Consider the following 71229-nt stretch of genomic DNA (forward strand, 5'->3'; position numbering starts at 1 on the left):
TGGATATAGAAGCCTGAATCCTCTTTATCACCATGCCCTGTTGCAGAAAAAATTCAAAATCAGTAACATATATGAATTGAATTGAATTGAAACTAGGTATGTAGACTGAAAATCTTCCATTACCTTACACATGTTTGGAGGGCAGAGACTGCAGCCATGGGAAGATGAGGTGAAATCATGGTGAGGGAAGATCCTGAGCCTTCCTTCTTCATCTACAAAACTGGGGTTGGTGTTGATCTCCGAAAAACAGTCCATTACGCCAAGATGCTTCAGAATCGTCTCGATAAAGAAGAGATTCGCATCACTTACTATCTTCAAATCACACCTAGAATAATACATAGTTCCATTCATTGTCACCTTCCCAAAGAGAAAGGTTTGGCACCGAGTAACTGAAAAGAAAAAAGATGGAAATATATATACCCTAAAGCATGGGCTGATTTAATGGCAGGAACCACCCTTGGATGTATTGGAATCCTCTTGAGAACCTCAGCGATGTCATCAATGGTCTTCCCCTGTGAATGAAGCTCCTTCATCATTCTATCCTGTACCACATTCACCAAAGAACATTGAGGATAACGCAGTTCACCAACTGAAACAAGAACAGAATTGATAATGAAAAAATCAACACAACTAACCATGAGGGAGTTCCAGGGCATGGTGGGGAGGAGTTGATTGAACAAATCAGTGGCACCCAACTCATCCACCACCCAATTATCACTGTCGACGTCGATGATCGTCTTGTCGAAGTCAAAAACCACCACAATTCCTGCCATTTTCTCTCCTTCCAAACACGTGATTAACTTCTTTCTCTCCACAGATGCTTTGATGCCAATCCCCCCAAGCCACACGGAGTTATTTATAATACAATAGCCGTGCATGAGTTCTTTTTTGATGCCCAAGAATATTACGTCGAGTATTAACATGTGATAAGGTATATGCAAACGGGTCGTTTACAGCTGGACTGTCATTATCGTCTACTTCTCTCAGCAACTTAATTCACAGCTTCCAGCCATCTCACGCGTCAGATTATCAGACATGACCGCGGTCAACAGATCTGACGATTCAGGAAAACCCCCTTACTGTACGGACACTCCGGTCGTTTGGCAAAAGACGCGGGGAATATGGAATATTCCGTTGGAATTAAATTCAGTGATCTACCCACGCGCCTAGGCCTAGTTAGAAAGGGAATATTCCGATTTGGTACTACGATTCTTTACAAGTTGTGGTTGGTAACTTTTTCCCACGCGCTTTGTCGGTGGGCGACCATGGTAACGTTATTCCATCATGGAACAAAATCATCGTAAAAAAGTTGAAGCAAAATCTTAGCGGAATCAAATGCTCCAGAACCTTCTCACTGCAAAATGTAAAGAAGAAGCAGAGCCACTTTTTGCCACATTCCCTCTGTAATAAAATAATGGATAATAATCTCAATTGATGACATGTCACTCCCAACCATGCCACGTTGGCCTCTATTCTGGCATGGGCCCAAGAGTCTCAGTACAATATTTCCAAGAGGGTGGGAATTTATAAAATGATTGATAGACAAGGCCAATTCGCAGTGAGGGCGCGTGAGAGTAGAGCTTCGAATAAATATTTGGCACATTTGTGGGTTGTGTTGGAGGCATATTTTTTTATTAGAAAGCTGCCAACCGAGACCCGTGGGAGAATTCAAACTGTGGAGTTTGGTCTCTGCATTGAGAATATCTACAATTTTATTTATTTATTTATTTATTTTTACAAAAATATTTGTATAAAATTTTTTATGTAGCCTTATGTGATAGTGGGGGTTGGCGCCTGTTGGATTGACTAAACCAACTAGTTTTGCAAGATCACAAAAAAAGAAAGAAAAAAAAAAGATATAATTAAAAAATATAGAAAATATTATTATTATTATTTTGAAGTTTGAAGTTTGAATGACATTTTACATCAATCTTTTATTCCGATTTTAAATTTTTAGAGTAACATATACAAGAGTAATATATTTTTATAATTTTTTATTATACTTAGTTGTCATTGATTTCTTGCACTCTTATATATGATTATTGTTCATAAATGCAAATAATAATATTATGAATAATAAGTAGTCAAAATAAATTGCCCAACCATAAAATAATTCACACCATGAAAATAAATTGATTAAAAATAAAATAAAATAATCCACATCATTGAAAGGAAAAGAAATGAAAAATAAATTTCAAAAAAACTAAATTGCAAAAACGAACTAGAAAATTTCGAACATCCAAAAAAATTTATATTATTTTAGTGTAAAATTTTGACTTATCATGGTTGAAAGAATCTAGGGATAAGCTAAATTGCAAAAAGAGGTAGCATTAGTTTTATAACAAAAATGAAATGGAAATAGATACTATAAAATTTAAAAATGAAAATAAAAAATAATTGAATGACCCAATTGTTGAGGTATGCTCTTCAGTTCGAAGATGGTTCACTCAAATGATGGTGATGTTAAATGTTATAGGCTTCGTCTAACAGCATCGAACACTAATTGATTTTTAGATGAGATAATCAAAGTTTGATTCAAATATTGATATAAGTTATGAGTTTGGATTATTGGAGAGTCATACACCAGAAGAGAGATTGTTGAGGTGTAATAATAGTGCTCCACAATCCTAGAACCAATTGTTTTCAAATGAGATGATTAAAAGCCCATCCAAGATTTTTATGGGGCATTAGCAATTTGTTGCATTTCCTTTGTGAGTAGTGATACAATGAAATGTTACAAAAGTGAAACGAGTCCAAGTAGTTAGAAGGATGTGTATTGCACATGGACCATGTGTAAATGGTGCTTAGCATGACACCCGACAAATGTATAAGCCCTTTTAAGTTCGTATGAAACTCCACCATCTCAAATACCATTTAATTTTCAAATGAAATTATCAAAACCCGATTTAGAGCTTTATAGATATCAACAACAAAACCATTTATTTTAGTTACATTTTGCTTGAAAAAATCAAATAGTTACAGAGTTGTATTTTACTCAGATATAGGTTATGTTTAAGGAAAAGAAAATAAAAAGGAAAAGTATAAAGAAAAAAAAAAGATATTTAAAATTAATAAATTATTTTTATATTCTACTTCGAACTCATTTTTATTATTTAACTATTCTATATAAAAATTAAAATATATAAAGTTTTTTTGTTAATTTTAATTATATTTTACTTTCTTTTATATTTTTTATAATAAAACCAAACACAAAAAAATTAGTTTCAGATAAGTAAATATAGTCATAATAATGTCTAATGATGCCAAACAATTGTACGACCCATCAAATTCACATGAAACTCTATCATTCTACCTACTAATAGATTTTTAGATGCAATAGTCAAAATCTGATTCAAAAGTAACAATTGATTTTCAGATGTGATAGTAAAAATCTTGATCAAGACTTTTTTGGTATTATCAACAAAAGTCTTGGTATTATCAATAAAAGTCTTTATTTTCGTTGCATTTCATTAAAAAGAGGCCAAGTAGTTAAAGCGATGCTTGTTACACATGAACATGTTGCCTACAAGCGATTCAAATTCACATGAATTTTCCAACATTGTCACTTTCCACATTTGAATATGGTTAGTGGTTACAAGTCTCTTTTTGGAAACACACATACAACTTTGAGTTTCTCCTTAAAAGTCTTCACAAAAATCCTCTTTAAAGATTGTTTGTTTGTGTATTTCTTTTCAAATGAGACTCATCCATTCCCATGCGTTACCAATTTTGTTAATAATGACTTTTTTTCAAAGTCTTATGATTAAATTTGACTTTCTCTAAGAAAAAATAATATATATGGAAAATGCCTCCAATGAGTTGCAGCCGTTGGATCCAAGAGTTTGCATCTCTTGACAACATTTTCGGGGTCTATTTATTAAGATATAAATAAATTTCGGGGTCTATTTGACAACATTTTCAAAGATAGTTTTTCAGAATAATTATGAAAAATGATTCGTTGGAAAACTCCAATATTAAAATGCTATGTTTGGTTTTCAGAAAATACTAAAAAAATTTTAAAAAATAATTTTTTCAGGTTTGATTTTACTATAGAAAATATAAAAGAAAATTAAATATAATTAAAATTAATTTAAAATTTATATATTTATAAATTATTTAATCTTACTATAGAGAGAAGTAGATAAAATGAGTTTGGAGAAATCTATAAAAATAATTCATTAAATTTAAAACGATTTTTTATTTTCTTTCATTTTTTTCTTTTCTTTTACTTTTCCTCTCTATTTTCTTTCTTTTGTATTTCCCCTTAAATTTTCTAGGAACCAAACAAAACATAAAAGTTTCTAAAATATTCCCCATTTTTAATTATTACTCAAAAAAAAAATCTATAAAAAAACAACCGAAAATGCATCAATATTATTCTAAAAAACAACCTAAAAACCTATTTTATATCGAAAGTTTATCAAACATATTTTTCAAAGAATAAAAAATTGTTTTCAATAATAGTTACCAAACAGGTCGTTAATGTCTACCTTTTGGGGTCAAAACAGGATCACAAGTGCACTATCAACCAATATAGACTGCATTATCATACCACATACAATCTTACCCATTGGGCCGGATGAGAAATTACCCAAAGTTATATCCGTGTCAGGGGGCCCACACCTACTTGTGATGAGACACCACTCTACGCAAGGCCCAAATAGGTTGTTTCAAGGCAGGCCCAACCTAGCCCAACTTCAAGGAAGGACAATTTAGTTGGTTCAACTCACTTGTGTCAATGGAAGCTTCACGTGAACTTGTTATTTAAAGAATAAAATAATAAAATAATTCACATAAGACATACGAGGTTTTAATGTGATTTGACTGATCATATCTATATCAATGGATGAGAACAAATCATTTTACCATACAATAGAGAGTATCTACTCTATCTACATCCCAAATCGTAAATATCTACACTTTGAGCCATGTGTCGTATTGCTCAATGTCTCGTATTCTTTCTAACATCTCCATCCACTATATATAGTTTTCACAAGTTCATTTTCATTTAATTATCTATTCCTCTCGTAGCTTAAAATATTTATAGATTATTCTATAAGAAAGTCTAATATTATAATGATGTATAAACGTAGAAAATATTCATGTAATATTTTTCATATAAAAGGATTTATGCTAGTTTGGAATTTTAGACACTTTTTGACAAATACAAACCCTAAGTCAAAAACTTGGAACTAGGACTGATAAAATTTAATACGATTCATCAATACAACTTGACTCCGACATATTTTTATTAAATTCACTTTTGTATTAAATACAAATTTGAAGTCATGTTTGCATTAAATCCATATTGACTTGCATGATTCATTTAACGAACAAAATGTGTTTTTTTTTCTCTATTTGTGTTTAACCCTATGTTGTGTTTGTATTGAATTTGAATCAGCTTTGATAACCCCTTTAATAAGTAAATTGTTTTTGTTCAACTTTGTATAATATATGATCTAAGTTGACTTGTTTAAGAACCAATTTGATTAATTGATTATAGCATATAAGGTTGGAAGATCATATTAACTTAAATAATATCTAATTAAACCAAATTATTAAATGAGTTATAAGACGTGTTACCTTTTTGGATTCATATTTTAAGTTTATTATTCATATCGTGTTTTAGTTGATCTATATAACCGATTCACTAAATTTTGACATCACATAAACACATAGTAAAGAAATTTTTGGCTGGTAATTATTCCAACAAAGACTATCAATTCTGCAACAAAACCGCTCATGCCCGGTAATGCAAGGGAAGCCATCAATAAGATACTGAACAGGGATAGATGTAGGTGAACAATACCCCCCCCCCCACACACACAAATTTTTGGCTGGTAATTATTTCAACAAAGACTATCAATTCTGCAACAAAACCGCTCATGCAAGGGAAGCCATTGATAAGATACGAATAGATGTAGGTGAACAATACCCCCCCCAATCTCAGATCCCTGGGGAACCAATCTCAGATCCCTGGGGAAGAGGATCAAGTTGGCCCTTGCGAACAGCTTGATGCACTATCTACCTTCAACCCCCCACTTACTTTGAACCCATGTTTTGGGTTGGATTTTGAAAATGGGTCACTTCCAACATTTGGGTACATTGAGAAATGAATATATTAATATTCAATACAAAGTGAAATTTAATCCATCCATCAAGATTTTACTTTTGGGAAAGTATTAACTATTGAGGAAATAAAAAAAGATTTAGGGACATTGAGAATGAATATATTAATATTCAATACAAAGTGAAATTTAGTCCATCCATAAAGATTTTGCACTCATTGTTTTGGGAAAGTATTAAGTCAAAGAAAAAATATGATAATTTTATTGTACAAAATATATAAATATAATTAAAATTAGATAATATTTATATTTTAAAAATTATCTAATATTTTGAAGAATATGAGGGAAATGAATAATGGCAATCATGTAAAATAATTTATTAATTTAAATTTTTTTACTTTATTTTTCCTTTTATTTATTTCTTTTAAAGATGATAATGACACAGGTCTAAGATGGGTTGCCTTCATCTCAATCTCATTTCATTTATTTAAAATAATTATCATTTATCTCTCATCAAAAAAATTAAATATGTTTAACTTTTTATTTTTTTTTAAATTTAATTACATTAAAATAAATATATCTTATAAATAATTAAAATATTATAATTTTTTATAACTTATTTTATGAAAAAAAATATATATTATTATATATATAATAATAGTAGAAAAATAAAATTTAAATTAAATTATTTTTAAAAAATAATTTTATATATAATTGAGGCAAGACAAAGATAAACTCGAACTTGCCCTGAACGGGCCGAACCTGTCCTGAATTAAAAAAAAAAAAAATCAAACCCATTCCCAATCAATTTATTTAAATTTCAAACATATCTCATAATACTAACGAAAAAACTTATTGAGACAAGGTACCTAAAAAAGTGTGTTCCATTGCAATCCACATTTTGTTCTTTGTTTTTACCTGACTTGTTTACTCAAATTTTCCAAGTAGAGAAAGAATATCTTCACATCTTTACTTGGGAAAAAAAAATGTCAAACCTTCATCCAAAAAATTGACCCAAACACATGTTAATCACGATAGGACAACCAAGATTTAGCATTTAGTATTTAAATCATAAGATAAAGAGGTAAGGTCCACCGGGGTCGGTGGCCATGCAACACATGTTACACTCTCTTGCTGCACAAAAATCTCCTGTACGACACCCCTACGGTAACTAGAACTCCTCCCTTCCACAGCCGTCCGATTACTTTGACTTTCTTACACAGATTTCGGCCTCAGGGTTTCCATTTCAAGCGTCGCCATCCAAAACTGAAAAGGCAAGGACACCAGTGTAATTTCGGATATTCCCTCCTCACTTTCCCCTCTCCAATACCATGCCCTCCACGTACCAATTTTCTAAAATTACTATTTTGCCCCTCCAATTTTTTGTACTCCCCTCTCCTAAATTTTTAATCGAAATTTAGTTAGCACATCAATACCAAACTATTGAATTTATCATACTGTATTGTTTTTTTCTTCAATCACGACGACCCGTAATTTTACCATAATCTATTATATCAATTTGAAATTATATCAAAATTTTGATTAAATATGCTTAACTATACGATAAAAATATGGATGGTTCAATACGGGAAGTGAAAAGTAAAATATAAAATACCAAGATTAAGTACACATGATATTTTATGATTAATACATTTTTATATGACTATAATTAAATAGGTATAAACATGCAAAATAAGGTTAAAATAATTATTTTTTAATATTTTAAAAATAATTACCTTTTTAAAATTTTAAAAGTTAATACAAGAAGGGCATTAAACTTGGAAAAATTTACATTTCATGCCATTTAAGTTCAGATTTAAAAAATAAACCTAATTTTATAATTAATTATTTAAAATTATTACATGTATTTAAATATAAAATTACAACCCATTTTGGATTAACCAATCACATCAGAAAGGTGGACAAATTTTGGAATTGGCCAATGAAAACAGAGAGGTGAGCTGATGGTTTCAACGGCGGGTGAATGAATCACCGCCAATAAAATAATTTAAGAAAATAAGAGCATATTATTGAAAGAGAAAACTGGGCAGAGGAGTGTTTGGGTTCTCGGAAGGTATTTTACCATTTGAAATTACGATTTTGTCCTTCATCTTCTCTGAAAATCGGGAGAGAGAGAAAGAGAGAGAAAATCGAATGGTGTTGAATCAGAAAACCGCAAGCATTTCCATGGATTTTTGGACGACTTTTGAGCTGTTATTCTGCACGATTCCCTCATGAAGTAGGCGACTTGATTTCGTAAGATTTGGTGAAATCTCGGTCGTTGGATTCGCCTCGAGAGAAATGAACGGCGATGACACCGCAGCTCCCTCCGCGCCTCCTCCGCCGCAACTGGAGTGGAAATTCTCTCAGGTATTCGGCGAGCGGGCGGCCGGCGAGGAAGTGCAGGAAGGTATTGTTGGCTTTTTGCGGCGTTGGATCCGCCAATTGTTGCGTGAATTTAGGGTTTGGTTTTGCGTAGTTTTGATCTGTTTCTGGATCGATTAGGTTTTGGTTCTTTTGCGTGTTTTCATTGTGATTTGATGGGAAATTGCTTGGTTTTGGCCGTGGAATTGATGGCTCTAGGAAATTTCGGTTGAGTAATAATCTATTCAATAATTTGAGAAATTAACAGTGATATTCCGAGTTGGTAAAGTTAGTGTTGGTTTGATTCTGCGCTGCACTTGTTTTAGTATCGGAACCGGTCTTTTTGTGAAGTCATCGGTTGTTAGGATGTATTTTGGATCTTGATATTTGTAAACTTGTTCAGTTAAAACTGGGATTTGGTTATTTGATAGCGTGCCCGAACTAGGTTTGTTGAATATGCTTTTGAATAACCTTCATTGGCACATGTTATTTTTCATATTTGCAAGGATTAGCTTTGTAAAGATTTGATGTTTTCATTCAAGGCTGTATCATTTGCTTTGATAAATACTCACTTTTTGATTTCTCCAGTAGTTACACATGTATGATATGTTGAATTGTGGTGAATGTAGTTTTGACTGAGAGGGAAAGTTAATCACATTTGTTGTCAAGGTGTTGCCATTGCTCCATATAATGAAAGCATTGTTAGAGCCCAGCTCATAACTCAAGCATCGTTGTCTCCTTGATTGCCACTTGTCTTCTTGTTCACATCTATTGGATAATGTACAATGTAGAAGAGTGTCAATGTAGTGAAAAAAGGGAGGGGGAATAGATGGCAGGTTCTATGATTTGAAAGGCAGTTTGCATTCTTAACAAAGATAGTTTGTTGATTATAAAATATAAATAAATTAAGTAGGCTTAGTGGGGCCATATATCATTGGATATTTTGGGGATACTAGAAAATACAGTCACAGTAGAATGATCTAGGATCTTACACAACTTCTGTGTGCAAATACATGACTTCAATGCCCTAAATTATTTTCTTTCAGATTTTATTTGGGTTTTTGTTAACTAGGGTAAAAGTTTCAGTCCAACTCAGGAGCCATGGGATCAATAAAAGCCTGACCCAAGACATTTTATTTGTGCATTGAGTTGATGGGTTAAATTCTTAATCTGTGTGCAAATTCAGTTGGATTTGGGTTGAGAACTCCACCTCAGTGGGTAATTAGGCATCACTTCTAGATAGGGTTAAAATTAAATGAAAGAAACTATATTCCAATTATTGGAGTTTGAAATTGATAAACCAAGTGTAACTAAATTAAAGGGATTTCAGTATCTTTTATTTTATGATATCAGTCTTCAATTTGTAGTTTGGATGTTCGTATGTGATGAAATTCTTCTGTTAGAAAATTATAGCATAATACATAATACATAATGTATAATACGATGCTCAATACCCTTTTAGCATTCTTAATTATATGAAGCAAAAAGTACCTATATAATTGTCTTCGATAACAGTGTCATGAAACATGAACTACTCAATTGCTTGTTCCATCCAGGTCACATGTCATTATATGGTAATTGTGTTGTATGACTATCTTTGATTTGAATTCCTTTGTCGTTTGCTGCTTTTTTTTTTTAAATGACAGCAAAGCTGAAACTAATTGTCATATTTCAGGAAAATTTGCTAGGACTAATTATTTTCTTTGCATAAAATGTCTGCAAATTGCACTTTGTTGGGAAGTGTGGTTTTTTTAGTGTATGTATTGTTGGATGAAATCTGCGAGATTCCTATTTTCTTTGCTTCTAATGTGGTGTTTCATTTTGCAGTTGATATTATTTCTGCAATTGAGTTTGATAAATCTGGTGACCACCTTGCTACTGGTGATCGTGGGGGCCGGGTGGTTCTATTTGAGAGGACTGATACAAAGGATGTGCGTTCTTTTTTAACACTACTGGTCTTTAGTTTCTGTATCCAAACTTGATAGGTTGCCTTACTGTTCTTGTTTCTTTCAATATTATGATATCTTTATACACTGTAATGTGTAGCATGGAGGATCAAGAAGGGATCTTGAGAGGATGGACTACCCAATTAGGCATCCCGAATTTCGTTATAAAACTGAGTTTCAGAGCCATGAACCTGAGGTATTTCTTTCATCAGTTACTCCTGCCTGAAGTTTGTTTGCACCACCCTTTGCTCACTAGGCTCTGAAATGTTTTAATTGATGCCACATTGCTTATTCTCTGTGCTCAGTTTGACTATCTGAAGAGCTTGGAAATAGAGGAGAAAATCAATAAGATCAGATGGTGCCAGACAGCAAATGGTGCCCTGTTTCTTCTATCTACGAATGATAAAACCATTAAGTTTTGGAAGGTAGGAAGGGAAAATTGTCTTATGAAACTTTAAACTTCCTGATTTTTAATTTGTTGACAGATTATGCTCAACATCACCAACTCCAGTTTGGTTTCTTTAACTACTGATATAATATATATCCTGCACATGCTGATTACATAGCTGTCTTTTCGAGAATGAAACAGGTCCAAGAAAAGAAGGTCAAGAAGATTTCTGACATGAATTTGGATCCTTCAAAAGCAGTAGGAAATGGCAGTGTTGCTAGTTCAAGTAACTCAACAAGTCCTAAACCCTATCTTGCAAATGGTGGATCCCCAGATAGATCTTACAGCTATCTGAGCAATGATTTTTCCTTCCCTCCAGGGGGCATTCCATCTCTACGGTTGCCTACGGTAGTTGTACTCAACCTGATCTGTTGATCTCTATTTATGGTTTTAGCATAAACTTTATCATTATGAATGACAAACCTAGGTAGAAAAGAAGGTGCAAGGCTCACCTGATGCCTTTCACTGATAATCAATCATATCCAACTTTTGGGCTTAAGTGGCTCCTTGAGCTAGGTGCAATGCACACAGAATTAAACCCATCATGTTTGTGTTATAAGCAAACATGGTCCTGTGCAAATGAGTTAATTGTCCAAAATTTTCCCTTTCCCTTCTTTGTGAATATAGTTCTTTTGTTTTCTTTTTTGAAAATATGCTCATTAACAAATTCAAGGACGCACCATGTTTTGTACCTTGTGCATGGATGATGTGTGACCTTAATACTAGTGCTTCCAGTACATTGAACCTTGACCAAGATATGGAGCATTTTTTTTATCTTTTTGTGGGATAAATGGCATGTTCCAAGGTATACTTAGTTATTACGTCATTGGATGTTTAATAAGTTTAGTGTTCATGATAACTGCCTGTGATCTAACACTTCCAGTATACAATATGTAGGTATCAAGCCCTGAGACCAGCCTGGTGGCTAGATGTCGTAGAGTTTATGCTCATGCTCACGACTATCATATCAATTCTATTTCAAATAATAGGTGGTTCCACAACCCATACTTTAATTCTCGCATATAATGTAGCTGTTCTGTTTACATATCTGTTCACCTTGTTCATGTATTGGGTTTATCTTATGACCTTGAAGAAGAATTAGTACTTTGTTGGCATATCTATTCTTCTCTTATGTCTCTTTTTCTCTTTGCAATGGAAATTCCATCTGCTACCTGCTAACTATTTATTTATAAAAGTGTCATATTGATAAATTACTTAATGATTTAATAAGTTAGCATTATTTGACATCCTGCTGCTAGCATTGTATTTTAAACTTTTGAATCATCACCTAACTTAATGATCTAAGAAGATTGATGGTGAATCCATCTGATTGATTTTTCATGAGGTGAATTGTGATCAACTCTTGCACATGAGCTGGATTTTATGCTTTACTTTGAATTGGCTTCTGGGTTAAGAATTGGCTTCTGGTTTTTTCCAATGAGGAGTATGGGGATGTAAATGGTTTGTTGTTATGAGCTGCTGCCTGGCAAGCTGCCATCCATGTACTTGCATTTAGCATTGGATGTGTCATTTAAGGCTAAATCAGTGTGGGATTTAGGCATTTGGGAGAAGACTTGCCTCTTGGTAAAGGCAGTATCTGTCTGGATGAAGACTCACACTTGTTGAAAACACTCTTTCTAGTTGTCCAGTCTATTGTCTTCTTTTATATTATTTACAGGTCTAAAACAAGCTTGAGAAGTTGCAACATGGTGGTGCATTTGATTCATTGTTCTACTGTCTACTCTGCTAGAAATTGTGATTTGTTAAGGCATAGTTATTAGCAGGCAGGAAGTCTTTATTGAGGCTTTGCTTGATAAGTGGTTGTGAAGATCTGCTGTGAACAAAAACAATTTGAGAATAAGGTTGTGGGAAAGTTCCTTGAGGGGGCTGTTGGTTGGTGTTCTAAAGAGGTCTTTCAAGATGGTCTTTGAAAATTCATTATAAGAGGCTGGAGTGACTTTTACATTTCAACTAATATCTTTGGTGGAAAATGGGTGTAAAATGAAATTTTATTCTGCGGTTGGTGAGTTGGCTTTAAAGTATTCTCTTGAACTTGCATAATATTGCTGTCAACAGGGAAGCTGTGGTAGCTGATTTCTAGTGTGTGGTGGGTGGTTTGCTGGACTGGAACCCTAGATTTGTTTTGAGGTTTCATGATTGGAAGCTTGATATAGTGGACTTGCTCTTGTCTAATATTCAGGGCTCAGTTGTTTGTGAGGATGGGAAAGCTCATTAAGCTTGGAATATTTCAAAGAAAGCTTGCTTTTTGGTGGGTCACTTCTATAAGTTCCTTCTGTGGGAACCTTTGGATTCCTTCCCTCTAAGGGTGTTTGGAATCTAGGCTTCTATTATGATTGTTGTAGTTGTTTCTGATGTTGTTCTTGTTGGTTTTCCCCCCTTCTCTTATTCATGTGTAAGGGTGGATGGTTTGAGAAAGAATTCTTATGACCATCTTTGTGAAAAGGGTAGGATTTTTGCGAATTAGTGCTGCTTGTGTAAGCAAAAGGAGTCATGCAATATGCTTCTTTAAGCTAGAGGAGTTCCGCATGTAATTTCAAGGTCTTTCCTTCTTTTTTATTTGGAGTTTCCTAGGCATTGTCTCATCCACTGGAGGCACTTGAACTGTTTGGCATGAAAACTTTGTTGTCAAGAGTAGAATAAGGGTGTGGAGATTGGACCCTTTGTGCTTATTTTGGAGTTTATGGAAGGACTGAAATAGTAGTGTTCTTGAAGCAGTGGAGCACTGGAGTTGAAGTCGAAATATGTAGTTCTTAAATTGTTGTTTCTGTGGTTGTGGGTTTGCAAGTCTTGATAGTGTATCCTCTCTAGATTTTATTAATAGGTTGTGGTGGCTTATTGCTAGGCATCCTTCAAAACAGCCAGTTGATAATATGGTTGTTTTATGCTTTGACCACCCCACCAATCCAGCCCCAGCTTTCCCCACCACCACCTACAAAACAACCCACCCCCAAGAGAGTAATTGATGTCAGTGACTTTGATGAATCAGTATTTATTTTTAATGTATCTTAAGCAGATCATCGAAGTTTAATTTATGGAGAAAATCAATCAATTTTGGGCCATAGATGCTAAATAGGTTTAATCTATCAAAATAAAATAAAATAAAATAGATGCTAAATAGGTTTAGGCAGCTGGGTGGCAACATTGACAATTTGTTTGTTCAATTGTTTTCAGTCCTTTAAGGACATCATAATCTCCCTAGTCCCTATGCATGTAATGTGGTCATCCGAATTTTGCTAGCATTTCATTTCGTTTTCTCATATATATGCATGTTAGAAGTTAGAGTTTAGGAGCTCCTAAACATGCTTCTTCTTCGAAATGTGTGCATTGTCTCTCACATATTTCTTTATTTTGAAGGGTACCCTTTTGTCACAAAACCAATGAGGGGCTTTTTGGGATCTATTGTAGTGTGTTATAGAGACCTGCAATTGGTGATTTATATTCATTATTCATGGAACTTTTAAGTTAATGGTATGTTTTGGAAATGAACCCTACTAAAAAGAAAGACTATTATGGAAACAATGCTAATGGTAACTTGTTTATTTCTCTTATTTGGGTACGATTTAGTGAAATTTTGCTGATTGTTTCTCTCTCTCTCCAGTGATGGTGAAACATTTATATCAGCTGATGATCTGCGAATAAACCTTTGGAACTTGGAAATTAGCAACCAAAGCTTCAATATTGTTGATGTGAAGCCTGCAAATATGGAGGATCTAACTGGTAAAATTATTACTAATTATCTTCTGATATTCAGTTATACTCTGTGTGTATTTTGTGTGTCTTTTCCAAGGCACTTTTAATATATTTGCTAAATTGACCTATCAAAAAAAAAAAAAAGATATTCAATTATGTGCTAAGATTTTTGCTTTTGAGTTTATTTCTTCATATCATATGAGTGTTTGTAGTTGTAGAGGGTATGTTCTACATGTGTGATTGATGTGTTGGCCACACTGGGAGTGGTGTGGAGCTGGATTTTGGTGGCAGTTGAGAGCATTATTAAATATTCTCCCTGGATCCTTCTATGCTGCAAAGATTTGACAAATTCTTGTCTTTATAATCTGAGTAACTGTCAAATAAAACAGGTTCGTTTGTCTTTATTGATTGCGTACCTGGCTAAAACAAGTAGTGGAAGGAAAAAATGGACTGGTTCATAAAAATTTGGAAAAGAAAAATCCTACCTTGTATTAGATTTCTCATGAAGGTATTAGGTACTTGTTTTTAGGCTGCTCCACCTTGTGGATTTCTTAAGCATCTTTTTGATGAACTGCATATAATATTTCCTGTCTATCATTCATTTGTTCTGGGTGCTATTCTACTGTTTAATGATGCTGCATTCTTGAGCATTGGACTTATATTCCAATTCTTCTTGCAGAGGTGATAACATCAGCGGAGTTTCACCCTACCCATTGTAACATGTTAGCATATAGTAGTTCAAAAGGCTCAATCCGCCTTAATGATTTGCGACAGTCAGCACTGTGTGATTCTCATTCTAAATTGTGAGTGGCTTGCTTGTTTTAGTCATTTTTATTTTTTTTCATTTGTCTTAAAATAATATAATAGGTGAAGGAGAGAAATCAAATGGCAATAGAATAACTCGAAGGTTGATTGCATTGATCAGGGAAAAAGAAAAAAAAAATCATTTTGAAGGTAAACGTTTTTATTTAGTGCTCTTTCCTGGATCAGTCAGTGATAGTACTTGCATGCAGGTTTGAGGAACAAGAGGCACCTGGTTCAAGATCATTTTTCACAGAGATAATTGCCTCAATTTCAGACATTAAATTTTCCAAGGATGGAAGATTTATACTCAGTCGAGATTACATGACCCTTAAGGTTTGGGTTATCCCATTTTTCTATTCATTTCAGCTTCACATTTGACTTGAAACTTTTGCAATTCTATCACTGCTATATATGGGTGCTTTAGTCTAGAGTGCTGGAGGTGGTTGTAGCTCTTTAAGCATGGTTTGAAAATTTTTGCTGGTGTATTGGATCTAATGGATCTTTTATATTCTATTTAAGATGCTGAAATGGTACCATGACAATGACTAAGATAAAGAGTGTGCAGAAATTATGAAGTTTGAAGACAAGATTGCCCTGACATATGTTTTTTTTAATAATAGTAAAATATTATTATGGGTATAACAAAATAAACAAAGTGAGCAGGCCAAAAATTTGTAGAAGGCCCATGCATAGATGTCACAAGAAGTATATAATATATTATCCTGTTCTGTAAAGAAATTTTAGAATGGGACCCAATGGCTTTACTTGAAGAGCCAAGGAACAAAATGAACAGCATTACCTGTTTGGAGGGTATGGAGAAATACACGCACTGCATTAAAAAATTTTTTAACTAGGTGAAAATTTTAACCTACAGGATAGTGGCTAGTTTTTATTATTCTTCATTCCTACATCATTTCATAATTTAATTCCTGATTTACTATGTTGTTATAGTTGAAAAATGAAATTGAAAAAGTTGTCACTAAGAAGTGACCTAGTTAATTTGAGCATCCTCAAATGGGATATTTGTAAAAAAGAAAAAAAAAATGCTACTTTTTTGGTTCTGTTTCATAACACGTTCCATGTTAATGCTCTAACATGGAGCTCTGATGTCATTCCAATTAGAATCGTTAATGAATGTCCCATTGGAATTTGAAAAAATGAGGGAAAGGAAAGGAAAATGCTGAAAATAGCCTAAGAAAGAAATCCATCCATGTTTAAGTAATTTTCAGGTTTTTCCCTTCTCTCATCTTTATTTAATCAAAATGAAGCCAAAATGGGAACAGGCTAGGGTTGCTGGGGTTAATATTTATCTTGTACTTGGTTTTAATTTTGATGCGGCATATCCTTTGGTTCCTCTAGTGTTGTTATTCAAAGAAACACTTTAAAGTTAGGATAATCATGCAATTGTAGATAGTATGTATTCAGGTACTAGTTATGATAAATTATGTACTCCTACATGATTATAAGTCATTTTTATACAATGCAAATTTTAGAATTGGACAATTGAAATCGATATGAAATGGCATAAACTGTTACATATTTAAAATCTAGAAGTTATCTGATAAAAGAAGTGTAGATTTCATTTTGCAGCAAATTCAATTTCTTTCTTTCTTTGGCAAGATGTGTAATGCCATTTTGACACATCCAGAAAAGACAGTACGCATAAGCTTTTAGCACCAAGAGAAGATAAAAAAAATGTTATTTGGAAGTCCTCAAGTGTTAACTAGGATTTAATTGAGGTCAGTGACCATTTTTCAATCACAACATTATACAGATTTTTCTTAGTGAACACTGACTACTTCTGTGGGATTTCTGCTGAGGAATCATTCATGTGACTGTGATTATGTTTGAAGGCAAACCTTTGGAGCATTTTTTATCCTCCTGTTTTAATGATTCTTTTCTAATTGAAAACATTGTGCTTAATTCCTATCTTCTCACTTATGCAAGTATGAATTCTATTTAAATACAATGATGTTTGAGGTCTTTGCATCACAAGGAATTGATATGTACTATTTGTCTTTCTGGCTTAAGTTAGGGCCTTGAACTAATCACTGGAATTTGTTTTACTTGCTTTTCAGTTATGGGACATTAATATGGACTCAGGCCCAGTTTCAACCTTCCAGGTTCATGAATATTTAAGACCTAAGGTGAGCTTGCTTTCCTCAGAAAAGTCTTACACAGAACAACTTCTACATTACTCTCTGCATGCTAATTTTACCCTCTGTTTCTTTCCTTCTCTCCAGTTGTGTGATTTATATGAAAATGATTCAATCTTTGATAAATTTGAATGTTGTCTGAGTGGTGATGGAATGCGTGTAGCTACAGGTTCTTACAGGTCCGTTTTTTAAATTTTCTTTATCCACCATTGTTTCTTGAACCCTCTACCATGAGTACTAACATAAAATTGATGTGATCCCAGCAATCTTTTCCGAGTTTTTGGTTGTTCCCCAGGGAGCACTGAGGCAACAACCTTGGAAGCCAGTAAAAATCCCATGAGGTATCCTTTCCAAAATGATTTGACAAGAATGGGATGTGATGATCTTATGTATTAGTATTACTAATTACAGAAATGTTTGACTTGCCCTGTAGGAGACAAGTTCAAACCCCTTCGAGGCCTTCCAGATCCCTGAGCAGTATAACACGCGTTGTGAGGAGGGGTGAGTCTTTTCTTGTTCTCTTGCTTTCTCTCTATTCAAACCACAAATTTTTAAAATCGTCTTTTAAGCAATATTTTCCCCCATTTCTCATATCCTTTTTCTATTCTGGGGAATCCGTGACAGGAGCCGATAGCCCAGGAGTTGATGCAAATGGAAATTCTTTTGATTTCACTACAAAGTTGCTACATCTAGCATGGCACCCAAGTGAAAACTCAATCGCCTGCGCTGCTGCAAATAGCCTGTACATGTATTATGCATAAAGATGGTCGAGGAAGAAGAAATTGTATTTGCTTGGTTAACTTTTTTTGGGTCGCTGCCAGAGAAGGCTACCTTCCCTTTCCTGCCAATCAGCCAGTCGGAGGCTGCATCATCGAATCTTCAAATTCCCAACTGCCTCTTAAAAATCTGTATCACGGTGCTTTTAAGATCAAGGTCCAGAAGTGACTGTCCCAGAATCCATGAGGTAGCATCCTGTTCTTCCTCCCGGCTTGGCTGCTTGCTTTTGCCTTTTTTCCTTCCCTCCCCTTTCTTTCCTCCCAACCCCAACGCCTCCACCGTTTTCTTCTTTCTAAATTCTCTTCAAAGAAAAAGATGCAGCTCTGTTGTTATTGTGTTGAGTTGATGATGAAGCCGAGAAAAAAAAAAAAAGAAAGTGATTGTAGCTCTCCTGCAACCGAAAACTGAAGGATGTGCAATATTGCCAGTAGGGTTAAGATAATTGTAGTCTTTTTTATTTTTTTCTCTTCTTTGGTGGGAAGGAGCTGTTGTTGAACTTTGCCTTGCAATTAATCTTAATTAATTTTTTCATATTGTTAAAACATCATTTGAGGATTGTTTTAATAATGTTTTTGACTTTAATTTACCCCCCCTTGTGCTTTTATTATTATTATTATGTTTTGTTTCCTTTGTATGCTATTTTCTTATCCCTAATTATTATTTTATTTTTTTTCATTTTTGTATAATTAGAGTGTGTTTGTGAGTGATTCTGGAAAATGTTTTTAACATTTTTAACACTTAAATGATAAAAATTTTCAAGTATTAAAAATATTAAAAACGTTTTTTAAAATCACTATCAAACGAACTCTTAATCTATTGCAGACTAATTCGTGTTACACATACTTATATTCAATTTCATATGATTTATATATATATATATATATATATATGGTGACTTTTTTGAAATATTTTTTTTAATTACTCTAAAAACATTTAATTTATTTTTAGGAAATACATTTTTAAACATAGTTTGTTTCATTATATAATGGTTTTATTTCTTTCTACAATTTTTTAAATCAATGGCCTTATTAATGTTACTAGCAATGAAAATATTGTATGATGTATTTAAGGATAATGGGCAATAGTGTAATTATAATTATGAAAGTGAACATTGGATATTAAATTAAAAGATAAAAAAAAAAAACTCCACTTTAATTCATGTAATTGTCCACTAAAATTATCTTAAATTCCATATTTATTTATTTCAAAATTTTTATACCATCAAATATTTTTTATTTGAAATGAAAGTGACTTTTGAAAGCTATTTTGAAAAATTGAGCTTATTATTATTTTTTCTATGTTTAAAAATAAAAAATAAAAAATAAATCTAAATTTGCACTAAATATATCATTTAAAGGGAAAATTTTATGATAAATAAAAATATTAAATTAAATTGGAAAATTATTTACTTTCTAAATAGTCTCTATGAAATGAGAAATTATGACTTTAAAATGATATAATTTCATTATAAACAAAATAATTATTTTAATTAATGATATAATTTTATTATATATAAATAATTTTTTATATAATTCAATTTTTTAAATATTTTATTTCTTTCTTTTTTTTCAAAATTCAAGATTTGAATTAATAATGAAAATGTTTAAAATAAAGAAATAAAAAGAATAAATTAATTTAATATAATTAAATTTAATTATATAAATTTTGATGTCCAATGAAGAAAATAAAAAAGGTGAAACGACTAGATTACCCTACAAAGCTTGAAATACAAGTCAAGATCTTCGTTCTTGATGGTTGCAGATCACTGAAGCTCTCTGTAAGGTCTGTGTCTTCGTTTTCTCTTTTGCATTTTCGTGTTCATTTTCTTCTTGATGATATTTTATTAAATTTTATTTCTATATTCCGTTTGGTTGCCGAGAAATTTTCTTTATTTTCCAACGATTTCCCAGCTGCCAAACGTGGCATTGTTAGGTTTTGGTTCTTCTGTCACCGATCTGTGATTATTTTTCTTACGTGTCGTTTTGGTTGGCGTTTGACACGCTCCGTTTGGTGGCTGGGAAAATGGAAGGAAACGGAACTGAAATTTGTTATTGTTTCTGATTTTGGTGATCTCACTGTTGTGGACTGATTGAGAATGGCTTGGAGTTATGTTATCGTGTGATATAGGGATCTGAATCGGGGTAGGACTTGTAACCGTAGAGTTCTCCTAACTGAATAGGTTTTTGCATAGAATGATGTACATAAAATACAATAGGGCAATTCAGTTCATATGTTAGAATTCAATGAGGCAATTCAATTTCAATGTGACGCCCAAGCATGTCCTTAGTAGTTGAAAATGATTAAATCTCTTGATGTGTGGATTTCCTAGTATATTTTTCTGGTTATGTTTGATTATCTGCTGAGAAATTATTTCACTTCTAAGAAGAAAACTTCGTTGCAATGACTCATCTAAAACCTTTACATAAAAGCCATATTGGGCTGAGTAAGTGAAGGAAAACAAAAGGCGGCAGAATTTTCTGTCCTTTGGTTCCCGAGGACTTCAAGCAAGCTAGTTGATATCTTCTTTTATTTTTATTTTTTTCATTTTTTTTTTTTTTTTTTAATTCCTTCTTATTCTTTTGGCTGTGTCTTTAGTTGGGTGCTAAAAACGATAATTAAAATAGAATAGTTCAATTTCATTTTTCTTAACCTACATTTCTGAACTACTAATCAGTGTTTCTGTGAACAATCTGAATTATAGGGGTGTAAATTAAAGTCTCTTCGGTTGGTTTTTGAGTAAAAAATAAATTAAATCAATATAGTCAGTTTTATATGTGATAGAAACAGAACCGACCAGATTTGGAGTGAAAAACCAAATCAAACCAAGCCTTTGAAGATTGATTTGGTTCGGTTTTTGTGGATCGGTTTCTATCCAACTTAATGGCCCTTTTTAGTCCTTAGCCCAATTGTAGATTTGTGTTTGTTTTGAGTCTAAAACTCATTAATTTGATTTTATATTAGGCCTTAAGTCTGATTTGTTTTTAAAATTGATTGAAACCAACTTGGATTGGATGTTAAAAATATATTGAATGAATTTAGAATTAATTTAACTATAATATAAAAACAAGGAATTAATTTAATAGAATCTAATATGAAAAAATTTATCAAATATCAAACAATTATATATAGGTTTTAAAACATCGGTTTGGTCCCGTTTTTATTGGTTAGGAAACAAGAAAATCGAAAACCAAACTGACAAGGTCAGTTTTCAAACTTCTCAAACTGAACCGACCTTTTTTATTATTGAAAGTTGAACCAATATGATCGGTTTTGGTTGGTTTGGATCGATTTGTCGGTTTTTTCAGTTTGCTTACATCCCTATTGGATTAGATATCGACTTGCTAAACATTTTTGAAATGGTTGAAGACCTTCCCATCAGAATAATGTTAATGATTGTGAATTCATTCTTTGTGTCTTATATGGGGCCAATGGTCCATGTCATGGAACTATTTGCATTTCTCTGAATTGTGTCAGTGAAGAATATTGCCTTTGACAGCTGAGCCGATTTTGCTAAACAAGTGTTTTGAAAATTAAATGTTTTGATTATTGCACTGCCAGGTTTAGTTTAAGCAGTCATGGCATCAAAGTTAGTTCAGTTGCAAACAAAGGCTTGTAAAGCTTCACAGTTGGTGGCCAAGCATGCAAACTCCTACTACAAGGAGCTGTTGGAGGAGAATAAGCAGTACATCCAGGACCCACCCACCATTCAAAAATGTGACCTATTGGCAAAGCAGTTATTTGCTACTCGTCTGGCCAGGTTCTTCTCTTGTGGAATCCTTATTCATTTGCAATTTACCTTTACTAATTTGGCTGGGTGCTACTAATTTGAATAAGCGTGCTACTGCATTGTTATTGAATGAATCGTAAAACCTCATCAACAAAAAATACAGGCCATACTCAGGTATATAGGAAATATACAAAGCTAGCCACACTTAAGGAGAAGGAAAAATAAAAATTGAAATATAAATTAAAGAAAGCAAAAAAAAAAGAAAAAAGAAAAAAAAAAGAGAGTTTGAATGCAAACCATCTATGAAAATCATAAAAAGAAATGCCCAGAGCCCATATAGCTAGATTTTCCTGACTATATGATTCTTTCTAATAGCTTATGATTTAGAGTCTGCTGCATTTTTATCTGAATCTTGAAATATAAGATTATGATTTTGAATATGATTTGCTGGGTGAGTGTAGGAATATTTAGTGGGCCTGACTTTGTTCATGTCCTGGTGCATTTTGGTCTCTAAGAGAAATTAAATGATTCCATTTTGTTTACATAGCATTTGAAGGCAAATTATCCATAATCTAGAATTGGGTCATTGAAGAGAGTCATACTATTGAAGCTTGGGAGGAAGTGTCAGGAGAAACCTAAAAACATGGGAAGAGAGTATTAGAAAATCACTTTGGTTTCTTTTCATTGGGAAAAGATCTATTTCATTCATAGGTGCTTGATGGGAAGAGTTCTTCAGAGTGGTGCATATTTATGATGTGGTGTAAGAGATGATGTTGCACATTCTAGAAAAGAATGGGGTATCAACTAGATATGGGATGTGGTTTTGGACATTCATAATGGGCCTTATTTCAAATGACATGATCAAGGATCTGTATGATAGAACTGAGAATGATGAGATTACAGATAAATGACTTTGGGTTGTTTTCTAACAATATATTTTAGTTTCCAACTAGTTGTGTAAACTCTATGTTAAGAGTAAAAAAAAAAAATTTAAATGCTCAAAAAAATCAAAATATTTTGGGATAACATGTCAAGAACAATATATGTAATGTGACTTAGTGAAAGTAGGATCAAGGGGATAATGGAAATGATGGCCCAGATATACCTAAAAAGCAACCATATTTGTTATCCATTATCTCAGATTTTTCTTTGATTCTTTTGTATGAAAGGCTGCCCCCTAACATGTGAGACTGATCGTGCTATATGATCAATAGTGCCTTCATTTTCATACTGAAATTATTGACAATTTTTCAATAATATACTATATATCTTTATTTTAGACCCTTAAATGTATATTGTGGCCATATATATTGTTGCTTCATGACATTTGATTCTATCTCTTAATGAATACTGTTGAAATCTATCATGGGTAGTGGGCATCAGATCTGGGAAAAGTTGAAAGATTAAGATTCATAGGTGTGATGACGTGTTTAAAATAAGATCTAGGACTCTAATTTTTTGAATAGTTTAGATGAATAGGTACCATCTCTTAAGAATTAAATCGTATGTTTCTGGATTGTGGTGAGAAGTGTTTTGTCCATGTCCACTTTTCTGTAGATAATATCAACATAATTATATCCTTTTGGTCAATCTTAATTAGTGTTATGCAAAAGCAAACCAGGCTTTCAGGTATACTGTACAAGAATCTATGGCGATGTCATCATCTGAAATGTGTGTTTAACTTATTTAGAAGTGTTCATCTAAGAATTGTCCATATTATGTTGTAAGCCTGGATTTTGAATTAATCAAACATCTAACATTAACTTGCTCCACTATTTGCAGTATTCCGGGCCGTTATGAAGCATTCTGGAAGGAACTTGGTTATATCAAGAACCTATGGAAGAATAGACAGGAGTTGAAGGTAGAGGATGCTGGTATTGCTGCTCTGTTCGGACTTGAGTGCTATGCCTGGTTCTGCGGTGGTGAGATTGTGGGAAGAGGATTTACATTCACGGGATACTATGTCTGAGTGCCACTGCCTTAGGAGCAGGGTCTATGAGTTCCTGACAGTACTAAAGTCTTGATCTATGGGGTGATTTGTGTCGCCATCCAGGTTTTACACACAATTTTGTTTCTAGTGACAAAAATTTGAAGCTGATGAGTCAGCAAAATGTTTCCAGTTCAATAATAGCCTTTCCTGTTAAAGATTCATTTTCCTCATTGAAGGGGCTGACTTATTTGATAAATATGAGTCCGGTCATTATCCATGTTGCTTCTACTCATCTAAACATGCTTCATGAATCATGACTTTCTTTCTTTGAGTGGTGAGAGAGATTTGAACTTCCAATGCAGGCAATCTCTGGCAGGCAAGAAATAGCCAAAATCTGAGGAAATAAATTCTGGATTACTTGTAGATGAAAGGGGAACTTTGTCTATTATTCGGATTAGTGGTATAAAAGCTTGTCTTTAAAACACGCTTTTGCAGACTAATCTTCTCATGGAAACATCACAGGGGCCTCCTATAGATGCAAAGTGAAGAGGATCAAGTGATGCAAAATGGAATTTGGGCTCGAATACCTGGTTGCTGCATTGTTCTCTTATATGTTCCATATGCCTCAAAAGTAAGGTCTATTGTTCTCTTGTTGCAGGAGCTGTTTGCTACATGATTCTCATTTATATCCCACGAGCCTTAAATGTCTAAGTCTATTGTTGTCTTCTTGTAGGAGCTCAAGGAATCGAATCAGGACGCCAATGGAGATAAAGACTTGTGTCACCAACAACATGGAGATGAAGCTAGTGAAGAATAAGAACATTAGCTTTTCTGATTCTCTCCAATCACCAATCCCTTTCCGTACATCAAGCCCAATTTGCCAGGTAAATTCCCACAAACCGAACTTAATGTTTGGCTTCTAATAAATATTAAGGAAATAAAAGAAATGTTAAGAAAAAAAATCAAATATAATTTTAATTAGTTAGAAACTTGTATATTTTTAAATTATTTAATCTCTTATAGAAGAGTTAAAATAAATTGAATAAGTTTGAAGCAGCATATAAAATTACTTTATTCATTTTAAATTTATATTTGATTTTTCCTTTTTTTTTTTTTCATTCTCTGGTAACCAAACGCAGCCCAAAATTCTTAAGACTTTTATGTAGATGGGTTTCAGGTAGATAACAGGCACTGTGTATTGGTCACACCAAGCATGTAAATAAGGTTGGTCGTTCTTCTGACCTTATTGACCTATTCTTACCGACCATTTAAGGCAGGCCAGTCCATAATATCTGGTAGGTGTTGTATGGTTGCATCAATCAAGACATACCTAATGACAAGAACAGAAAATTGTGATTAAAAACATGAAAGCTTTGGGTCAAATTGGCCTTTCTCTCAAAGAAAATATAAGATTTGGGGCTCATTCAGATATTGAACTATTCTGAAGGCAGCTATGATGGAGGGGTCATCTTGGCACTGCCTTTAAATTGAGGTGGTTAAGCTTTAGACCAGAAAATAGTTTTCTAAGCCCAGTAACCAATGGGCAGAACATAGTTAAGGATCATAAAAAGAAAGGGGGGTGTGGCCATAAAGATCAACCAATCAATAAAATCAAAGATGGACAAAGAATAATATCTTATACAAACCTACACCCACTTCAAAAAGTTGTATCTAACTGATTGTTGGATTGTTCTCTTCTATTTTTCTATCTTACGTAGTTACCCAGGACAAAAACCGACCCTCACTTGAACCCATGATTTTGAACCGAGCACACCCCTATGGCTTAAGAGAACCGCAAACTTATGAGCTCGGAGAGGCACTACACTTGACCCTATGAAAATTGTGAAGAAAGAGACCCAATGCCTTGAGAGACATCACTTGACCCCCCTTTGAAAATTATGATGAAAGAGACCACGAGATACTTGTCGGAAGATATTTAAGGAGTACTCACATTCATATAACACACCATATTCTCAATTTAATTAGAAGGTACGCTGTGTGTACTGCGTATCATCATTCCCATTGAAAGTAAAAAATATAATTACAACATTTCAGTGCGTCCACATTTATATATATATCTTTTTCATCATCTTTGTATATTATACCTTTAGGAACAAGTGATGAAATCCCAACCTGAAACCGAAATCATGAATCATAACGAGGGAAAGCATGAGTGTCCTACCTACCTTATCCAACACGTGAGGGGAGGTGGTGAGAGTGAAAAGGGGGATGAGAGAGTGGCAGTGACTAGTGAGAAGGATGAAGGAAGAGCACGCCCATCTGAACCCCGCATTGCACGCGGGGCTTACGGGCTATGGAGTAAAGGACATTGACGCGACAGCTCAGACCTCCTCTGTCCCCACTCCTCATCATCATCCATTCCCCCATTGACAAAGGCTTTTAGGGTTCCATATGATTAAGCTAGGAGGTGGGTTTCAATCCAATTATTTACTTTGTTTTCTATTGCACAACTCCTTCATAAATAAGTTATTTTTAGTCAATCCTACAACGTGAATTTCTTTATGTAGTAATCATTCATCTGAAGATAACCATAACCACAACCACAACCACAACCATACCTTACTCATCCTATTTTCTGACTCATTAAAAAATTAACCATTTACATAATATGTTACTTACTTAATACGTTATATTTAAAACTTTATTTTTAATTTGATTATTATTTATTTCATATTTTAATTGATTTATTTGGTTGAAAATCTAGGTTTTGACATAATATAAACGATATTCATTAACATAAGTTATCCCTTAAAATTATTAAATTTAGGAGGTTATTAGAAAAAATTAAATAAAAATTAGATTTAAAGTTAATGAATTTTGTCTTTATAAGTTTTTTTTTTAATTTATTGTATTTGTTTGCATGTAAAAATTCAATAATTAGTATATATTTTTAATTAATTTTAACTATATTTAAACTTTAAATATCTTTCATGGTAAAATAAATATTTAAAAAATTATTATTATTATTATTATTTTATTTTTTCTATTTTTAGTACTTCCTTGCAACCAAAATACCCAATGGCCGATGGGTTCATTTGCACCCTAGTTGTGAAGAATTGTGAAGAATTTTAACGATACTCAATCATTTTTATTTGTTATTAGAATTGTTACTTGAACGAGTCGGTAGTTAACTCGCTCAACTCAAATCCCACTCAATTCAACTCTAAGCCCGAGGTACTCAAGTCAAGTCTAACACAACTTAATTTTTCTAAGATTTTCGGGTAAGTTAGGTCAAATTGATCAAGTTGGATAATTTAAAATGCTTCTATAATTGTTTTTTTTTTTTAAAAAAAAAAACTTTTTTACATATATTAATATGAAAATTTAAATAGTAAATAGAACAAAATTTCGAGATAACGATAAAAAATTAAAAATAAATTTATAATCTTTCTAAAAAAAATAAAAAAGCATATTATATAATATAATTTGATATTTTTCTTAAAAATCTAAAAAAATAAATATTATTATATAAAATAATAAATATTGTTAAAAAAAACATTAAATCAAGTTCAGGTTAAGTTCGAGTTCTCTAAACTTTGAATTAAGTTAAATTAAATTGAGCTCAGATTGGAAAAAAAACATAACTCAAACTCAATCTAAATATTAAAAATGATTGTCCAAATCTATTCAAACATAAGGTTAGGTCATATCAATCCATTCAAGTTACACACCTATTTGTTATTTTCACTTACCTCCTTTTTTATTAAAAATACAGGAGATATTTGATAAAATTTTAAATTAATAGTAATAAGATGTATTTAAGTCAAACCCCGGGTGAAGTGAGTGAAATTAACACAATTGAGAACCCTTATTCACTCTTAGTTCTAATATCAAAGACTGGGTTGTGGAACACCAAGATTTGAAGCAGTAAAGTTAAAATCAATTATTTTAATTTTCTTAAATATTTTTTTATAATTAATTTGATACATATGAATCAATATAATCATCATTTTAAATTAGAATTTAAATAAAAATAATAATATTAGACTGAGATTAATACTGTCCATGTATTTTAAGGTTTAATATTTTGCAACAACAAAGATTTCCTAGTCGTCTACATAATCTTTTCTCTTAGGGAATGAAGTGGGTGAGCAAAAAGTAGCTCTTCAAGTGGGAACGAACAAGTCAGCCCTTCTTCTAAGGCTTAAACGCCTTTTGTAAGTCATTCAGACAATCAGACCCTGGTTTTTTAAGCCTGGTTGGACACTGTCCAATCAAGACCAGGCTCCGATTATGGAGATCGAATGGGGCGAAGCCAATCGAAATAACAAAAATGTTTTATTCTTAAACTTTCTTTATGTTTTTTTTTTTTATTATTATTATTATTTTCGCTTAGTCGCATATAAGAAATTTAGGCCGAATTAGGTAGCTTTTTTTAAAACAATTTTGAAAAATAGTATTTTAAAATCATTTTTAAAAATTATTCTTTAATGTTTATAATACAAAAGTCTATTTAAAAAGTTACTGATTTGTTTGAAAATTATTTTTTAGAACAGTTTTGTACGATTCAAAACAAAAAACATAAAAAAAAATATTTGATAATAAAAAACAATTTTTTATTCTATTCTTAAGAACATGGGTATTTTCAATATCTTTTATGTTATTTTTACTTGTTTTTTAAAGATTTTCTTAAGAAATAATTATACAAAATGTAGAATAATTAAAAATAAAACTCTAAATATAAAAATTATTTTTAAAAATATTAAAATTAAGTTAAAAACAATTTAGGTTTTCAAACAGACTTTTGCTTTATAAAATTCAAATAATAATTTTTAAAAACTATTTTTCAAAATTGTTTTGGAAAATAGTTATCAAATAGAATCTAGAACATTTTTAACCTATTTTTTATATTTTTAAAATAATTTTTATATCTAATACTTTATTTTTATTGTTCTACATGCTTATATAATTATTTTTTAAATAATTTTAAAAAATAATTAAAAGATAATTTCTTAAAAGATTGTATTTTTTATTTTTAAAAAACAAAAAATAATTTCTATTTGTTAAATTTGTTGTTTTATTTTTTATTCAAAGAAAAATAACTATTTTTGAAAACCATTTTTAAACATGCACTTAAGCTCATGAGACAGTTTACCCGGTGGAGGGTATTACCCCCACCCTGACGTTTAGGTCCCATATAGACTCTTAGGGTATGTTTGATTCCCAGAAAATACCAATAAAATAAAAAAAAATATAAAAAAAATGATTTTTTCATGTTTAATTATACTATAAAAAATATTTAAAAAATCAAATATAATTAAAACTAATTAAAATTTTATATATTTTTAAATTATTTAATCTTTATATCAATGAGTTAAAATAAATAAAATGAGTTTAAAGCAGAAAAACAAAAAATTATTAACTTTTTTTTTTTTCTTTTCTTTTTTTTTTTCTACTTTTCTTTGTATTTTCTTTCCATTTTCCTTCAAATTTTCGGAACAAACATAGCATTAAGGGCTCGGAATGGTTGAACCTCATAGGAAATGAGCTTAGTGTGAAGCCAAGACCATGAATTTGGATGGTATTAGTGAAGGGTATCATTGAAGTCAAAGTCGGTGGGTCGCCAAATCGAAGACTGACTTTCGATGAAACTGCATGATCAGAGCCGTTAATCACACTTGTCCTTTAGGGAAGTGGTGGGACCCATGTGGGACCATGCCTCTATTTGGTATCATGGCAGGTATCCAAGGAGCAATAGTATGTATTCCGCGGGGGGTGGGGGGAAGGGATTCCACGTCACAAATTTGTTTGCTGTCACGTACGGAGTAGGAATTTTGCTGTCACGCTAGCAAAACGACGTATAGCCCACACTACTCATGGGGTGTCGCCACGTGTAAATTGTGATGGTGGCTGCAGGGTTGACGGCAACCCAACGCTACGATTCCTCTGCCCTCGCACACTTGGACGGTTCTCCCTCCTCCACTCCCCAAACGGACGGTCCGGATTCTCTGCTGGAATCTAAATGATGCCCCTCTCTGCCGAAACTTGCTTCATTTGCACGCAAGCTTCGCTCCCGGCTGGGCTCCTCCCCGCCGTTTCTCGGCTCCGCTTAATGTGCTTGATTAAGGACTTAATTACTATTACAGTATCACTTTAGTTTCACTCATTCGGCTTCCAAGCTTCAAGCTTAGCCGGTTAGAGTTCAATTTTTTAATTAGATAATTTAATTTTTTAATTTTTTAATTTTAATTTTTTTAATAAAATATGTGATGAAGACGTTCATTAATCACATGTGACAAGAACATTATAACAAACGTGTTAAATGCCATTTATTATTAGACCAAGTTCTAGGTTTAGAATATCATCCACAGTGTTTTTTCTTCTTTAATCAAAATCATTTTAATTTTATTTGGAAATAACATATTGTAGAAAAAAAAATTTACAATACCTTACATAAAATGTATATCAGTTTCTCTGGACATCTGTAATTTAAGTCATCAATTTTATATCTATAAGTAGAAGGTCTGCATTCACTATTAAACCTACATTTTTTCATTCATTTCAAACTGTGTTTAAACTCGTTATATCATTTGATTGAACTCGGTGGTTGAGTAAATCCGAATCCAATTCGAGAATCTTCTCTCATAGATTCATTTCATCAAGTCATGCCCATCAATTAGCTCTTATTCATTGGTGTTAAAAGACGAGTTATTTGGATGTGAAAATAATGTTTGTGAAGAAAAATTATCGAATATCAATAAAATATAAAGAAAAATTGTAACCTAAAAATTTCTCAATTCCTTAAAATTTAATATAAATATAAATCTTTATTTTTAAATTTTAGATTAATGGTATGCTTAAATCTTTATTCTAAGCTAGTCATGTTGGTAAGATTTGTTTTTTTTTTTTAAAAAAAATACATATTAGTTGACATTTGTCCTCTATGTGTTCTTTAAGAATATATATAAAGCTGGTGATAAATAAATAAACTAAGTGGCTGTGCTTACCAGATGAGCCAAGAAGGAAGAATCTAATTATTCTAAATTATTATTTTAATTGAAAGTTAATTTTTTTTATCCAAAATCAGAATTCAGTGGAAGATGTGGGCCTCACAGGGAAGACTTGTAGAGAGAGTGAGAAAAAGAACAGAAGAGAGAGAAAGCAGTTTTGGAGAGAGAAGTAAGCAGTTTTTCTGCACCTATTTGAAGTCTGATCGTCACTCTCACGCGGACAGAGTAAGAGATTTTCAGAGCTTGGAATCAGTTTTCTCTCTCTTGTTTTAGATAAAACCCAGTGGAGAATTTGAGTTGGTTTCATGAGAATTGAAGTGAAAAGTCTGGGAGAAAATCTGGGTGATTATGGAAATGGAAATCCACTTTGAGGGATGGAAAGGGCCTTTTTGATTGATTTTGTTCTTGGGTAGTGGGGAGTGTTTTTGGTGATTTTCTTGTTCTTTTTCTTTTCTATGAAGAATCCATTTTTGGGTCTTGAAATATCTTTCACTTTTTGTCCTTTCGCTTGCATTTTGGTCACTTCAAATCTTGTGAAGTCAAGAAGTTTCTGAAAGACCCAGTTCAGATCTCTAAAAACCCATCTGATTTTCTTTCCAAATCTTTGTTCAAAGACAAACCCAATTGAGAAAATTGCAGAAGGCGAGAAATTTTTCTTGTGGGTTGTTTGGATTCGGTGACAATGCAAGACCCATCAACGTTTCAGCCTATGAAAACCCATTTTCCAGAGCAAGAGCACCTCAAATGCCCTCGCTGTGAATCCACCAACACTAAATTCTGCTACTACAACAACTACAATCTCTCCCAGCCCCGCCACTTCTGCAAGAACTGCCGCCGCTACTGGACCAAGGGCGGCGCTCTCCGCAACATTCCTGTGGGTGGCGGCAGCCGCAAGAACACCAAGCGCTCCTCCAACCCCAAACGCCCTTCTTCTTCTTCCTCTACGTCGTCGGTGTCTTCTCCGCCGGTGTCGTCCACTTCAAACGCTGCTGCTCAGAAGTCCGAGCCCTCCGGAATCTACGTTACGGCGGCGGACCAGGACCGAAGAATGCTCGACATCAGCGGAAGTTTCAGCTCTCTCCTGGCCTCGAACGGCCAATTCGGAAGCTTGTTGGAGAGTCTGAATCCGACCGGGTCGGTTCGTGGGGTGCCGTTGAGTGCATTTTCAGAGACGCCGAATTCGGATTCGGGTCGAACTCCGGCAATGGAGTTGCAGAGCAACGGCAATTCAGAGAGCTTTTTGGGTATCCAAACTGGAGATTCAAACTGTTGGAATGGCGGCAATGGCTGGCCTGATCTCGCCATTTACACACCTGGTTCAACCTTCCAGTAGAGAGAGAACTCTCTTTTTTTTTGTTCAACGGTGGGGGAGATGATGAGAATGAAGAAGAGTTTGAAACTAAGAACCCATGGCGAAGAAGAAGAAGAAGAAGAAGAAGAAGAGTAGAGAGGATCATCATCATCATCATCTACAACTCAGAAGCCATATTCTATATAAGGTGATATTTCCACAAGGCCATTAGATCATCCTTTTTCTTTTTCCTTTTCTTGTTTCTGTGTGGTGTTTGTTTGTTTGTGTGAAAAGAAAATTTTCACTAATGTTATGAAAATATTTTCTTTTTGTTCTTTTGGCATGTAGAGAGATGACTTTGTTATTATAAAGACTATCCTTACCATTTCAAACTCAGACCCTTTTTTTTAATTCAATTATTAATCTCTATCTTATATATGTTTTTCAATGTATGTAGGAAAAATCATTCATTTTTTAAGAATTTTTCATACATATAATGACATGTTAACTAACTTTATATTATAAGTATCTGTGCACCCTACTCATTAGAGAATATTTTTTTTTTAAAAAAAAAAAATCTAAATCACTAAAAGTAACATTATAGTAATTTAATTTTTTATTTGTGAAAATGATCGTGGGCGCGATCAACACCTAGAGGTTTGGATTTTCATGCATAATTCGAAGGGCTAAATCATCAAATTAACGTATTTATCCTTGTAAATTATAATTAGAATAAAGTCGATAATAAAACAATATAAAAACAATTATATATAAAGTAAAAGAGTAGGGAAAAGAGAATGCAAACACAATTTTTATAGTGGTTTGACGCAACCTGGTTTATATCCACTCTTCTCTAACTTCAATCCCAAGCTTGAGGTTCCATTATGGCTCGGATATGAAAAGTTCCTCATATTATAAAAAAAATTTAAAAATAAATAAATAAATTAAAAGCAAAGGCATTAGGGTTGTATTTATAGTATTAGTATTTTCTAGAGCCCTCGATACTTGACTCAAGTGGTAAAAGGTCGGAGAGGATTTGTTAATATACCATCGATACTAAACTTAATTGGTAAAAGGTTGGAGAGGGTTTGTGGAAGGCTCGATTCTAAGTAGAGGGGATCGAGATTTTGTTGTTTATGAAAATGATAATTTTGGTGGAGTGGGGGGAAGATATTGGAAATCCAAAGTCGATATAGTTCAAGTTCCATGTTTCCACATTGTCTTAAAAGGGCTAGACAAGGTTCTACTTCACCTTCCTTTTGGATATTATTCTTTATTATTGCAATGCTTTTCTTTCATCTGTTTGGTTGCCAAGATTCACATACTTGTTTAGAATTTATTTTTGACCTTTTTCTCTGCAGCCAAATGGTGCATCCATGCAATCTTTGGATGGACCTTTGCATGGGTTATACTCAATCTATTGTTAAAATAATTGAGTTGGTATTTCATGTTCATGTAGGCACATTTGCATGTTGCTTCTTTAGGGTGGTGGAAGGCATCGCCATTTTTCATGGTGTTGACCATATCCCAATGGTGTTTGGTTGTTGAGAAAATGAAGGAAGAAGGGTCACATGATTTTAAGTGGGTTTTTTTTAGAATGTTCTGATTAGTATGCATGAGTATACTGCAACTTCATGAAAAATAAGTCAAAAAAAATTGTTTTTCATATTTGAATTTTCTAATAAATTTTTGTTCTTAAAAGCAATGATTTTTAAAAACTGCTTTTCAAAAACGTTTTCTTTATTTTTACATCAATTTTGATTTAAAATCTAAACCTATTAAGACATTCAACCCTAGTGGACCTTAGGGTTGAAATTTTGGATTGAATTAAGGATGTGTTTGCTAGAATGGACTTGAATTGGTAGGTTGTGGGAATCAATCTTAATGTGTTAAATCGATGTGACACCAAGGAGTTGAAAGAATGACAAAAATGGCCTCTCAATTATCTATGGGGCCACACCCACCACCATCCCCCCATGGACCACCGCTAGGCTAACAACATTTGGAGGGGGGTGTGGCAGACAAGTCATTAGCAAACACGACCCAATTAAGAGAGAATCAATGGCTGAAAACTAGTTGAATGTGAGATGGACTGTGATGGATGATTTTGATGGAGTATGGAACCATTGCCATATGGGGAAATGGTGTCGTTCTTAAAGAAATGGTCCTCCATTCAATTTTTTCTTAAGGAGCAACTAACTGGTCCAAGCCATGAATGAAATCCAAAGATCAACTGCCCATCTGATCGGGTTTTTGGACCCTTGACTTTGCCCTTCTCTCCTTTCATTCAATTGCCAACCAGAATTGCAGAGTAGGAGGGTATGACTTTGCTTCCTCCCCACATTAAATGTGGCCTATTTCAACCAAAGCAAGCAATTTGTGTGGTCGGTCCTGCACGCCGACCTGCCTCTCCAAACAGCAAGCAATTATCATTTTTTCATGATGTAAACTTGTTTGGGCACTTGACATTCTTTCACAAATGCTTTTGGCAAGAATCCAAGGGAACTTGTATCTTGTTTGTTTCTAGGGAAAGTTGGTGTAGGATTACCTTCAATTAGTTAGAATGGGATATGCTAAGGAAGAAAAATAAATAGATGAAAAGATAAGTGTCAATTCAATATAATCCACCTAAAAAAGTTACTTCTGAAAATTTAGAAAGTAAAATATCCTTAAAAAGTAATTTCTGAAATTTAGAAACGTATGCTTTTAGCCATTAAGAAGCTCTGTGCAACAGGTTCCTAATAGGGGTACCTTCAAATATGTTGTAAGATCATACTTCCAATCAATAATAATAATAAAAACCTAGGCAAAATGGAAACTTATCATGTGAGAAATTTTGATGGGTTTTGAAGGGGAGCATCAATATTGTGGGGCATAGTTTCTCTATAGGCCTTCATTGCATGGCTAGTGGGACCATAAGTTATGCTTTTTCTCAAAGCTGTTAGTTGCAAAGGAGGTGTCATCTTTCCAAATAGGAGGAGCAATGATCGATGGGGCCGGTGCCGGTGCCGGTGGAGGTGGACGAGGAGGTGGTGGTGGTGGTGGGGTAGCCCACAGCTGCAATGGTTGAGCACATGGACCACAAGCACCATCATACTATCCTAGCTACACACTTTGACCTTACCACTCACTCTAATTAGTGGGTTGCATTCATTCCTTGGCCTTCACTCTAACTAATTATTCTGGGTTTCAGTAGTAAGGCAACAATGGAGGCCCCAATTCTTTCATCGTATTGGCTCTCTCAAAGCCAACAGAAATACATTGGTACCCTGACGTTGATGTACAGAGGGTTCAATGCATATTTGCAATGGGGTTCACATGATCTCACACAAGTGGGCCTTTTTCAACTCCTAGAATAAAGAGCAACCAGCAACCGTACGATTGTGATCATTAGTGGAACCCATTTGTATTGCTAACAGACAACAACATGCATCCCCTCTCCCCCCCCCCCCTCCCCCCAGCCCTTTGTTTGGTGTTTGGGAAATTCGATTCTGAAAACAGCCTGATTGCTGCTTTTTTCTGGCAGCAGAATGATGTGCAGATGCTTTGTTGATAACATTCTGCATTGCCTTATAATGGCGGTAAACGAGTCCTTTCACTTTTGGAATGCCATTTTCAGATAAATAGGATAGAAATGCGAGATTCGCTCAATTCTTTAAGTGAAACAAACAGAACCTAAGTGTCAGAGTAGGGAAGAAATCTGCCACTACGGGTGTAGGGGAAATAAAAAGAATAGAATGTGAAACCAGATTTCATAGCAGGACTCAGAATGGATATATTCTAATTCTGGAAAGAATAAAAGGGATGTAACAGTGATCTGTGACCAACCTTAAGAATCTGGTTTAGGATGAGCTCAGGCAACTTTGTGAATGTGTTGGGATGGGATAGGATGCCAATGAAGACTTAACTTGTATTGCAATATCTTCAAAACGACAAAATGGTCTACAATCCAGCCAAAAAAAAACTAAGGAAAAAAGAAGCTTTGGGAGAGTATTGTTAACGGTTTTTTTTTTTTTTTTTCCCCTTTTTGATAACCGAGGAACCTTCCATGGCCAAGCCCTTAGGACTCTCCATGGAGACTCAAACCCCAGGGTACTGACTGCCCCACAACAACCAGTACCGGGTAAATTCAGGCTATCATCAGTGGTAGGATTCGAACCAGGACCATGTGCCACTGGGGTCAGCCTTAACTTGAAGCTAATACGATAGAAAGGCTAGATAGAGTTTTAACTACACTAATTGAAGAGTTCTCTATCCAGATGTAACTTATTTCATCTACCTGTTCAAGATTCGATCATAAGCCTTGCCTTTATGCCTACTTCTACTCGTTTTCTTCATCAACCGACTTGAAGAACTTAACTTTGAAGAGACATCATATAACAAAGTAAAATTCATAAATTTATGGCACGCCCTAAAACGGAGGTTTCAGCTCACGTATTTGACAACTTCAACAGTACAATACAATTCTGTAAAATCTATAATCCCATTTTATAATTCTTAATCAACCATGAGGATCCCTGTATGATGTAAATCAATAGACACTTCAAACTAAATTTATGAGATCAGAGAGATTACATGGGGATGGTGCGGGCCTTGTACATGCAAATGTATGCCATATGCCAGTCGCCTGAAACAAAAAGAACCAAGAAGTTAAATTTAAAATAAGAAATGCAGGTAGAACTCTGAATGAGGTCAAGCGGGGATGGACATGGAGAACTCAGCAAACAATCATGTAAAGGTTGTTACATGATTAGCTATTTAATGTAAATAAAAATAAAAATAAAATAAAAAAGCTCAATCCAAAAGAGTAATGATATCCATAGAGAATTTGATAAAATTTGAGAAAGGTAGCATAAGAAGTTTCCATCCACATATGTTGGCTCTCTTGCCATGAGTTAAGAGTACACTTAAGATCAGTTGAGGTGATCTTACCTCCTCCAGACAGTTTAGTGATGTCTTCCTCTCGCTGTGGGATTGGATTATCATCATCAAACTCAATCCATTTTCCTGTGACCAAAAATCAAAATTTACATTTATCTTCTATGGTAACAATTAAATAATTTATTCTAGAGTACTGACCACTTTCTTGCTTGACCCAGGCAACATAATGCCCTGAATCAGCACTCCTGCCCTTGTGGGTCAACACAGCAACCAGATCATAAATTCCAGTCAAGTGTGTTTCCTTGTCGGTTGGAACGCCTGCAGTAAACAAAGTTAGCAACCAAACTGCAAAAGAGAGACGTTCCATAGGCATAGTGCAGCACTGTCATAGAAGGGATTCGACATAAGCACATTACATCACCGAGAGTCATATCATCAATGAGCAACAAGGAGAATTCAAAGCCAAAAAGAAATTTGCTTGCTTTAAAAGTTTCATAGGAACTTGATAGAGGATATCCTCCCATTTGACAAATGGGCATCAGATAATATACTTCTGTCTTATCATATGAATCATGATTCATTCTACCAAGCCTACAACATCTTCATTTTTGCAACTTAAAGGAATCTCGAGTTCCAAAAGTTTTTTTGATCCAAGAAGCAGTACTCCAGCACTCACTTAATATGGTGATGAACAAAAAGAAATTTACTGAAACCCAAATGAAACATTAAAAGATATAGTAGATATAAGAAGCACAGAAATTTTTTTACCTTCATCAGATGTAGCTAAAGATGATTCACCGCTTCTATTTGACGATCCCTGTGCACAAAGAGTAGACATGAAACATACTAAACTTAATGTGATTAATTGTGCATGTGTGTGTGCATATGGCTAGATCAGATGGTTACCTCTGCATCAGCCATCTTGACATCATTGTCCTTCGAAGCAGAGTTCTTCAAACCAAGCTTTTTACCTTCCTCATCCCTTAGAATCTAATGGTTGGATGTTGAAAATAAAATCAGCAAGGCAGAGAAGACATAAATGGATTATGTAATTATAAGTTTGTCAAAGCAAAGTGCAAGCAAATACTTGTCGAGGGGCTTCCAATTTTTTGCGAAGATCATCCGAACAGAGATCATAAACATCCAATTCTAGTGGATAGTCCACTTTCTGCAAAACATGCACATTTTAGCCAATATATACCATATGATGTTTAATGGGGACACTAAGTGAGACAGAATTTGCATGAACTGAAATTTATGAGCCATTACAGCATTTAAGTTATATTCAACATCTACTCTCCGCAAATTTAACTACCTCAAAGCAAACAAAGTTGTTTTATCATGATGTGAAAGAGCATTAATAAAATTAAGAAAAGAAATCTGGGCTTACCCGCAAAATCTTTGCCTTCTGATTCGACTCCCTTTTCCAGAAAAAACGAACAAACTGAATGGTCAAGTACCTAGAAGAAAAAATTATTTGTAAGAATTCTCTTTCTTCACCCAGAAATATACAAACAAAAGCAAGGAGATAGAAAAAGAAGGGTGCCAGTAGACTCCACATCCACAAAGTTGAATCAAGTAATTCACATTTTGGCATAAAGCAGACATTCAAGTGAAGATCCAGAGAGTTAGGTCCCATGACACCCCATGGTGATGAACTGTGAGTCATCAAGGGTGGAAAAGGGGAACAAAAAGAAAAGAAACCAGGTGTTACCTTGGCAAGCCATTGATACGTGACTCTTTCACATAAATTGCACTACGCCCCAGAGAAGGAGAAGCCTTCTCCAACTCTGATTTCAGACCCTGCATCAATTATCCCAACTTATAAGTAGCGAGATCACAATTTTGTGTGCTCAGGATTAAGGGAAGAAGTTTTCTCGATGGGAATATCATTTGAGAAACTACTGCCTCTTCAGAGATCTATAAATGAATGAACAATATTACAGCTTCTATTTCATAGTACAAAGTTCAACATTATGCAACCCAGTTTGGTGAATAATGAGAAAAATCCTCAGTGGATAAAACAGGGTGAATATAAAGGATCAGAGATCAACCAATAAATCAGTATGGTATGGAAGAGCTACTACCTCACAAAGTCAAGGAGCTTTTGCCAGTAACATACAGAATCTACACAACTCAATAAAGAAAAATTCATGCATCAAAGTTCAAAAGAAGCATCTCAGATGCATTATGGAAACAAGGAGAAGGCCTACAATCACTCTATTGTTTCCCATTCCAATCCCATCATGCAATTGCAGCTAAGATAAGTTAAGAGGGTTCTGCTAAGAAGGAAATATGACAAACTTTCAAAAGTCTGCAGATCCTGAAGGCCGGAGGCCCACAGTTCCAGACTGCCGGTTTTCCACCTGCACTCTCAAACCAGTTGGAGGAAAAGTTTAATAACCCATTGAAATGGTAATCAGCAGTCACAGAAAAAATGCAATACCAACCTTATCATCTCAAGGTGATGGGGTTCAAAATGAAGTTAAGATTTTAAGCATGAAATGTTGGGAAGTGTTTCATATTCCTAACTCATATAGATTCCTTTTTGTAAAGAATATCATATAAAATGTTTTCTAAGTTAATATGTTATTGTACTATTAGATTTTCTTATAAAATAAGGAAAAAAATTAGGAATATCTCTATAAATATTCCTAGTCATGAAGTTAAAAGAGTTTTTTTTTTCTTTTTTGATAGGTAAAATTAAGAGTATATATAGAAAAGGGCACCCAAAAGGCGTCCCAAGTATGCAGTGATTGCCATAAAGGCAAAACCAAAAGTAAAGACGGCCTACAAAAAACAACACCCGCCCTCACTTAGAGCTTAACCAATCAAAAAAACTAATTAAAGTTAATGGCGCGTCATCTATAAATATCTTAGTCAAAGATCAGAAATTACAAACAAAAGAATTTTTTAGCCTTTGGATCAAAAGCTCCACATTTTCAAAAGCAAGTCTATTCCTTTCCTTCCAAACTATCCAAAAGATACATAATGAAGTTGTCTTCCAATCTTTTTTACACTTTTTGCCCACAAAGGAGTCATGTCAACCAAGAACAGTCTCTCTAACCATAGAGGGAAAGACCCAAGACACACCAAAGAAAACAAAAAGTAATTGTAAAAGAACCCTAACCTTTTCACAATGAAGTAGAATGTGGTTAATGATTTATTCTTCATTGTGGTAAAGCCACCCCCTCCTCTTAACCTGATCCAATGTTTAAGCCTTTCCCCATGATACCTCCCAAGTGAAAAAAAACCCACCTTGGGAGGTAAATAGAAGCTCTAGATGATACTACCAATTTCCCAAACAACGGTTCACGACTTCTATTTGACCATTTGTTTGTGGGTGGTATGCACTGCGAAACTCTAGTATAGTTCCTAACTTTTTCCATCAAGTTCTCCATAAGTGAGCCAAGAACTGGCCAGTCAGATGTCATAGTCTTTGATATCCCATGCAACCTAACAACCTCTTAAGAAACCGGTATGCAATGTGAATAGCATCAGAAATCTTCTTACAAGGAATAACGTGATACATTTCAGAAAACCGATCTACTACCAAAAAAATTGAATCGTTACCAAGCCCAGTCTTGGGCAAGCCCTGCACCAAATCCATGTTGATATCAGTCTAAGGCGCTACTGGAATAGGTAAAGGGGTGTGCAGTCTGCTCCTCAGAAATAGAACTGAACCTCCTAGCTCTAGGACAAAAAATAGGGACTTGACAGAAAACTTCTTGCTCTTTGACTCTGTCTAAAGCAACCTATCTTCCATGTCTCTAGACACCCTCTTCTCTTGAATTCTCAAAAAGAACTGCTCCACAATTCCCACCTCCTAATCATTGAATGGCCTCGAGAAACAAGGATTCCAACTGCCCCCTTCAACCATTGAGTACCAAACATCTGCCACCTAAGCCTTTTTTAAAATAGCTAAGGTAGATAAAGAAGGGAACGAGGCATACAAAGAATTGTCTCCACACCACTTATCCTTCCAAAACCTCACCCTTTGACCATTACCTACTAAGAACAAAATCCTACTAAAAAGATTTCATTCCTTCCTTATAGCTTTTCATAACCCCACACTATACCTCTCTCTCACTTCATAAGAGCACCCCCCTTCTTCTACCCTATATTTCCCACTGATGACTTGTTTCCAAAGAGCCCCCCTTTCATCCACAAAGCTCCAACACCATTTACAAAGAAGGGTCCTATTGAACGAAGATAGAGATGTAGGGAAGAATAAGAAACATCTAATGGAGCAAGAAAGCATCATATGGAAGGCGTTGGTGCAACCTAAAGTTAATTTCTTTGCTTGGAAAGCGACATGGAGAAAAGTTTTAACTTTGGATCAAGTTCAAAAAAAAGGAAGATCTTTGGCAAATAGATGCTTTTTGTGCCATATTGAGGAAGAATCCATACACCATCTCCTTGTCCATTGTGCAAAGACAAGGGTCTTGTGAAAGTTGCTATTTGCCTTTTTCGGGGTGTCTTGGGTGCTATCCTCGTTGGTCAGAGAGACACTCATAGGTTGGCATGGTTCATTTGTGGACAAAAAGCATAGAAAGCTTTGGAGAGCAAGTCCATTATGCTTATTTTGGACAGTTTGGAAGGCAAGAAATAGAATTGCCTTTGATAGGGATTAGCTTTCACTCCAAAGCCTAAAAAGTTCTTTTGTTTGTCTTCTTTGGTTGGAAATGAAATTGTTTATAGATGATGTTCCTTCAACTCTTTTCAATTTTTCCAATTGGTTGGGATCTTGTTGAGGGTGGTGTTGCTTAAGCCTTTCTTATTTTGTAGCTTTGGCTTTTGGTGGTGCTTTTTGGTGGTGAGGGTAATATTCTGTACACCATGGTCACTTTTTTGGCTGCCCTTTTCAATATATTTTTCTTCTTATCTATAAAAAAAAAATGGAGATGAGCTTATAAAGACTATACGCGATGGACACAGATGTGGGGAAGAATGAAAGACACTCAGTAGAGCTTGGGAGCTCGTGGTTCAGGGTATAGAAACAAGGAGTGAGAAAACATGGGATGTTTAAGGAACTTTGTAGTTGTATCTGGTTTCTATTTTCTGTAATATTTTTTATAATTTAGTGGAGTGATTCTCTCTCATCCTTGGATATAGGCATGTTTAGCCGAATCAGATTAAAACCCCATGTACCTTTGTGTGGATTATCCTATCTTTGTGTTATTGAACTAACATTGTTTGCATTAATGTTTCTGCTGGCACAACATGAAATTGCCTATTCGGAAAATATATATATATGATTTTATGTTTCAAAAGGTCAAAAAATCTCCAACAATCTTCCAAAAGTTTCAAAAGCACTCTGAAAAGGAAACTTAGCGTCCCTGTCATATCAATCACTCTCTATGGACCAATATTTTTAACCTATAGATAAAGGTGGTAAAGTTAATTAATGGTTTCTTTGAAAGGGACAATGGCTTCGTCATATCAAGTTTTTGCGTCTTTGTGTTGGAGTTGAAGATAATAATCTATGAGAAGCTGATAATTTCTCCAAGTTAACTGTGCTTTACATTGGAGAACAGGCATTGATATGTTGTTAGACCATGACATTTCAGAGCAAGCTGAGTCCTCAGGAACATTTGAAAGTTACTAAGAATATGAAAACAATTTCTAATTTCAATTCCATTCATATCTACCAATTATCCTTGTCCGCAACTCTGCAAGCAGAAACATCAACTTGAGGTACAGTTTCCAGGTTAGGAACTGTGATGGGGTGAGCGGCTGGGACTTAGACTGCAGTGTGAGAAGAATGTGCATCTCAAATAATTGCCCATGTACGTTGAACATGAACATGCCCTCAGAAGAAATCTATCAACACCAAGAATAAATCCCTAAACTTACGTTGAGATGGCAAGCTGATTATCTGTATTTCCAAACATGGAATATTTCTTTCAAGGAGCACAACAAAAATGTTAAGATCAAGAGATTAGACGCAGATGGTAGATCAATCAGACTCAAGAAATAATCAAAGACGTTTACATGTCCTCCTTTACAACTCCTAGAATTGGACCTCTCTACTAATTAGTTTTCCCACAAATCCTTTTCTCAAAATTGTTTGTGAAGTTAATTCCAATTGCAAACAGAATTTAAATATCTCACTTGGACAGTTCCTCATAATGCTTCTGAAAAGGAGCAAGAACTAGTTAAGACACAGCAAACAACTCAAGTTCAGATATTCATCGTAACCAGGAAGAACTAGTTAAGCAATGCCCATCATGATAGGCTATAGCAGAGGACAAAAAAAAGGTATTGCATGTATGCTAATAAAGTATTATAAGAAAACTAAAGGAATGAGATCTTCTAAGACTGATAGCTTCCTATTAGTTCTGTGAAAACACTTACGTGTTTTAGTCCTTCATGCAAATGGTTCACCTCGTGTGATATGTGGCATTTAAGTGAATAAACTGATTCAGTCTCTGAGCTCTCTTCACCACTTTCTTCGCAATGCATCCTAAACAAAACCAACAAAAGAAAATAACCAGAAAAGCATAATGTATAAGAGACTCTCATCCTTTAGGATATGTCAAAATAGAAGAACAGACAACCCAACAAACCATGAACCAGAAAGAGGCCACACAGCCTATACTAATGAACATAAATGATAAACAATGATTTGAGTTCTCTTTAATTGTGGAATCCATAAACCCTAGCCAGATCTGTAAATATTCACTTCCAGCAAATGCACTTTAATCGAGTACATTGCTTTACTTGTTAAATTTCCTAAGACAACAAACAGCCCCATTTCACTCTTAACGATTGTAATGATTATTATAATGACTTTCCTTCTGGGTTTTCTATATGAGCCTGCCCTGTAAAACAAGCTGGCATGTTTCCTAGAAGAATATACCAAATAATCGATAGTTGTTGGAAACACAACAAAACATAGATATTCGAAATCTAAATAACTCAATAACAACCATTGAGTGCTTGATCAGATAGTTATAGAAGCTGTCAACATTTTATTAACAAATTGTAAATATCCAAGTTCATGTCTCTTCACTTAAAGCCTGGTTCAAGTACCAGTTCATTTCCATGTAATAGCAGAATAAAAGGGAAAAGAAAAAAAAATTAATAATAATTTTAGCGCTTCCTTTTTTTTAACACCCACTGTGAAAAGTTTGTTGACCTGCCAATGAGCATAACTTGGTTTGAAAAGGGTAAGATGCTTGAGAGGTCTAATTTGAGACTTCTAATACAGTTCTAACTGTACATTCAAGTTTGTAAGTCATCAAATGCGCTCATGTAAGCAACAAAAAATTATTTACTATGTATAAAATTGGTAGGAAAGACATAGAAATTGCCTATAAATAATATTTGAAACAAAATAGATTGGTTCTCTTCCCTAGATAATTTGGATCAGAAGTTGAGGCAATAAAAAGAACAATCAAATGAATGGCCTTCACCAAGAACAGAAGATATTTATTGTAGGCAAATACACATAAAGCGATAGTGTGCAGTGCAGCACATGAACCTGAGCTATGTCAGTAAGTATTAATGAACATGTGTTTGGTGTGGTGTATTTGTATGTGTAGTGAGTCTGAGGTGCAAAACCATACAAGGTGATCAACTGGTGCAATTAGAAGGCTAGGTTGATTTGACACTAATGCAAGCACTCACAATTTGTTCACTTGATAAGCATTGAGAAAAGTGACAGATGAAAATCTGGTAAAGGAACTTACTATATACCTTATATTACTAATTATTTTTATGCTTGATGAATATAAGTAATTGTAAATATGGTGAACGGTGCGCCAGCTGGATTTTTCTCAAGCTCTAAGGGGTTGCATCAAGGGGACCCTCTTTCCCCCTACTTGTTCGTCATGGGAATGGAAGTGCTAAGTGTGCTAATCACGAGGGCTGTTGAAGGGAGTTTTATCTTTGGGTGTAGCATTTGGCGAGGTAGAGGGCAGGCTGTCAATATATCTCATTTACTTTTTGCGGATGACACAGTAGTTTTTTGTGAGGCAAAGAAAGAGTACTTAACGCATTTGAGCTGGATACTTTTTTGGTTTGAAACGGCTTCAGGGTTAAAGATCAATTTGGACAAAAGTGAGGTTATTTCGGTAGGGGAGGTGGAAGAGGTGAACGAGATGGCTATTGAAATAGGATATAGGGTGGGACAGCTGTCTGCCGTCTACTTGGGGCTGCCTTTAGGGGCGCCTAATAAGGCCACTTCCGTGTGGGATGGGGTGGAGGAGAAGGTGAGGAGGAGACTTGCCCTTTGGAAACGCCAATATATTTCCAAAGGTGGGAAAATCACTCTTATAAAGAGCACAATGGCCAGCATGCCCTTGTATCAAATGTCCTTGTTCCACATGCCAAAATCAGTGGCAAGGAGGTTAGAAAAGTTACAAAGAGACTTTTTGTGGGGAGGGGGCAATGGGGAAAAAAAAGCCCACTTAGTCAATTGGGAGGTGGTGTGTGTGGATAAAGAAAAGGGAGGGCTGGGACTAAGGAAGCTTGCTCGTTTGAACAAAGCCTTGCTAGGCAAATGGATTTGGAGGTTTGCTTGTGCTAAGAAGGATCTTTGGAAGAAGGTGCTTGAGGCAAAGTATGGGCAAGAGGACTTTGGATCGAGGACAAGGAAGGCAAATGGGGTGTTTGGAGTAGGGGTTTGGAAGGAGATTTTGAAGGAATCTAATTGGTGTTGGGAAAATATGGCGTTCAAGGTGGGAAAAGGCAACAAAATCAGATTTTGGACAGATCCTTGGTGCGGGAATTATGTGCTGTCCCAAAGCTTCCCGAATCTCTTTGCCATGGCTGCCCAAAGGAATGCCACGGTGGAGGAAATGTGGGACCAGAATTCTGGCCAAGGTGGGTGGAATTTAAGGTTTCCGAGGGACTTTAATGATTGGGAGTTGGATACGGTGGGCAACTTGCTGGATGTGTTGAGGGAGCATAGGGTTACGTTGGAGGAAGACTCAGTGATTTGGAAGGAAGGAAGAGATGGGCTATTTAGAGTCAAGAAAGCGTACAGCGTGTTGGCAAGCCCCATTGTCGTCGAGTTCCCAAATAACAATATATGGGTGGATAGAGTTCCAACCAAAATTGATTTTCTCGCATGGGAAGCCGCTTGGGGGAAGGTTCTTACTCTTGATAGGCTTCAGAGAAGAGGGTGGCAGTTCCCTAACTGTTGTTTCTTGTATGGTTGCGAAGAGGAAACAATTAATCATATCTTAATTCATTGTACAGTTGTCAAAGTATTGTGGGATATCATTCTTAGGTTGTTTGGTGTTCAGTGGGCCTTTCCAGAATCTATAAAGGAGGTTTTATCTAGCTGAAAAGGCTCTTTTGTGGGGAAAAAAAAGAAAAAACTGTAGAAGTCCATCCCGCTATACATTTTTTGGACGATTTGGAAGGAGAGGAATAGACTAATTTTTAGGAGGGGGGAGGGGGGGATGTTAGCAGTCCAGAAGTTAAAAACTTCTTTTGTGTGTAATGTATGGGGTTGGGCTAAATTGTACATTGGAGAGGAGCCGCTCTCCCTTATAGGCTTCTTGGAGTGGCTAGCCTCCACTTAGGAGTTGGTGTGTTTTGTTCTTTTTTGGTTGGGAGGCCTTAGTCGCCTCGTATACTCCATGTATGCTTTGCAGCTCTTTTGCCTCCTGATAATATATTCTGTGTTTACTTTTCAAAAATATAAGTAATTGTAAATATATACCTGCTAACAAGTTCAACACCAAAAAGTTCCTTCACAGTATCGAGATTTTCACTGCAAGTGAACATTACAGAGTATGATTAGCATTAACCTAGATATGATGACAAAAAGAGCAGGCTAACAATTTTGAAAATCACATGCATTGTTTTACACCCTACCAACAAAAAGCAAACTACCTGGAACCAGGTGATCTAAGTGACTGAGAAAGAGTGTATAAAAGTTGTGTCCAACATTCCTCAGCATCCTGTCATAAGTTTTAAAATGTATGAATTAATTTACTAACAGATTTAAAGCAGTTACACTGCTATGACTGGGTGACAAAAGAATTGAAAACCTGTTGCATGAAGACACCATTATGCAGCTGGCCAAATTGAGGATATTTTTTACGCAATACCTGCAAACATAAAGGAGCAAGTCAACAAGCAGTCCTTAACAATAACTGAAATTATATTAGGAAAAGAGATTAGCACTACATTGGAAACAATGTCCTTTCCACACAAATTCAAGGAAAGGAATATACAAAACTAAATACAAAGAGCTCAGTATGGAAAGGATGCACTGTAAAAATTCACTGAAACGAATCAGGTACTGCATTTGATGCAGAATGCAGCCAAGAAAGTAAACCCCATCTCAAATTGCGAGGCATAAAACTCATCCAAATGCCAAAATACCTATTCTTCATTTGATATAGTAGTGACAAACCCAAATCCTCTATTCTTCTGTTAATATAGTAGTGATAAACCCAAATCCTTTGTTTTCCCTCTTTAGCTCAAGAGTAAGAGTGGTTTAAAGTTTCTAAAAGGAAAGTATTAACAGTGTGGAAGGCGATACCACAAAGATATCAAGGAGCCCAAACTTCAGCAAACATGGAATCTTACATGACACCATTCATTTTTTCTTAGGGAGCTTTTGTTGAAGGATGAAAATTTTTTAATATGATCTTAGTTGCCAGTGAAATTGTAGATAAGAAGCGATGCTCAGGAAAAGGGGTTGTCTTAAGAATAATATTGAAAAAGCTTGTTGATCATGTAGAGTGAGATTTTCTATTGTATGCTTTAGAAAGGAAGATCTTTCAGCCAAGATGGAGGTCTTGGGTTTTTGTGCTTATCATCAGTCAGTTTGGTTTTGCTAATAAATAGGTGCATTAAGAGATGGGTTAAGGCATGTCGAGGCTTAAGATAGGTTGATCTGCTTTCACCTTTCTTTTTACCATTGTGGCTGATGTTTTTGAGTAGATTAATGTTAAAAGCAATGAAATATGATATCCTAGACAGCTTCTTGGTGGTGGGGAATGGTAGAGAGAAGGTGTCACATTTATAGTTCATAGATGACATCATTTTTTTCCTCAAAAGCAAGCAAGATGATTTGCAAAATCTTAGGATAATCTTGATGGTGTTTGAGTGCATTTCAAGGCTAAAGACAAATATATCCAAGACTACTTTCTTGGGCACAAATACTCATCAGAACCAGGTTCTTGCTTTAACATCCCTCTTAGATTGTAGAGTCTTCCATTGGCCCATCTCCTATTGCTTTTAGGGCGGGTGGGTGGGTGGGCCTGGGGGGGGGCACAACCAAGAAATGTCTGTTTTTTGGGAACTGGTAGTAGAGAGGATTTCACATTGCCTTGATGAATGCAAGAAAGCATATTTATTCCTTGGAGGTAGGAATCTAGGATTAAAAGAATGCAAAGGGATTTTCTTTGGTCAAGAGTTGGAGAAAGGAAGAGAGATCACCTTGTTGGTTAGGAGCAAGTGTCTGACCAAAAAAGGAAAGAGGATTTGGTGTAGGTAGAATATCTCTAAGGAATAGAGCTCTCTTAAAGTAGCTATGGAGGTTTCCTAGGGAAGGTGATGTTCTACGGCACAAGATCATTTTGAGTATCCACAGGTCACATGTAGATGGGTAGGATGTCAACATTATTGTCAGGCGATAGCATTGTTGCCCTTAGGAAGCTGTTTTTCAATGTTTCTCTAATTTCTTCTATTTTAAGCGTTTGTTAGTGAATAATGGGTGATGGTACAAAATTTTAATTTTAGAAAGAGATGTAATATGGAGACCTACCCTTTTGTATTCAATACCCAAATCTCTTCAAGGGGCTTTTTAACGCTTTATTTCCATCCTCTTATCACCTTCTTGGAACTTTATTTTTGATTGGAACTTGGAACCATTTCAACCAGGAATTTGAGCAGCTAGCTCTTCTAACTTGTTCCTAATTCAAGTATATCTACCACCTAGCTTTCCTAATGTAAGGGTTTGGCCTTAAACCTTTGGGCTTATTCATAGTTGTTCATTTTTTAAATCCCTTTCTAGCTCCAATTCCATTCATTTTCTTTCCACTAACTCCATTTAGAAATCTAAAGCCCCTCATAATCTTAAGGCATTTTCTGGTTTGTGGATAAAAAGAAGGTTATTATGAATCATTTGCTTCAAGTGAGGAGGCCTTATAAAGGCCTCAACCTGGAATGATGTGTTTATGTGTAATAGAAGTGGAAAATTAATGGATCATATTTTTTTACATTGTGCACTTGCATTAGGTTTCTAGCACAAGCTATTTAGATTTTTTTTTTTTTTGATAAGTAAACAAGATATGCATTAAAAATAGGCTAAAAGCTACAAAGCATACAGGGAGTATACAAGGCGGCTAAGTGTCACAGGATGCTTCAAATGACCCTCCCCATGGGCTTATATAGAGCTCAGGAAGCTTCTGGAGACTCCTGGAGCCATCTACACTAAACCATTAATGGGAAAAGTATGGAAGGTTCTAGAGATGTCTAGAGAAGTCCACACATCTCTACACTATGGTGGAAGGCATGAGAGGAGTCCAGGGCTTTCTAGAGATTTCTTGTACATAAGGTTGTACATAGATTAGTGTAGGGAGTTTTAGAATATTCTTGATTTGCAAAGAACCCTCAAAGGTTCCAGAGAGTTCCATTGGTGCCTATAAATAGGTGAAGCCCTCATTTGGCCAAGGCACCACCCAAATCACTTCCTAACCAAGCAAGTGAGTCTTCAAAGCACTTGTAAAGGCTTCCTTGAGTGATAAGAGCTTCCATTCTCTAAGAATTGCCTACTAAGCTTCTTAAGCTTTCGAGTCGTGAGCATCTTAGCCTAGCAAGCTAAGCATTGGGAGCAAGGCTGACTTAGCAAGATCAAGTGTCTTGACTTGCCTAAGTGTCGCACGAACCTAGTGAACGACTAAGTCCGTGACATAAAGCCTCAAAAAAGAGCAACAAGACCAGAAAAGATTCACCTCCCCTTAAGTGAATGCTACCCACTCCAAAAAGCCTATAAGGGAGAAAGACTTCTCACCTAAATACAATTTGGCCCAGCTCCATAAGTTACAAACAAAAAAATTCTTTAATTTCTGGATATTCAACACACCCCCCCTAAAAGTTAGTCTATTCCTCTCCTTCCAAACCATCCAAAAAATACACAACGATATGAACTTCCAAACCATTTTCCTTCTCCTCCCCACAAAGGGGCCCCTCCAGGTAGTTAAGACCTCCTTTACAGTTTCTGGAAAAACCCATTTAACATCTACTAACCCAATAATAATATCCCACAAAGCTCTAACCACTATACAATGTATAAGAATATGATTTACATTTTCTTCTTCACAACCACACAAAAAACAACAATCAGGAAGTTGCACCCCTCTTATTTGGAGCCTGTCCAGAGTGAGCACCTTCCCCCACGTCGCCTCCCAAGCGAAAAAAGCAACTTTAGTTGGCACCCTATCCACCCAGATGCACCTTGAAGGAAAAACTATGTCATTAGGATTGGCCAACAATCTATAAGCTTCCTTGACCCTGAACTGACCATTTCTTTCTCGCCTCCACATTACTGAATCTTCCTCCAAAGAAGGCCTATGACCCCTCAAGATATATAGCAAATCCTCAACCATATCCAACTCCCAATCATTAAAGTCTCTCAAAAAGTTTAGGTTCCAGCCTCCTTGACCAGAATTTTGATCCCACATCTCCTCAATCGTTGCATCCCTATGCGCAGCCATAACAAAGAGGTGAGTGAAGCAATGGGACAGCGGTGTATCAGTGCACCAAATATCTTTCCAAAATCTTATTTTGGTGCCCTTCCCAACTAGAAACACCATATTATCCCAGCACCAATCAGATTCTTTCAAAATCTCCTTCCAAACCCCTACTCCAACCGCCCCATTAGCCTTCTTTGACCTCCAACCACGATCCTCTTGCCCATACTTCGTTGTGATCACTTGCTTCCAAAGATTATCTTTTTCGCAAGCAAATCTCCAAATCCACTTACCAAGCAAGGCCCTGTTCAGCATGGCTATTTTTCTTAAGCCTAGCCCACCCTTGTTCTTGTCTATGCAAACCACATCCCATTTAACTAGATGAATTTTCCCCTCCAAGTTTCCTATTTAGATTTAATTAATTAAATTTTGCTAAGAAATGTTGAGATGTTCTTTATATCTTTTAGGGGCTTCTAAAGACTTCCTAGAGGCAGAGTTTAATGGAGTTTTGTTAGCCCCACTTCAATTTTGAATATTTGGCAGGAAAGAAATGTAAGAATTTTTTAGAACATGTGAATTTTAGTATAAGCAATTTAGGATTTGTTTTATTTCTCCTCTTTTGTATGGGCTTCAGCCAATAAAGCCTTTGCTAAGGCTCCTTTGAGCCTTCTTTTTTTTTTTTTTTTTGATAACCATGGATGTCCGAGCCAGCTTACACGCACCTCGACTAATCCCACGGGGCCTTGAAGTTAACGACCGGGCAAACCTCCAGTGGCCCTAAGGGGACTCGAACTGGTGACCATTGGGGAGCAAACCCAAGGCCGGACCAACTGAGCTACCCCTCAAGGTTTCCTTTGAGCCTTCTTTTGTTTGATTGGAATTTGATATCAAGGTCTAAGAGGATGGCTAAGGAAATATTTCTTGTCCGGTTACCACCTCGAGATCCATGAGGTTAAATTTCGATGGATGCTCTTTGGCCAACTCAGGGCAGTTAGGTATTGGTGAAGTATTTAAGGATTATCATGGTACTGAGGGTACTGGTACAGTGCAAATAGCCTTCCCAAAACCTGCATGAGAGGATTTTGCTACTGAGGGTTGAGATTATAGCTCTTATGAAGAGCCTAATACAAGTCAAAGTGTTCTTTCCAACCTTTAATCGAGGAAGGTTCTATTGTTAAATGACCAAGAAGGAAAGAAGTTCATGGAGATTTGACCCATGGCTCCACAAATATTTTTGACAGCTTTAGAGAGGTTATACTAAAGGTTTTAGTGTCTTTTGTAGGAGTTTTTCCCCCCCTGGTGCCATTTTAGTGACTCTTTGAATTTTATTTTATTTCTTTCCTAATATTCTCTCAATTCTGAAAATCATTTGGTTCTCTTGTTGGGAGGTCTTCTTATTTTTGGTTAAATATATATGCCTTAGCCCTTTTGCTTTTCCCTTTAATAGAAATGACATAGCTGTTTCTAGTATAAAAAAATAAAAAATTCACTATTATCTAACCCCCCACCATAATAATCACTCCCTTTCAAAAGTTAGGGAGATAATGGAGGACATCAAAGCTTTTTCTTTTTTTTTTTTTGATAGGTTAAAATAATTTAACATTCCACAAGAGTAGAGATTGAACCCTGGTACTCAAAATAAATCATAAGAGGACATCAAAGCTATTTCCTGAAAATTCCTCCAAACCCAATAATCCCTGGCTTCCCAAAAAGTGCAACCACCAAAATTTAATTTAAATGATCCCAAGGAATGCAGGGCCATGGACATATGAGGAAGCAATGGAGCATAAAGGAACACACACCATTGCTCTAGCAAATAATGCGACAAATGAAACTAAGTGACACGTTGCCCAAAATGATTATCTAATAGAAGGCTTAGTTTGATGAACTTCGAAATCACCAAGACAGCCCTAACAATGACTAATAGAGAAAGTATTCTAATAGTAAGACTCCACTTTGCAGACAGTTAAATCAGGAAAAGGCTAATCGGAAGTGCTGAATGAGGCATGGTCTTATGCTATAGCTACTGAAAGAGTGCAAGGCATGGACTGAACAGCATGTGGATGACTGAATGTCATGTAGAATAAAGGAATTCATTTCCCTTGACTAGAAAGTCTGAGCTTGATCTTAGATTTTTTCTTGACAAGATAACCTTGTGCTTAAACATGAAGCTTTACATATATGAGCTCCTTTGTCACGAGCACTAGTGAAGATATTTCTACCTTCAGTACAGAAATTTCTTCCATCTTTGTTATACCAAATTTGAGAACATTGTACTCCTACAGACTTACCAGTTTTATGAATGAGAAATATTGAGTTGTGCAGCAAATTAATTATAAATAAAACAGTGAAACAAGAGAACAAACCATCCAAAACTGCATGGGCGCCACAGGCTTGACATTTTTATCAAGCTCACTAAATAAATCACGTGTTGCACAAGTCAACATATGAGAAGGCTGATCCAAATCATTGCTTCTTCCAGAATGCGGATACCTGATCAAAACATTGAGCAGTAGATGTCAGTCATATGAAAGACATTAGACTCAAATAGGAGGAGACTACACTTGAAAAAAGATTGTTTGAAGCAAAATTTTATATCCACCAAGGAGAACTTACTTGATTAAAGCTGACTTCAACTCTGGAACTGAATGCAAGCACTGTACTGTAGAGTTCATGTAGCAGGTGTTTCCCAGATTAAATAAACCAGCACTGTGACCCTGAGAGCAGAGATAGCATTAGCTGAAAGCTTTAAACAATAAGACAAGGCAAAACAATGCAGTGACAGAAAAAGGCCAGTGATTCTCTCCACATTCACATAACTTACTGTAAAGAAAACTAAGCAGACAGAAAATAAATAGACAAAACACTAGCAGTTTTCTTTTAGTTTTCAGTCATGCCAAGGGTTAAGTGCAAACAAAGATAATGGATGAGTAACCACTGATAGATGACAAAAAAACAATAGATTGGAAGGCTAGCAAATGTTACTCTTGACCTGCAAAACATCAAAGATATGACATTATAAAAATTCTCAAGTGCTAACAAGGTTACCGGATCAAGTTTGCATATCCCAAACACAGAATGTAGAACCCTAACCCTAGTTCAGGCTGAGGGCAATCTCAGCCAAAAGCATTAATCTGAATTTGAACAACCAAAAATAGTGGGCATTTGGCTGGGTCCTGGCTGACTTAACAGTAACATCCCAATCTAGTTGGTGAACATGTAGAATTACAAAAGTACTTCTAAATAAATCAGGAGCCTGTATACTTAACAGTGTAACTTGTGTTGGGATTCAAGGCTTTGTTGAGTTGTATTTTAAGGAGGCTAGAATTTCAGGGCATGGTTGAAATCCATCTAATAGGCCCAAATTTACATTCAATCATAAACTTTGATGATGGGAACCTCTGAGGGCACAATATTTGAAGACATAACTCACATTACCTGCAGAAAGTAGTGTGACTATTATAATGATTTTCTTTTTTCTTTTTTTTTTTCATAAACCCTGTATGGACTATCTCTGTCAAACAGAATTTACCCAGGGAAGAATGCCTTCAGAAAATCATATTTTTTCAGAGGAAGAAGTTGAGAAATCATATCAAATGACCTCCAAGCTTGAATCATAACCTGTAAACTGTTTTTCAAGATTGAATGCTGCTAAATATCAATACAAGGAAACAAGATTTCTTAATTAATTTTTAAATCATATGAATTCTTTTAGACATGAGGTGGTCATAGCTTTATCGCAACCTTTTTTCTATTTTTTGATAGACAACAAAAGCATGTATTAAGAAGCGCCAAAAAGAGGGAGTACACCCGACGTATATAGGAAGTATACACAAAACATCCTAAAGCAAGCACCCAACAGAAACAAGGTTAGCCTACAAGGACAGGGCAAAGCTGCCTACAAGAAAGCACATCTAAGAAATTCAAAATAAAGGGGGTTCTCCAATTCCAACAAATCCTAGGGCCACTCTAATAATAATAACAATACTATTGATATCAATCTAATGAAACAAGGAGCACTATGCATATCAATTAAACATGGGTATGGTATTTCTTGATTTATCAAATGATACATAGTGTAATAGAGTCAAAACAGGATACTCTAATTATAATAAAAAAGGAATAGATACCTCATAGACAGGTAGACTCATCAAAAGACCCTCTATCCTCTCATTTTCAATCCAATTTTTTATGTTCGTTATATGACAAGATTGTTAGAAATCTTTTATGTTTTCAATATAATCACTCTTCTGATTTTGGAAAAAGTTTCTCTTGATCGATATAATGCTTCTTCTAAAACTCATCTCCACTCCACAATGGAGGATAGCTAATAGTTAGGGTTCAAAAAAGAAACTAAATAATCACTCAACACTCATGGGAGAAGCCTTGCCCACATCAAGCACTCATGCTTTTTTAACATTAACTTAGATCTAGTAATCATTCACATTAAGACAGAAGCTCGTTGTTTTTTCTTTTGTTTCCCTACAATCGGAGCCATTAAGGTCTATCCATTTATGCACTCAACCCAACTTTGGATCCATTTTATTCTCCTCCGAGAGTTCAAACAAGGTTTGGGAAGGAAGAGACAACCCTCCAATTTGTTTTAGTAAAAGATAAAGTCATGGATCTTACCACAGCTACCACTTGCTCTTCTTCAGGAAGATCCTCCATGAAAACAGGGCCCTTCTCCGGGGCCTTAACAATCTCATCTGCAGTTCCCATCATCATCAATTTTTGACCCTGAAAAAAATGAATATTGTACATCTTATTGAACAACAAATTCTACAAGCACAGGAAAAAAGAGAAGCAAATAAGCCGTAGATCATTCACCTCTTTTACTCCTAAGGTTGACCAATCTGCATCATCCTGTATTATCAAAAGAACACAGCTAAGAAATCTAACAGCCGCTCTTAACAAATGCAAACCACAGAACTCTTGAGCAGTGAGGTTTATCATTCACAAACTATATTCAATCAAGTAAGTTATGAATCAATTCTACTTTTCCATATCATACAGAACTATCCAATTACCTTAAGTAAACCACCTTTGACCATGATCTTCTGCCTTTCCGGCGGTACTCCTGTTAGATCAAACAACTGGCATTTAAAAACATATGGGGACTGGGTAGTGTCAATTTCCACAGCTGGAAAGAACTCTTTTTGCCACTTTACACTCACTGTGAAGAGAAATACAATGCAATTGTCAAAAACAGCAACTAGAAAAATAGGACGAATGAAATGCCAAACAAGAACTATGGAAATAAAAAGAAGGATTAGCCCATGCCTCAACCCAATCTAGGTGATATGCCTTAACATGAAATTAAAGAAACAATGGATAAAAATAACAAAACCATGAAACCAGTTGCTTATTGATGCATTTTATTATCAATTAATTTTTTGTAGAGACCATACAGGTTGAATGCAAATTGAGATCAAGAGCATTTGAAATTATGGCACCTACTAAAATATAAAAACAGGAGCCCACAGCTATGACCCATGAACATGGACACAAGTGTCATACTGAGACAGGGACAATACATATCCCAAACAATGCATTAAAAAACAATGACTGCTAACAACCCATGTCCACCTAGGCCCCGAGAAATCTGTAAATTTTATATGATTCACAAGATTATCAAAACAACAAACAGAAAAAGAAAACATAATACACATGCATGTTGAGTCCTAATTCAAAAATTAACTTAAAATCACCAAAGTTGGGCCTCTGGCATACAATACCAGGCCATGTCTGTAACCATCATTCATAAAAACACCATTCTACATGACTGCACTTAAATTCTTAATACAACCAAATTTAAGATATGTAAAGAAACAAAACCACCCATTAAAATTGTCACAAACATTTCTTTGATAGGTAAATAGAGCTTGTATTAACAGTACACACAAAGTATACAATCAGAACGCCAAAAAAGCTAGGCAAAGAAGACAAAAAAACCTTTCCCCTAGCTAGACATATAAAATTGTCACACACATATGAGCCAATGTGTGATCTTTGAATTATAGAATCAAATTCCAAAAATCAAATGGTAAATTGTTATTCAAAAAATAACACAACCCATAGAATTCAAAATAGGAGAATGAACTCCAGTTGTCCAGAAACTGAAGATTGGTGAGCAAAGAAGATAAGAAAACAAGCTATAAGAAAAGTGACATTATTGAGGATGCTTGAATTAACTAATTGTTTATTGGGTGATGTCCAATATACTAAATCGATAATAAAAAATGACATAACTCATAAAAATCTAGTTGAGTCAAGAAACCCAACTCTGGTTGTCCCTAAAATGAAGATTGGAGAAACAAGGCAATAAAAATGAACTGAGAACTATGGCATTGACGAACGTGTCTGAATTAATTAACAGTAGAACATACGTGATTTTTAAGTCAAACACCAAAATCCCATAAACTGAATCGATAATTGAAACTGAGCCAACTCGTAAATTCAAAGAACACCAAGAAACCCAGCTCCAATTGTCCCTGAATTGAAGATAGGCGAGCAAAAAATGGCAAGAAAACTAACTCTAAGAACATTGACATTGAGAAGCATGTTGGGATTCAGCAATGGTTTGATTACATGCAACTTTTTGATCCAATTTCAAAACCCCATACACTAAATTAATAATCCAAACTGACCCAACTCGAAAAAGTCAAAATAACCCAAGAAACCCAACTTAAATTGTCCCTAAATTGAAGATTTCCGAACAAGAAAACAGCAAAAGAAAAACGAACTACAAAAACAACGACATTGACGAGCATGTCGGGATTTATCAATGCTCGGCCGCATACGATTTTGGTAGTAAAATCAAAGGCTGGCTCCTCTCACCTGTAGGCATGGTTGAAAAGCTCGTGGATAGGAAGGATCCACACAGAGACAGAAGGATTCAGGTGTTGCTGTTTTAGCTTGCAGAGAGGGCAAAGTCGAAAGATGGTTCTGTGTTTTCGGGGCCTCCATATATACAGAATCCACTGTATTGCATAGCTCTTAGGATCCAGTATGTGGACCCTACCCGAACCCGACCTTTATGACCCGGATCCGACTGAATCTGCCTTTTTAAGTTTTAAGTGAGTGTTAAAAAAATAACTTATATAATATACATCTTAGATAAAGTTTAAATGGATTCCGGTCGGACTCGGATTAGAAAAATATTAATTCAAAAATAGAAGGAAGATTCGAGCTTTATTTAGAGTACGTTCGTGAGTTATTCTAATTTTTTTAATACTCAAAAAATAAAATTTTCAAAGTATTAAACATGGTATAAATATTTTTTAAAATCACTGTTAAACACGCTCTTTGAATGGATTTAGCGATATTCTAAAAAATGTTTCTATCATTTTTAATACTTAAAAAATAAATTTTTTTAAGTATTATTAATATTATAAACACTTCCTAAAAGTATTATGAAACGTTCTCTTATAGTGTTTTTGGTAGTGATTTTATGAAGTGTTTTTATCATTTATAAAATATAAATTTCAAACAGTTATTTTTAAAAATAATTAAAATTTTATGTGTTATATAAGTATTAGGCATTACATTAAACTATCTTTGGTATTACATTTGACGGGTAAGTACATGAAACTTTGATTATTTTTAGAGAAATACTATTTTGTAATTGTTTTTACATGAATATATAAAAACTCATTTTAACATAACACAATCTATATCTTTTCAATCTCAAAAAATATTAAAATAATTTTTTAAAAAATCCTAATATTTTTTTTTTATTTAATAGGAATGAAAAAAAAAATCTACTTAAATTATTTTAAATTTTCCTATTTTCTTTTTATTGAAGTTGATTCCAGTGTAATCCAATTCTACATGATGGTTTTGTATTAAAAGATCAAATTAAAATCAACAATAATTCAAAATAAAGTGGTTAATTAATTATTTTTTGCTCATAAAACATTTTTTTTTATCTTTTTATATTGAAAAGTGAAAAGATAATAATATTTTAAAAATATTTTTATCCTATTATATCCCATCTTAATTTTCCTTTACTAATTATCACAATTGTAATAATTCCTTTTGTATAAATTAAATTGGATGTAAATAATAATTTTTCAATGACACATTTTTTGCCCCTATACCCTAGATAGATTATAACTTTTAACAAAAAGCCAACTCTCTAGTATAAATTAAATTATGTTATCATTACATAATAAATCATGTCATGTGATAATCTCATTTTCTGTAGTTGAAATAAAAAAAGGTAAATTGCAATAATTGAGACAATACTTTTAGGAATATATATATATTTTTTTTGGCCTCAAACTCTCCAATTATTTGGAAATTAATCATATCCAACCCATAATTGTTGTGAAAAAAAAAATCATATTATGAAACGTTTTTTAAATGTTGGAAAAAAAAATTGTTTTTAGAGTCACTCAAAAATTTTGAGGGTATTTTGAATATTATATCTCTACCGAGTCTCATGCTTCATGATTATTGTAGGCCTTATCCTAGTTGTTTCAAGTGTGGGGTATTAGTCGGGAATTATCCCATGTGGAGTATGGGTTGAGGAAATAATTTAAGTGCAAGACATCACTCGAGAGTAGACTAAGAGTTTGTTTGGTGATGGTTCTATAAAGTATTTTTAACCCCAATAACATTTCAAAATAACTTGTTTTGATAAAATTTTCAAATTATAGATGTGTTAAAAACGATTTTTAAAATCATTATCAAACCGATTGTAAGTGTAAAATATCACTTAGATGGTTGTTGTAAATGCAAGGAATCGTAACATCGTCGTCGTGAATTTAGGAATTTTCATATAATTTAAATTAAAAAAAAAACAATGAGATATTTTATCCATATAACCGCCCGATATATTTTATCCTTTGATTTCTTCCCTCGTAATTCTCCATTCTCATTATCATGAATGAAAAAGACGAACCAGAGAGAAAGGGAATCGGGTTTTTTCTCAAGATTGATCTTTCAAGGTAAGCATTTAGCCTATAGATTTAGTATTTCAGTTCTACAACCTTGAATCTTTTAGGTAGTCTCTTAAAAATATTGAAACTGTTCTCATGCCCTGGAAGGCATGGTTTACTGGGATGAATATGGGCAAGTCAATGCCACTGAACTCAAGACTGTCACTACAAGGCAGTGTTGGTTTCATAAGTGCAGGGCATTGGGTTGGGTATTGAATCCGGATCAGGTGTTCAAACTCAAGTTCAGTCACCATTGATGGCCAGAGATGAGGGCACCAAGAAATCAATGGATGTTAGGCAGAAAATATGAATAATAAAAATAAAATAATTTATTTTTGGGACAAAGTTGGAAGCTCCACAAGTTTTTTTTTTAATTAATGCATATAATTTTAAATTTTAGGATTTTTGAGTTAATACTCAAATTTACTTATAATTTTTTTTTGGTTGTAATGTTTGATGTATTTTTTTAGTTTTGGATTTGTTAGTTAATGACATCCATGTCTTGGGACTCGAGAGTTTTATGTGTGAAATAATCGTGGTGCCCTTGGCCTCTCTTTTATTTGTTTGCTTCTCCTTTATTTGTTTGCGATTATAGGCTTATACGCTTATTGTAAAATTACTTTTAATTTTCTAAAACCTAAAACAATAAGGATTTATTTGGTAATTATTTTCGAAAACAATTATAAAAATAGTTTTTAAAAATTATTCTCTAATTTTTGTAGAAAAAAAGTATGTTTAAAAACTTAAAATATTTTTAATATGTTTTACAAATATTTTTTATGTCTAATATTTTATTTTTAATCATGTTTATATAATTGTTTTTTAAAACAACCATAAAAAACCAATTAAAATATATTATCTGTTGTATTTTTTATTTTTAATAATAAAAAATAAAAAATAGTTTTTTTATTATCAAACATATTTTTATGTTATTTTTTATTACGAAGAACAAAAAATTGTTATAAAAAAATAATTCTCAAACAAACTCTAAAATTTTTTTAAACAGTTTGTAGAAGCCATTATATTTTTAAAGCAAGGGTCTATTTGGTAATATTTAAAAAAAAAAACACTTTTAACTTTAAAAATGTTTTTAAAAGAAAAAAAAGATGTTTGAGAAAAAAATATGAAATACATTTTAAAATAAAAAAATATTTTATAATATTAAAAAATTTATTTATAGTATTTATGAAAAAAAAACCATCATAGATGATTCTTTTAAAAATCCAAAGAAAACACTTTTATTAAAAAACGCTTCAAGTAAAAACACCATGAAATATACTTAAATTTCGTATTTTATAAAAAAGTTAATATTATTTTTTATTTTTTGAAAATACAAATTTTTTTAAAAAACTTTTACTTCCCTTATTATTATTTTTACCCACAAAAATTTTCACAAGATAAATTCAGTATTTCAGGTGTATTTTAAAGATTGAATTAAAATTAAAATTTGCTCAAAAAATTTCTAAATTTGTTTTTCTGAGGTTATATTTTGCTTTTTTATTATTATTCCAAAATTTGATACTGAGAAACCCCATTTCTAATATATATTTTTTTAAATTTCTTATATGGTTTAGTTTTTATTTTTTCCCAAGGAATATGCAAACAAGAATTTTCCTACATTTCCCAAATTTTCCAGGAAAAGAAAATTCAGGAGGAGAAGAAACCCACTTGTATTCTTCGTTTTCTCTCCTGGTATCTACTGGTTCGATTCTCTTCCTCTCTCCAACGGACCTGACCCCAACCCCACCAATGTACGGAGGCCCTGCCAAACTCGGCCGTGGCGGCAGCGCCGTCGGCGGTCGTGGCGGCGGCAAGCGTGGCATCCACTCTTCATTTCCTCCTCCGCCGCCTCACCGTCCTTCCGTCCCCGCCAGCCGCCTATCGGTCGGAGGAGCCGGTGGAGCTGGTCCTCGCAACCGTGCCACCAACTCTGGGGCCACCACGCCGGCGCACCTGCCGGCGTCGGAGGAGACCTTCAGTCTAGTTACCGGAAACCCTCTCGCATTCGCTATGATAATCCGCCTCGCGCCGGACCTCGTTGACGAGATCAAGCGCGTGGAGGCACAGGGAGGTACTGCGCGGATCAAATTCGATTCTAATGCGAATAATCCGTCTGGAAACGTGAGTTTCTTGGGTTTTCTTCAATTGGGCGTAGTTCGATTTATTGTACTTAGGTTCTTTTTTGAGGTCGGTTGAGCAATTGTGTTGAATTTGTAGTGACTTCGTGTCTTGAATTACTTGTTTTTGTGCAATTCTGATGATGGGTTTGTTGTTTTTTGGGGAATTGGGGTGATTTAGGACTTCCCGGGTGCTTAATTGTTCCAAAATTTGATCGTTCAGATCATTATTGTTTCTGGGGGCTTCTGGCTTTTGTTTACAGTCTTTAGTTCTTCACTTCTTTTTGTTGTTTTTTTTTTTCAAAAATTTTATGATTTAGATTGAACTGACATCTGAGGTATGAGATTTTTATTTAATTTCACTTTATTGGGTAATTATGATCATAATTAAGAATGATAGAGTTTGGAATATAGTTGGAGACTATACTAGTAAGCTTATCTTAGGAGCAGCAGTTGAGGATTTGAAACTATACAGACATAACTCGTTTAGCAGAAGGAGGAGAGTGAACATGCATAGGGAGGGTGCAAATCACTTAAGAGAATATAGAGATGAGAGGCCAAGAAGTTTGCTGAAAATGAAGTTTTGATGTATTAAATAACAATTACAGGAAATGGTAGTAAAGGTTCATCCAAATGGGAAGCTGGTTTCGATATGGTTTCTTGATGCTTTATAGAATATTTGTTGTTTACAAGGCACATTTTAAAATTTCCAAAGTAAGCGGGCTTATCCTTGCTTAGCAAAGCCATTTTAACGACTGTGTGGGACTGGCTACAGGAATCCTTCTTTGGCATTTTGCTCTCTCTGGAGCAGATTTTATAGTAAATCACCTCCTGACATGTCACCAACTGAATTAACGTTGGTTTCTTGGCTGTTCCAGTAGCCCCTTCAGCCACCTCTAACCTGTGAACTATGTGACTCCTTGTGGCTGAAGTTGCTAATTTTTGTTACTAAATTTGCTCAAATAATCCAAAAACTAATATTGTTATTTGAAGATGACATTAAATAGGGAAACAAATCAAGAAACAGAGATGTTGGTTCAACATTGGATTTAAAATGGTCAATACTCGTAGTTTCCTCAACATAATTGGTTGGTGTATAAATGTGCAAATATGCTGAATAGTTGAATTTTGATTGGAAGGATTGCTCCATACATTGTACAAATTACTTCCTTGTTTGTTTGAAATGCCGACAATTTATGGTCTACCACCACATGCTTTTGGCATAGTTCTATATGCTGAATTATACATTCTTCATTTGATTTTATATGCCCAATGGGATGCTTTGTGCTTCCTTGAAGAATATATTACATATGCGATATTGTTCAATGCCACTGTCATTCCCTCCTACTGACATGGTGCTATCCTCTTCCTCTTTCTTCTCCCAACTGCAAGTATAAAAGGAAAAATAGGTGCTAGTGAAATTTGTCATCTTGATTACTTATTGGGAATTTTGGGGTTTCTTAATATTTCAAGGGAGCTTATGCTTTCCCTTGAATATACCATTGTTTTCCGTACATAAATGGAACAATCTTTTCCTTGTCAATGTTTATTCATTTGCTGTAGTGATTAATTCTCAAGCTTCATCATAAGTTGTTGTTGTTGTTTATTTTATTTTATTTTTATTTTACCGGATAGGTAAAGAAAAGACGTATATAAAGAAAAGAGGAAACACAAAAAACAGTGCCCTCAAAGTATACAAGAAGTATACAGTAAAGGCCTCAAAGCTCAGCCCAAAAGGGGAGGAAAAGAAGCAAAAAATATTACCTGTCCTTACTCAGAGCCTAATCAATCAATGAAGCTAACAAGAGAAATAGGGCTTGTGTTTATAGACACCCTAGACCAAGACCACAGATTACATACAAAAGGATTTTTCAATCGTTGAATCGATAGCTTCTCATTGTCAAATGCTAACATGTTCCTTTCCTTCCACACTGTCCAAAATATACATAAAAGGGGTTATTTGCTAAGTCTTTTTACGAGCTTTACCCACAAATGACCCATGTCACTCAAGAAGAGTTTCCTTCATTGAACAAGAGAGAACCCAAGACACACCCAATAGGGAGAAAAGAAGATTCCAAAGAATCTGAGCCTTTGCATAGTGAAAAAGAAGGTGATCAACCGTCTCTACTTCAAAGAGGCAAAGGAAACACCTATTTTCCAAATAGTGCCCCCTCTTTTAAAGTTGGTCCGGAGTTAAGACTTTCCCCCAAGATGTCTCCCAAGCGAAGAAAGCCACCTTAGGTGGTGCGCTCAATCTCCAAATGCTCCCACAAGGAAGCAAAAAAGAATCTCCAGGCTCCAAAATAGAGTAGAGAGAATTGACCGAAAAGGTCCCACACCTCACAACCGTCCAAATCACTCTATCATCCACATCCCTCTGAACCCTAATTGCTTGAATCTTTTGCAGAAAACGCTCCACCAAATCTAACTCCCAATCATTAAAGGCCCTAGAGAAAAGAGGGGTCCATCCACCCTCTTCACCTTCAGGGTTCCAAACATCCGCCACCCAAGTTTCCTTAGTCAAAGAAAGGGTAATAAGGAAGGGAAGGACACACATAGTGGCTCATCTCCACACCTTCAAGCTTCATCATAAGTTGTATGATGCAGCTTTCCCCATTCTCTTCAGCATTTGTTAGCAATATTAGATTTTCTGTTATCCCTTCAATTCATCTTAACCTCTTGTTTCTCAATTGTACAATAGGATCTTGGATATTACATAGCATAAACATGTTTGTCTTTGAAATGATTCATGATCTTTTAACTTTTACTAATAAACATTATTTGAAGTTGCAAAAGCAGTCTCTTTTTTTATGTATTCGACTTAATTTAGCTACTCTTTTAGATGGTTGGTGGCCTGTTGAGTTTAAAATCATTGGATTAACTAGTTCATCATTGCATCAGGTGATTGATGCGGGTGGTAAGGACTTCAGATTTACATGGTCACGTGAACTAGGTGACCTCTGTGACATATATGAAGAACGTCAAAGTGGCGAAGAGGGAAATGGTTTGCTTGTTGAATCTGGAGGTGCCTGGCGCAAGCTGAATGTGCAGCGTATTTTGGATGAATCAACTAAAAATCATGTTAAAATGCGGTCAGAGGAAGCTGAACGCAAGCAGAAATCGCGCAAGTAAGTTATCAGATTGTTATGTCTGTTGGCAGTTTCACATTCTCTTGCATTTTAATATGTCTCAATTTCTTTTTTTTCTTTTTTTGGCTGATGTCAGAGCCATCGTCTTAGAGCATGGAAACCCATCCATGAAGAGTCAGATGAAGGCACTAGCTGCTGCTGAGAGTAAGTTTTTATTCATGTATATCACTATTTTTTATTTTTAGGTTTGCTGGTTTGTTGCCTGTTGCTGACATGTAGAGAAGAAATATGCAACAAATATTAAACTCTCATGAATAATAAATCAGGAATATAAAGTCCTGTGACATCTCTGCCTTTACACACTCTGCACATAATCTCTTTATCTTTTTCCTGCTGCCAAGAATGTCCATTAATCTGATGCTTTGATGTGAAGTATTCACCAAGTTTCTATTGCATGGTTATAGATTGAAGAAGCTGGTAGGGGTGTCTTGGGTAGTTTTGGGATGCGAGAGTTGTTATACCGAACTGATATGGGAAGAAAGAAAAAGCATAGTTGCTTTCTCTCATACTGAAGGATCAAGGGGCATGGAAGAATTTTTTGGGTTTTTGGTTTTCATGAAAAGTGGTATAAACAGCATAAGCAAATGTTTGGGATGAAACTTTTTAAGCTATCAATCAAATAAAAAGTTTAAGCGGACTTCCACTAAAGGCCTAATACCTTTCCTAACAAGTAGCCTTTTTAAGCTTATGCTTGGGTTCAATAAATAGGCAGAAATAAAAATCCATGAGGTTCAATTCTTGACCTCTCAACTCTGATAAAAAAAAAGAAAAAAAAAATTCTTGACCTCTCAACGACCAAGACTTCAATACGATGTTAAGCTATCAATTGATCCCAAAACTTAAGTTGTTAGGTAAAGACCAACTATGTATATCAAGCTAACCTTGGTTAGAGCCTTGACAGGAATCATGATCTCTATATCAGACTAAGCCAGTCATGTTAATGATTATATATAGTTTGGGCCTTGGGGACCATTTTGATTGTGTTTCACTTAGCATAAATATATATTAAACTTGATAGCAACCTCATAGCAGGTCACCACAGTTGAATTTCATTTTGACCATTTGTTAGATTCTTTTCTTCTCAAAAGAATATTTAAGATTTCTTGTAACAGTTATTTGATTGGTTTGGTTTCAATTTACAATTCTTGTAATTAACATTAGGAATGAGTATCGCTATATTATTATTTCTAGTTTTTCGTATGATTTATGCTAATGGACTTAATGACATCTGTGGGATCATCTAACAGTGTCATTTTCCATCTTTATGAATCATTTAGTAGAAAGGGAAAAGAAATCCCTTGCTAGTGACAGTTATCTCTTAATTGTTGGAATTTCAATTCTGAATGGGAATACAGATCATTGAGCAATACCCCACTTTGACAATCATCACTGAATTGCTTCCTCTACCTTTTTTTTTTGGTTAGAATTTATCGTGTTCTGATTATATTTATCTCTGTTGTGCTGAAATATTTCTTATGTTTGTTCCTTGGATACAGAATCATTTAAATTTATTTATTTATGCCAAGCATCTAATATTGTTCTTTTATTTCTAGCTAATCCATGGAGGATGCAGTTTAAACAAAAGAAAGAGCCTGCATTTAAAAAACGAAAAGTCGAACCACCTCAAGGTAATTAGTGCCTGTTAAAGATAATCATGTTTTTAAACAAAAAATGTTTTTTTTTGTTTTTTGTTTTTTTTTGTTTCTAAACTTTTAATGCAGTTTACAACTCATTATGAGGCTTCAAGTTTCTGCTTTCTTATTGTCAGATTTTTTTTATTTTATTTAATTTATATATTACAATCCTTGTTTATTTTCTCTTATTTTCTTGCGTCAGCTACTAAAGCTGTCTATAAACCTGGATTATCCTCAACAACTACTACTAAGAGCAAACCCACACCTTCACCTCTACCATCTCCCCCTGAGCAAACTGGTGCTCTGACATCTCCATTTGGAGGTGGAGGAAACCTTGCTAAGAGTCATGTGATTGTAGAAGATATTATGCCCATCCCAGCGACCAGTAAAGAGAACACTGCAAGCTCAGAGAAAGAAATCCCTGGCAGGGCTATCAGTGCATCTGTACGTGAAACACCTGGACACAAAGGGAATTTGGGAGCTACACCGATGGATTTGCAAAGTATGCTAATTACTCTGCTCTTGGACAATCCTAAGGGAATGAGCCTAAAGGTAATCTCATGGATAAACTGAAATTATTTTTTAGCTTAATGTGAGGTACTGAACTTGAATTATTTAATCTGAGTATGTTAGTTAACATGGAACCAATTCCTTTAACTTCTTGAGTTTATCCTGTACCACCCTAATCAATTTCTATTACTGCATCCTGATTTTTTTTGGTGCTCCTTTTGTATATTCATTTTTATAGGCCTTGGAAAAAACTATTGGAGATACAATTCCCAATGCTGGAAAGAAGATTGAGCCCATTATAAGAAAAGTAAGTGGTGAACATTCTTATGCTAGAGTTTGCTAGAACTGTTGGTGATCTTATATGTTCTCATTAATTTTGAGCATCAGATTGCAACTTTCCAAGCTCCAGGAAGATACTTCTTGAAACCAGGAGTGGAGTTGGAAAGCTTGAAGAAACCTTCGTCTGAAAATGGAAGGTAGCTGCAATTTCTCAATGATGATTAGTGGGCTTGATCTGGTCCTTGTATTGGTGTAGTTGTTCTTTGTGTTCTTTTATACTAAAATTATGGTTAATCAGTGGGTCCATTATTAGTTGGTGCAGGAGCATTCAAAGGGCTTATCAAAACCAAATCGACCCACAAGTTGCATTGTTTTGGATAGACTTTCTGTTTCCTGTTTTTAAAAAATAGAAAATAATAGTAACTTCCATATAAAATATAATAACTTTTACAAAGGTATGGACTTGTCTTATGTTTTAAAAATTACTTTTAAAATTTTTATTATCTTAATTTTTTAAACCTTTTTTAAAAGTTATTACCTTTTTAAGGTAAGTTTCAAAGAGTTCTTGTATTTTATGTAGAAGTTATTATTAGTTTCTAATTTTGAAAACAGAAAACAAGAAAGAAAGGACTCCAAACAATACCTTAGCTTTCATCTTTCAAATGTTTTTTTCTTTTTTCTTTTTTGTTGTTTTTTAAATACTTCATTTTTAGTTTTTATATGTTGTTATCAGTGTCCTGTGTAGTTCTATGATGTTTTAAGTAGTGTGATTGGCTAGGACTATGATTATTAGTTGTTTTCCCTAATTAGGAATCCGTGATATATATATATGTAGTGTCCAAATTGGTTTAGGAATCCTTGTTGATTAGGAGTCTGCATTATCTATACTTTGTCAATTCTTTTTAGAGAGATTTCTTTATCTAAAAATTAATTAGATAGATTTCTGGTGGTTTTTTACTTTCTGTTCCCTCTTTACTGTGCATTACTAATTGCAAATAACAGAAAGAAACTACTCTAGCAGGGTTTAATGGGATTTTCATGAAAGCTTAACGGCAACTATCTTGAAGTTGAAATGGAACTAGAAAGGCAAGAAGCAATGACTAACATTTGTGGGCTCTAACTTGATCCCTTTTGGACTAAGATAATATTAGGCAGAGATATTTTATAAGTTCTGCCCTTATATTTATAATAGGTCATGCATGCCGTTATATGTAAACCATGGTTTTATGTTCCACTTGCATGATAGGCTCATTGGTTCAGGTACCAAAGGTCTAACCTTTATGCATATCTGACTTTTAATGTAGTTTCAATTTTTTTGATTGAAAGGTATAGTTATTAATCCATAGTTCTTGAATTATTGTTGGAATTGCATGGTTTTCCTTTCTGATTTAATGTTTTGTACTTGGTTTAGCTGTATTAATCTTGATTTCAGTGAATCATCCAGGCACTAGAATCATTTATTCAAATAATTTCATAAATGTGTTACCAGTACATGCTCCATTGACTGTTGGAGCTACTACCTTCTAACCATAAAAGGTTCCCATGGACTATAAGTTTGATTCATAGTATTGCGATTAGTCTCACCTCCATAAAAAGCTTATGATAGGAAGCCTATGAAGTTTACACAATGAAAAGCCTGATTCATGTTCAAGCACTTTTTTAATAGTATCTATAGCTTTATGTGTGTCTTCCATGGGCAGCTTTAATGCGTGTGCTTTGGTTGTTCCAGTTCTCCTGAAGATGACCGCCAGCAAACACCTGCTCCTGAAGACAACCAGGATCAAGCAGCAGCTTCTGAACCTAGATTTGCCGAGAAAGCCCCCAGAATTGAGCAAGTGGATCAGGCACAGTTGAATTCTAAACTCGGAGGAGAATCAAGTTTGGTCGAAAAAATTGATACTCAACCACATTCGCCTGATCTGTTTGGTGACAAAAAAGTCTCTGACAATAGTGAAGGGCAGGCAGGCAGTTCTAGTGATAGTGACAGAAGCAATAGTGAGAGTGATAGTGGCAGTGATAGTGATAGTGATAGTGGTAGTGGAAGTGATAGTGGAAGCCATAGTAGAAGCAAAAGTAGAAGTCCGGTGGGAAGCAGGAGTGGCAGTAGCAGTGACAGCGAGAGTGATGCTTCTTCCCACAGCAAGCACGGTTCTGACATAGAAGTGGATATTATGACAAGTGATGATGAAAAAGTACCAAGTCATAAATTGCAAGCGTCTGAATCATTGTTCCCTACCTCATCCATTCTATGGAGAACTCCAGATGACAGGCCTGGGCAAAATGGGATTGATGTAAAGGCAGCTGGTCATGGATCAAATGCAGTTGAATTTGAGAAAGATCTGCCTGACGGTGATCAGGAAATTGAAATGGTTAATTTTGTTCCTAAGAAAGAAGACAGAAAACCTGCAGAAGAATCCAAACCCATTTCATCTGATGGTGATGATCATCAAGAGCGGCAAGTATATACTGGAAATTTGTTCAATGAGAGAGAAAGCATGTTTAAGGATGGTTTCAAGCGTGAGCAATCTGACAGCTCTGAGGGAATATCCAAAGGTAAATCCAGAAAAGGTTCTGATGCGAAGCGCTTTGATGACAAATCTGACCGCATGAAAAGGTCAAAAACAGGAAACATGTCTCAACCACCAACTTCTGCGGTAAGGAATACCCACTTTTCAGATATTCCTCAAAATGAGTCTCCTGATGGGCTCATTGAAGCCCATTACAGGGCGGCCTCTGCGGTTCAAATGACAAATAGAGCTGATAGGGATGGGAATGCTGATTTTGGCTTGCAAAAAGGATATGCCCCCATTCCTGGAAAATTTATTCCAGATTCTCAACAATCAGGTAGAAGGCCTATTGATCGTAGTGCACGGGCAAAGGTTCCTGATACAGCAGAGAGACCTAGTAAATATGCTGAGAGCTTAGAACATGGCCTTAAATACTCAGAAAGTAGCTTTCAAGCAAATGAGGGCTTTTCCACGCTAAAAGATAAAGTATATAGAGAAACTCAAGATGAAGATGGTTATGCCAATGAGAAGAAGATGCCAAGAAATATTAAGGATGGTGGTTTTGGGGACAAATACTCCTTTGATTCACGTGAAAGGAAACATGAACTGGTTGGAAAGTTCAAGGAGGCTGGGCAGGTTTCAAACTCATACATGGGGTCTTCTCCAAGGGATAATAGCAGAATTGTTGTGGACAGATCCCCGATGGTTAATGGGAGAGGCATTTTGCTCCAAAGAGAGCTTTCAGACTTGGAGTTGGGTGAGCTTCGGGAGCCCTTGCCTGATGACACAACTGGGATTAAGAAGCAATTTGAAAGAAAAAGTTCATTTAAACAGTCAGAGAACAAACTAAGTACTTCAGATAACTGGACTTCGGATGTGAATAGAGGAAAACATGTTGGGAAAGCGACTCTTGACTCAGGAAAGCTGTCCCCATCCCATTTAGATGCTGGAGTTTCTAGCAATCCAGAGGCCTCATCTAAGAAGAGGACCAAAGAACATAATTTTGAAGATATAGCAAGACCTCACCCCAGGATTGGGCAATCTCAACCACAACAGATTTCAAGAGTTGATCATGCTGAAGTTGGATCCCAATTTAATAGATTAACAGATGTGAATAGTAAATATAGACATAGTGAAGCTGGAGCAGACCAAGGGATTGGTCCAGAAGACTATGGGGAAGCTCATAAGAGAATGCCTGTCAGTGCAGCACTACAGCAAGACACTAAACGTGGACTAGCTTCCCACGCCACTAAAGAAAGTAAAACACAAAAATCTAATATGGTGCCAGACTTGAGTGATAAGCAAAAGGATGCATTTTTGACTGATAGTAGTAATAATGGTCGAAAGAGGAGG

The 71229-nt window shown here is 34.9% G+C and overlaps 6 protein-coding genes across 8 annotated transcripts in view; 4 read left to right on the plus strand and 2 right to left on the minus strand.

Moving 5' to 3' along the window:
• Positions 1-834, minus strand: part of LOC100242977 (inorganic pyrophosphatase 2) — a 1360-nt gene extending 526 nt beyond the window's left edge. The window contains exons 1-4 of the mRNA XM_002280853.5: positions 636-834; positions 421-542; positions 124-325; positions 1-37 (exon numbers count right to left, since the gene is read on the minus strand). The exon at positions 1-37 is cut by the window's left edge and continues 526 nt beyond it. Coding sequence (XP_002280889.1) covers positions 1-37; positions 124-325; positions 421-542; positions 636-773 — 499 coding nt within the window. The 5' untranslated portion in view covers positions 774-834. The remainder of the gene's footprint in view (positions 38-123; positions 326-420; positions 543-635) is intronic.
• Positions 835-8091: 7257 nt separating this feature from the next.
• LOC100265267 (serine/threonine protein phosphatase 2A 55 kDa regulatory subunit B beta isoform) lies at positions 8092-18860 on the plus strand. 2 transcript variants are annotated; one of them, XM_010656251.3, is made up of 14 exons: positions 8092-8478; positions 10260-10363; positions 10479-10574; positions 10684-10803; positions 10968-11177; positions 11724-11815; positions 14446-14564; positions 15217-15340; positions 15551-15674; positions 17420-17488; positions 17585-17676; positions 17761-17838; positions 17931-17998; positions 18122-18860. In XM_010656251.3, exons 1-14 carry the CDS (start codon positions 8370-8372, stop codon positions 18256-18258), a joined length of 1542 nt encoding a protein of 513 aa, XP_010654553.1. In that variant the 5' UTR covers positions 8092-8369; the 3' UTR covers positions 18259-18860. The 2 variants fall into 2 exon arrangements, with proteins under 2 accessions (XP_010654553.1, XP_002280910.1); XM_002280874.5 differs by having other exon boundaries at positions 8098-8478; positions 10968-11174.
• Positions 18861-19954: 1094 nt separating this feature from the next.
• Positions 19955-24208, plus strand: LOC100260060 (uncharacterized). Of its 2 annotated transcripts, none has more exons than XM_002280904.4 (3): positions 19955-20056; positions 21833-22031; positions 23784-24208. In XM_002280904.4, exons 2-3 carry the CDS (start codon positions 21850-21852, stop codon positions 23968-23970), a joined length of 369 nt encoding a protein of 122 aa, XP_002280940.1. In that variant the 5' UTR covers positions 19955-20056; positions 21833-21849; the 3' UTR covers positions 23971-24208. The 2 variants fall into 2 exon arrangements, with proteins under 2 accessions (XP_002280940.1, XP_059595437.1); XM_059739454.1 differs by having other exon boundaries at positions 20054-20415.
• Positions 24209-30985: 6777 nt separating this feature from the next.
• Positions 30986-32589, plus strand: LOC100263548 (dof zinc finger protein DOF3.1). Its single transcript, XM_003632807.4, has one exon. The coding sequence runs from the start codon at positions 31585-31587 to the stop codon at positions 32233-32235; it is 651 nt and encodes a 216-aa protein (XP_003632855.1). The 5' UTR covers positions 30986-31584; the 3' UTR covers positions 32236-32589.
• Positions 32590-36570: 3981 nt separating this feature from the next.
• Positions 36571-57711, minus strand: LOC100254966 (ubiquitin carboxyl-terminal hydrolase 6). Its single transcript, XM_002280964.4, has 18 exons — positions 57576-57711; positions 55766-55911; positions 55566-55601; positions 55368-55475; positions 53352-53452; positions 53102-53228; positions 47082-47141; positions 46924-46991; positions 46751-46801; positions 43432-43540; positions 38789-38877; positions 38465-38534; positions 38162-38242; positions 37981-38064; positions 37843-37891; positions 37273-37392; positions 37126-37200; positions 36571-36820 (listed from the first exon to the last, which is right to left on the minus strand). The coding sequence occupies exons 1-18, from the start codon at positions 57583-57585 to the stop codon at positions 36765-36767; spliced, it is 1440 nt and encodes a 479-aa protein (XP_002281000.1). The 5' UTR covers positions 57586-57711; the 3' UTR covers positions 36571-36764.
• Positions 57712-61267: 3556 nt separating this feature from the next.
• Positions 61268-71229, plus strand: part of LOC100258409 (uncharacterized) — a 12345-nt gene continuing 2383 nt past the window's right edge. Inside the window, exons 1-8 of the mRNA XM_002276246.4 lie at positions 61268-61801; positions 64699-64925; positions 65023-65090; positions 66500-66574; positions 66783-67132; positions 67329-67397; positions 67478-67566; positions 69099-71229. The exon at positions 69099-71229 is cut by the window's right edge and continues 89 nt beyond it. Of these exons, the coding sequence (XP_002276282.2) occupies positions 61277-61801; positions 64699-64925; positions 65023-65090; positions 66500-66574; positions 66783-67132; positions 67329-67397; positions 67478-67566; positions 69099-71229 (3534 nt within the window). The 5' untranslated portion in view covers positions 61268-61276. The remainder of the gene's footprint in view (positions 61802-64698; positions 64926-65022; positions 65091-66499; positions 66575-66782; positions 67133-67328; positions 67398-67477; positions 67567-69098) is intronic.

The sequence above is a fragment of the Vitis vinifera genome, chromosome 9 (genome assembly GCF_030704535.1).
Source record: "Vitis vinifera cultivar Pinot Noir 40024 chromosome 9, ASM3070453v1".
NCBI lineage: Eukaryota > Viridiplantae > Streptophyta > Magnoliopsida > Vitales > Vitaceae > Vitis > Vitis vinifera.

What these genes read in the sequence shown, in the direction of transcription:
- LOC100254966 (XM_002280964.4), bottom strand. An exon ending in CAACCTTAGGAGTAAAAGAG is followed by an intron (nt 55,476 to 55,565) that starts GTGAATGATCTA and finishes CATTTTTTTCAG; the next exon opens with GGTCAAAAATTGATGATGAT. An exon ending in TCAAGATGGCTGATGCAGAG is followed by an intron (nt 37,892 to 37,980) that starts GTAACCATCTGA and finishes CTTTGTGCACAG; the next exon opens with GGATCGTCAAATAGAAGCGG.
- LOC100260060 (XM_002280904.4), top strand. Translation starts at nt 21,850, where the DNA reads ATGGCATCAAAGTTAGTTCAGTTGCAAACAAAGGCTTGTAAAGCTTCA. An exon ending in TTTGCTACTCGTCTGGCCAG is followed by an intron (nt 22,032 to 23,783) that starts GTTCTTCTCTTG and finishes CACTATTTGCAG; the next exon opens with TATTCCGGGCCGTTATGAAG.
- LOC100263548 (XM_003632807.4), top strand. Translation starts at nt 31,585, where the DNA reads ATGCAAGACCCATCAACGTTTCAGCCTATGAAAACCCATTTTCCAGAG.
- LOC100265267 (XM_010656251.3), top strand. Translation starts at nt 8,370, where the DNA reads ATGAACGGCGATGACACCGCAGCTCCCTCCGCGCCTCCTCCGCCGCAA. An exon ending in GAGATTACATGACCCTTAAG is followed by an intron (nt 15,675 to 17,419) that starts GTTTGGGTTATC and finishes CTTGCTTTTCAG; the next exon opens with TTATGGGACATTAATATGGA. An exon ending in AACACGCGTTGTGAGGAGGG is followed by an intron (nt 17,999 to 18,121) that starts GTGAGTCTTTTC and finishes AATCCGTGACAG; the next exon opens with GAGCCGATAGCCCAGGAGTT.